Source organism: Glycine max, chromosome 20, assembly GCF_000004515.6.
Source record: "Glycine max cultivar Williams 82 chromosome 20, Glycine_max_v4.0, whole genome shotgun sequence".
In the NCBI taxonomy this organism is placed as follows: Eukaryota; Viridiplantae; Streptophyta; class Magnoliopsida; order Fabales; family Fabaceae; genus Glycine; species Glycine max.
Window position 1 is genome coordinate 41,441,751 of NC_038256.2, and position 60,948 is coordinate 41,502,698.

General features: G+C 31.1%; 4 protein-coding genes across 5 annotated transcripts in view; 3 read left to right on the plus strand and 1 right to left on the minus strand.

Moving 5' to 3' along the window:
* Positions 1-6,308, plus strand: part of LOC100805783 (protein GET4) — a 13,620-nt gene extending 7,312 nt beyond the window's left edge. The window contains exons 7-12 of one of the 2 annotated variants that reach the window (XM_003556166.5): positions 708-791; positions 1,014-1,060; positions 1,679-1,807; positions 5,457-5,541; positions 5,759-5,836; positions 5,977-6,308. In XM_003556166.5, coding sequence (XP_003556214.1) covers positions 708-791; positions 1,014-1,060; positions 1,679-1,807; positions 5,457-5,541; positions 5,759-5,836; positions 5,977-5,994 — 441 coding nt within the window. In that variant the 3' untranslated portion in view covers positions 5,995-6,308. The remainder of the gene's footprint in view (positions 1-707; positions 792-1,013; positions 1,061-1,678; positions 1,808-5,456; positions 5,542-5,758; positions 5,837-5,976) is intronic. The other variant, XR_420387.4, reaches the window with a different exon arrangement.
* A 22,132-nt stretch (positions 6,309-28,440) lies between these two features.
* On the plus strand, positions 28,441-30,128 carry LOC100806667 (LOB domain-containing protein 1). The gene is made up of 2 exons (XM_003556167.4): positions 28,441-28,878; positions 29,670-30,128. Exons 1-2 carry the CDS (start codon positions 28,534-28,536, stop codon positions 29,991-29,993), a joined length of 669 nt encoding a protein of 222 aa, XP_003556215.1. The 5' UTR covers positions 28,441-28,533; the 3' UTR covers positions 29,994-30,128.
* Positions 30,129-40,879: 10,751 nt separating this feature from the next.
* On the plus strand, positions 40,880-44,582 carry LOC100306184 (uncharacterized). The gene is given in 5 exon segments (NM_001248143.2): positions 40,880-41,100; positions 41,457-41,538; positions 43,875-43,939; positions 44,063-44,149; positions 44,232-44,582. Coding segments are annotated over 5 exon segments (507 nt in total). The 5' UTR covers positions 40,880-40,929; the 3' UTR covers positions 44,334-44,582.
* A 2,232-nt stretch (positions 44,583-46,814) lies between these two features.
* Positions 46,815-54,374, minus strand: LOC100807197 (mitochondrial substrate carrier family protein C). The gene is made up of 7 exons (XM_003556168.5): positions 52,753-54,374; positions 49,999-50,416; positions 49,369-49,513; positions 49,094-49,209; positions 48,840-48,918; positions 47,948-48,181; positions 46,815-47,342 (listed from the first exon to the last, which is right to left on the minus strand). Exons 1-7 carry the CDS (start codon positions 53,870-53,872, stop codon positions 47,019-47,021), a joined length of 2,436 nt encoding a protein of 811 aa, XP_003556216.1. The 5' UTR covers positions 53,873-54,374; the 3' UTR covers positions 46,815-47,018.
* Positions 54,375-60,948: the final 6,574 nt, after the last annotated feature.

The following is a 60,948-nucleotide window of genomic DNA, read 5'->3' on the forward strand; positions in this document are numbered from 1 at the left end:
ATGAGAAAAAGAAATTGCCAAGGTTCTCTGGGTTCAGAATTGGTTTATTTGCAAATTGTAGCAGACTAGCAGGTCATCTCTCTCAGAACATTAGGTTTATTTTCAAATTGAGTTTGAAAAAGGTTACGAGTGAGTGAGCTATGGCTTCCGAAACCATGTTATTGATAGAAATGTTTTTGGTACTAGATATAGATGATGAAATTATTGGATGTTTCCCGACTGCTACTTTCTCTGTGATTGTGAGTGACATTTTTGTAAGGTAATCTGGGAGTCAGGCTTGGAGACTCTTCTCCTTTCTTGTTTATTTTAGTGGTTGATATTTTAAGCTGATACTTTCAAGGGTGGTGTATAGGGACCTCATATAGGGTAGAGTTGGTTTAGGGCAGGATACAATTTTTTTTGGAAGAGGACAGCAATTGTTTTTTTATTCTTATTTCTACTCTTAATTTCCTTGAGTCTAGCAGTTAATACGAGACTGAGGCAATGCAAACATAAAATTTAGTATACTCTTAAGTCTTAAGTTAAATAGAACATGAAGAAATATAGTATACTGTTACATTGATTGTTGGAGCAAGTCATGTCTCTGAATTTTGGGCTGATATGGAAATGGCTTTATGCTGTAAAAAGCTTCGCTTTCCATTAAAAAATTAAAATTATTATGACCTTTATTTTTGGTGAATGACTATCAATATGTGTTTTATATGCAGGATATGGCTAAAGTGACGTATCATTTTGTGAGAGGAAATAATCCAAAGAAGTTTGCTTCTACTCTTGTGAGTTTTTTGGGCAAGGTCAGCCTCCTAACTTTTTTATTCCTTGTTATTTGGCTCAACTTTCCAAAATTATGTGGGCATATACCAAACAATTTTGATCTTACTTTTCTTAGGATGATTTTATTTATGTCATATTATTGGGTGATTCTCTAATTTAATTGGAGGAGGTAACCGATGCCTTTATTTTATAGTTTTGGCATAGTTTTGGGAAGGTTCAACTGATATTTTTTTCAAATGTAGTGTTATCCTGGTGAAGACGATTTGGCCATTGCTCGGGCAGTTTTAAGGTAAATGTAATTTTCTCTTGAGATTCTCTAGCAATATTATCAAATTTTCTGAATATTGAATACCCAGGATGCTTATGATGCCTAAATAAACATTTATACTAGGATGAAATTTATGTTTTTGCTTATTGCATTACAACTGTAGTGCATAGATATTTCTCAGTATAAATTTTTGTTGTTTTTAAGTGCATTTAACAATTTTAACTTGGCACAAATATCTTCTGTATATTGCAGTACGTATTAGAACTAACTGTTCATTCACTTCATTGTCAAAAGTCAAAACAAACACTTCCTGTTAAGATCTCAGAATGCAAGATCAGGATATTGTTCTTGTAAATAAAACAAACTTAAAATAAATAAGATAAGATAATACAATCAGTCTTAAATTGTCCTCCACTCCCTGTTTTGCTATCTCTTAAGTGATAATTAAGGATTTTTTTACTTTAGTTGTCTTGTACTAATCATCATTGATGAGTAGAGGCATGCATCCACTGTTTTCAATGATGTTGACATACTTGTTATAAAATCCTTGTTTTGTTTGGTTAATGTCTTTCACCTGTAATTCCATGCAAATTTCAACAAGGTTTGAAACTGAGGAATTGCCCATTTCTTGCATGATAGGTACTTGTCTTCAGGCAATTTGAAAGATGCGAACATACTAATGGAAGAGATAAAGAAGCAAACTGAATCAGCTGAGGTTGCGTTTCCTAAGACAGAGTTGATGCAATTCATCACTTATCTTTTGCAAACGTAAGTTTTCTATGTTGCTCAACCAATAAATTGATTAATTTCTGTTCTAAATACAGACATACAATACTTCAATTTAAAGGGGACTGGAAGCACTATAATTTGATGAATAATTATTTTTTATTTGTTTCTGAATTTAATTTATATGAAAACTTCACTTATACAAAGAGCGTTAATTGTGTTATTAAATTATGGCTCGATTCCTTTGAAAGGAAGAAAATAAAGCAAACTAAAATTAAGCACCTTATTCTGCAGTAAGGAAAGGAAGAGAGACATAAGCAATTAGTTACCACTCAATAAAAGTGAAGCAAAGTGCTCGTGGTAGTATGCAATAAATTATAACAACAACAACAACAACAACAACGCCTTATCCCACTAGGTGGGGTCGGCTACATGGATCAACTTCCGCCATAATGTTCTATCAAGTATCATTCTTCTATCCAAACCATTAATTTCGAGATCCTTTTTGATAACCTCTCTTATAGTCTTTTTGGGTCTTCCTCTGCCTCGAATTGTTTGTCTTCTCTCCATCTGGTCTACTCTCCTCACTACAGAGTCTACCGGTCTTCTCTCTACATGCCCAAACCACCTAAGTCTATTTTCCACCATCTTCTCTACAATAGGCGCTACTCCAACCCTCTCTCTAATAGCTTCGTTTCTAATTTTATCCTGTCGAGTCTTACCACACATCCACCGCAACATCCTCATCTCCGCTACACCTACTTTATTCTCATGTTGGCTCTTGACCGCCCAACATTCTGTTCCGTACAAAATCGCCGGTCTTACCGCAGTCCGATAAAACTTTCCCTTTAGCTTGATCGGTACCTTTGCATCACATAACACCCCCGATGCTTTTCTCCATTTCATCCATCCTGCTTGAATGCGATGATTCACATCCCCTTCAATTTCCCCATCATCCTGTATTACAGACCCAAGATATTTAAACCGTGTGACTTGAGGGATAATATGGTCTCCTATTTTCACCTCTGAGTTAGAAACCCTCCTTCTTTTGTTGAACTTACATTCCATATACTCCGATTTGCTTCTGCTTAGGCGAAAGCCATGTGTTTCTAGAGCTCGTCTCCAAGTTTCCAACCTCTCATTCAACTCCTCCCTCGACTCTCCAAGGAGGACTATGTCATCTGCAAAAAGCATGCATCTCGGCGCTATCTCTTGGATTTGTTCCGTGAGGACATCCAGAATTAAGGTAAAAAGGTAGGGGCTAAGGGTTGACCCTTGATGTAAACCAATTGTGATGGGAAAATCGTCTGACTCTCCACCCTGTGTCCTAACACTAGTCGATACCCTATCATACATATCTTGGATAGCTCGAATATATGCAACCCTAACCCCTTTCTTCTCTAGAGCTTTCCACAAAATCTCTCTAGGCACTCTATCATACGCTTTCTCCAAGTCAATAAAAATCAAGTGCAAGTCTTGTTGGGCCATGCGATATTGCTCCATCACCCGCCGTAATAAATAAATCGCTTCCATGGTCGACCTTCCCGGCATGAAACCAAATTGATTCTCAGTAACTTGAGTCTCCTTTCTTAATCTCCGTTCGATCACTCTTTCCCATAATTTCATGGTATGACTCATGAGCTTGATTCCCCTATAATTTGCACAATTTTGTATATCCCCCTTGTTCTTATAGATTGGCACTAACGTGCTTCTCCTCCATTCCTCCGGCATGCGTTTTGACCTCATAATTTCGTTAAAGAGTTCGGTGAGCCACTCAAGACCTCTATCTCCAAGAGTTTTCCACACTTCAATAGGTATGTTGTCTGGCCCCACCGCCTTACCATTACTCATTCTTTTCAACGCTTCCTTTACTTCCTGTTTCTGAATCCGACGATAGTACTTATAGTTCCGGTCCTCTTCTCTTGTGTCTAGACTGCTAGAGTCATATCCATATCCATCATTAAATAAGTTGTGGAAATACGCCTTCCACCTTTCCTTGATATCTTTTTCATGCACTAAGACTTTGCCTTCTTCATCCTTAACACACTTTACTTGATCCAAATCTCTAGTCTTCCTCTCTCTACCCTTAGCAAGCCTATATATAGATCTTTCTCCGTCCCTGGTTCCTAGAGCTTGGTATAGTCCGTCAAAAGCTTGGGCTCTTGCCTCACTCACCGCCTTTTTGGTTTCATTTCTAGCTATCTTATACTTATCCCAAGTTTCAGAATTTCTACACCTAGACCATTCCTTGAAACACTCCTTTTTTACTCTAACTTTGCTCTGAACATTTTCATTCCACCACCACGATTCTTTACCCCTAGGTCCAAAACCTCTAGATTCACCCAACGTCTCTTTAGCCACTTTAATAATCTCTTGGGACATCTTGTTCCACATATCATTTGCACTTCCTTGTGATTGTCCACACCAACCCTCCCATATCTTTTGTTGGAAGATTCCTTGTTTCTCACCCTTCAGGTGCCACCATTTGATCCTTGGTGCTACTAGAGGACTTCTTCTCTTTGCCCTATCTCTAATTCTTACATCCATAACCAAAACTCTATGTTGGGTAGTCAAGCTCTCTCCCGGGATAACTTTACAGTTCAAGCAATACTTCCTATCAGACTTCCTGATAAGGAAGAAATCTATCTGAGAACATGTCCCTCCACTTTTGTAAGTGATAAGATGTTCCTCTCTTTTCTTAAACCATGTATTGGCTATAGAAAGATCCAAAGCCTCCGAAAACTCCAAGATGGATTTACCCTCCCCATTCATCTCCCCTAGGCCAAAACCCCCATGCACCCCCTCAAAACCTCTAGCCACGCTACCTACATGTCCATTGAGATCCCCTCCTAGGAAAACTTTCTCTCCTTGGGGTATATCCTGAAGTACCCCTTCTAAATCCTCCCAAAATTTTACCTTAAAGTGTTCTGCTAACCCAACCTGAGGTGCGTACCCACTAATAACATTAAAGGTGTCCTGTCCCACTACCAATTTTAAGACTATGATACGATCTCCTACTCTTCTTACATCCACGACATCCTTCTTCCACTCCTTGTCCACAATAATCCCTACCCCATTTCTTGATCTGATTTTTCCCGTATACCACAGCTTAAATCCCGAGTTGTCTAATTCTTTCGCTTTTTCACCTGTCCACTTAGTTTCTTGTAGGCACATAAAATTGATCTTCCTCCTCACCATAACATCCACTATTTCCATAGATTTTTCAGTAAGTGTGCCTATATTCCATGTACCAAAGCGAATCCTCCTGTCATGAACTAGCTTCTTTACCCACACTCGTTCACGAAAATGTGGGAACCCTTGCTTACTTTTCACTACATCCGGGCGACGATGCAGCGGCCCTTGCTCTTTTGACACTGTACTCGAGCCATACAGCGCGTTGCTTCCGGGCAACGACCTAGCATTCACATTATTACGTAATTGATCCATGTCATAGAGATTCGACAAAGTTTAACGTTGGCTGTCGAAAGCCTAACACAACCCTCTCCTTTTATCCGGGTTTGAGACCGGCTAAGAATAGCAAAGTTACCCTAGGCAGGATTATGCAATAAATTATGCACTTGATTAATTTCAGACGTGTTTAATGGGAAGAAGAGCTTTCTATTGTAAGAGCTGCAAATGTTTGGAGCTCCCATTATGTTGCATGACAATGCCTTAATTTTTGTTATGCCAGGTTGGAGAGAGATGCTTTGCCTCTTTTTAATATGTTGAGAACAAATTTTAAGCCAAGTATTGAGAGGGAGCCTGCGTTCAATGAGGTCAGATAACTTACATACCAAGTCATATGCTCTGTTTTCCTCTCTGTTGTTGGTAGATAACAATTAGCAAATGATCCACAAAGATGTTGGGTGTCCTTATTGTTCTATGAAAGTTCTTACCAGTCTTGTGTTGTTATCTTGTGAATATTTTTCTCTTTGCAAGAAACTAAAAATTCAAGCCATGTGCTGCATTTAATGTGACAAAACTGTGATTCAGATGCTAGATGATATTGCGGAGAGGTTCTTTGGAGTACAGCGAAGGAACCCCATGGGAATGTTTGGAGATATATTCAAGGTGACTACTGATAGGTTTCTGTAGTTGAATATTAAGTTATTAACCACCTTGGCACTTGCAAAATCATATACTTTTGAATTTTGATTTTTTAATATAAAAATCTCTTAATGAATGAAGTTTTGTGTTAATTTCTTATGCAGTTGATGGGAGCTGAGTAATGACAATCATTATGGAGACACTACCAGATAGAACAGCAACTTCTACAGAACGTTCCAATAATTATATATATTTTTTTCTTCTTTTGGTTAATGATAGAGCAAATTCATCTCATTGAAGAAAATATGTGTTATCTCGTGATTTGTAAATGCTAATTATTTAACAATTTTGCTAAGTACCCGTTCCATTTTTTTAATGTAAAAATGACTTGCATTAGTTTTTCTCTTTCCTGGCAGATTCGAGGTTGAAATGACTTGTAAACAATAACAAATTATCTTGTGCTAAATCTCAACACAAATTAGATTAAGCTCGTTAACCTGTGCTGTGGAATTTTCACTTTTTTAATGTGGAAATATATCTTATATATCAGGAAATGGAAGTCCCTACCATAACTTCTTGCCATTGTACATAAAAAGAAATGAAGAGCACCTCTTTCAATTATCATGTAATATATAAATGTCATATGTGGAAGAGTTTTACAACGCCGTCAAATTATTACGTTATTTTTCCTACCAAGTGCCTCCCCTTCCACAGATTTGGCCATAAATGATAAGATCTTTATATTTTGACTTTCTTCTCTCAAACAAAATTTATAAATTGGATTAATTAAAATATTTATTTTTTTCCTCAAAGTTTATCAATTAAATTATTATATTTTATCCAAAATGAAAATTATTAAATTCCTTTTTATTCAAACTAATCTCATGTCATATAAATCTTTTAAATTTTGTCAAATATTGTTAAAGTGGTATTTTAAACTCCTAAAATTATTTCATATCCTAAATTCATAAAAAAAATATTTACTTAAAATAATTTGAAGGTTTTAAATGAAAAATAAATACTAAAACTAAATTTACTTAATTTTTAGCATAAGACTTAATAACTTGGTTGAAAAGTTAAAATTAAACACAATCTAAACTTGCATTCAAATTTAAATCTTTTGTTAGACGTTCACTGTCGCAGATTATCCTAAAGGGGACACTTTTACAAATTTATTACTCAAATGAGTCTTTTTTAAAACTATTTACACGACGATGTAGTTTTTCTAAGTAAATTGCATGCAAACCGTCTGTCCCACTATATACACGTAACATTCTCCTTCGACTTTGAGTTAAGAGTGTAAAATTATCTATGACGTTAGTGGAGATTCTTATTGTCATAGCATATTTTACATCAAGGTCCTCCCTTCGACTTTGTTCTTCTTGTTGATTTAGTTCCTGATTTTATTTGTACTAGTACCAGTAAGACTTCAGTTCTCATGCCAAACTATAATACTCAGTGCAGAAACTTATTGTGTTATTTCAGACACGTGTAAATATCCATCAACTCTATTTTGGCATCAATCTAGTGCTTATAGTGGTGACAGTCCATTTCTTTTTTTTTTTTATGTTGTAGTGATATGGACTTCTTGGTTTTTGTTCTTGATCTGTGAGCAGAATTGTTGCATACAGTTAATAAATTTTTATTATATTTATAAATTGACGCAGGACATATGAGAATGAAATAAAATTTTCTAACATCCCAAATCATAGGCATATTATTATTATTATTTTTCATCAAATCTGTCAACGCAGTTGATTGATCCATGTAGTCAACCCAATGGGATAAGTTTTGGTTGTTGTGGGAGTTATTGAAAACTGAGTTCTAATTATGTTTACATGTGAATAAAATGCCGAACAGGGCATTTCTGTTGTAGTTTGTGCATCTGATTTTGTGCAGTATTTTGGATATGAATTAGGTTTATCAGTTTCACTGTACTACTCATATGTCTCCTGCTTTCCTGTCAAATGTGTGACAAGAAAGAGGCTAATAAGACATAAGGTGTGTTTAGGTAAACAATTTAATTAGTACTTTTTCGATGAGCTTATCACATAAGAGCTTGTATTATAAATTTAACTTTGAAGGTTACTGACATATGCTGAAAAGAGCTTATTAGAAGGTCATAGGCCCTATTTGGATGAAGTTCTTCATTTGTACTTATAAGAGAAGAAAATAACAAGGTGAAATGAATTAAGTTTCTTCCATAAGCTGAAAGCCTAAAGTCAACTTATGCACCTAAGTATTGTGGGAAGTTAAATGGGAGAGCTTCTATACGATGTTATTGAAAAATGTTTACTAATTATGATATTCACATGTAAATAAAATGCTGAACAGGGCATTGCTGCTGTAGTTTCTGCATCTGATTATGGATATGGATTAATTTTAATGGTTTCAATGTACTACTCATATACTCCTGTTTTCCTGTTAAATGCGACAAGTTAATAAGACATAGGTTGCATTTAGGTAAACAACTTAATTAGTACATTTTCAATAAGCATGTTACACGAGACCTTATATAATAGTTTAACTGTGAAGCTTACTTACAAGCTAAAAAAAAACTCATATCTTTTGTGGTTGAGTTAGGCTCAAATCCACATTCTAAGACGGTATTAGAGTCTATCTTAGATCCATTAACGGGTCACCCACCATATTATCCACGTGCTAAGCCTGCATGAGAGGATATATTGAGAAAAATCTAATTCTCACATTAGCTAGAGATAGTGCCAAGATATAGTATACAAGTGGGGGAAATCCTCACTCTTTGAGCTAACTTTTGGGGTTGAGTTAGGCCCAAAACCACATTCTAAGAATAACCAACTTTTATAAGCCCAAAGAAACTCTATATAAGTTCTTCTAGACACTCCCATACTTGGATCCAATGTAATTACATGAAATGATTTCCTGTTAGACTCACTCAGTTTTTTATACTTTCACTTTAGTACTTCATCTCTAACCCACAAGGTGCATGCTCAACACTTTTTTGTGTCTGATTGCAGTTATTTGAAATGGTTCAACATATGGTTTTTTTTTTTAACTGTTGCTTGATATATCAAGCAATTTTTATTTTTTCCTTCTGTGGTCATATACAATTTTGTTGGGTTATAAGTTATGTTATAACTTATATCAAGGTATTTAGTCAATCATTTTACCCATATTAAATTCGCATGCTCTTACCCTTCCACTGATTTATCATTTATGTCACAGACTGCCCGATCCAATGTTTCTAAATTTGATTTCCTCAGTGACTAAAATGGTCTTGTCTTTTGTCTTACTTTCTTTGTAGCCTAAACTTGTTTCTTTGGAATATTTACTTATCTACCCACTTTTAAATCATAATACCAACTGTAACCTACTATCATTAGGTGAAATATTAGTGTTTAATCATTATATGGTTTTTGCCTGATTAAAATGAATTATTTATGGTTTTCTAAGTTTGTACAGAACGGAATGCCTTTTTATCTTCAGTGTGTGTCTGTATATCTCTATATGTCTCTCCCCTTCTAGGATTTTGATTCTTATGTTTTGTTGAATTGTTAAGGTATGTCTGGGTCTTCATCTATGCTCACCTACCTAGATTGCAATTAACAGAATATGGGGTTTTGGAAGCAATATTTAAGAGAATTTTTTAGCTTTTTTCACTGTTTAGCCAACATACTTTATATGTTTATTTACCTGCCTTGTTCATGTCTTTTTGGGAATTTTAGATGGGATGCTGTAGTTCAAGTTTAAATGAACTTATACATGTCTTAGAGATATGATTATGCTTTATAATCTGCGGCAGCAGGGAATTGTTTCAATAGAACAATTCTCTAGCTGCATTGGATCATCAGTGAACTCTTACAAGGTTGGTCTCAATTCACAATATTATTGATATCAAAAGATATAATTGTAAACAACCATTTTGGTAATTCAAAAGATGGTAGTTAGTTATGAAAGTATACATCATAATGTACTTACAATATTCATTGTTTCAGCATTTTATTATGCATACCGGAAGGTCACTGTGTTTGTTTGTTGTGATTCTAAATATGATGATTCTTATTTTATTTCTCACCCTGATTGCTCTGTTAACAATTAAGTGTCCAAGTAAAATCTATAAAAATGGTTAGTAAGTATTTGCAGCAACTAATAGACAAGGCTTGGAGGATTCTTGATTTGATATTTTATGCTGTTGATGTTTTGAACATTTTGGTTAAACATTATTTTTATGTTGAAATATATCCTATTGATAAGTTAGCATGCTCACTTTGACATAAAAATTTCACAGGTCTTTGCTGCAAAATGAGTTTGCTCAGGGGAAAACCTGAGTGATGATTGATAAAAGGGCAGCTCATGCAACCGTCCTTATTGACATAACCAATCACTTGAAGACTACGTCTGTCGCTGATTCATGATCTGACTATCTAGGTGATAATGATGATGTTACAACATGAAATCGGTCTTTACTATAGTGTATGCTACAAGAGGATTCCGAGAGGAGAAAATGGACCCTGGAGTAGTGTAAATTATACTATAATTGTAATAATAGTCTTGGTTGCAAGTTGCAACAAGTGAGCAATGGGGTCAAGAAAACCATACTCAGTATTTTTTTCCCCCTTTTTCAGCTTTTACACATGTTGGTCATCTTCCATTTTATTGAAAAATATTCAAGTCCCATATCATCTAAAAATAAAGTCAAATTAGAATATATAAATGAGAAACAACCCATACCCCTTAAGCTAATTTTTGGGATTGAGTTAGGTTTCTCACATTATTCATTTTAAGACATTTGAATGTAAAAGACATGCAAATTTTTTATTTTTTCATGTGCAGGCGATTCTGTATTGCGTTTTAAATGGTCATAGACTGCATTTTTTATGCAGGTTAATGCGGTTAATCGTAAATTGTTTGTTGACACTTTTTCATTTGTACTTTAAGCTTTCGATGGTGTGATTCATTTGTTTATCAATTTAAGATTTAAGATGGTGTTGGCATATAAATAGAACGGAATGGGACAACCTGTTCAGTTTAGATCTTTGGGTTTTTTCCTTTTTTGTGGAACTAAAATGTACCGAGTTTTTAACTTTTTGTCTAGTTTGTTATGATTTGGATTCACAAGTTCTTGTTGTGATTTGAGCTCTAAAAATTCATTACGTTGACTGATCTTGTACCACAATCAAATTAACTTAGATCTGGAGTTTAATACTGATGCATTAGTAATGTAAAAAAAATTGTACTAACAGTTTTTAAAATAATTATTATTTAAGTTAATATTTTTAAACATACCACATTTTATGATTAAATAACAGTAATTTTTTTCCTACACTCTTTGTTTAATTAAATTCTTATCCTTATATCATAAATTGTGATTGCTCTATTCTACATATAACTCGGGTTGTATTGAGTTCTACAGTTGAAAGAAGATTTGATTGATTTCTATGCAAAGTCTAGATTTGGTTTGCTCACTCAACAATTTTGAAGTAAAGTATATAATTAACCATAACCTAATGGATCATTTCTTTTTTATATTGGGTAATGTCTTGGAAAAGCCCAAGTCATTTTTTTAAATTTTTTTTTGTTGTCTCCTTTCCTTCATAGTTCATAGTACGCAGATGACATATTATGGACTTGCAGCACAAGTGCTTACATATTGACTAAAAGTGGGTTAACATCGAGGGTAAATAGTCTCAAAACCACAAAAATGATTACTAGATTCCCAGGTAAAACCAAGTGAGTCATTTACCCTGCAAATTTAACCTAATGTGAATGTACTAGGATACATTATACATAGAACCTTACAAGGTTTAAAAATTTAAGTGGAGCAATATCTTAAACTCAGTTAAAATTAAATATAAAAATATACTATTATATTATTATTTTTCGTCCAACTTTGCTTTTTAACTGTTTAACTCATTTGTCGGTAGGGTTTGGATCCTAAAACATTGTTTAGGAGGTTGGTATAAATTTGGATTCCTTGGGAATTGTTGAGGTTGAAAGAGAAAAGGTACGGGTTACCAGTTTAGTGCTTTATGGAGCAATGAATTATTGATAATCATTCTTCTCTTCTAGTAAAGTTGAATGTTATTGTGAAATGGAACTGTAGAAGGTAAAACTTGTAACCAGCATGTTAGGTTTTTTGTTTAGTTCTTTCTAGAAGCTAGCACAGAAAAGTTGTTACTTCTCTAAAATAGACCAAATCAAATAAGCAAAATTGACTATTGAATGGACTATACTGTTGTTTACTCAGAATGATCGGTTTCTCGCCTCACTAATAGCCCTAATTTGTGGCTGTATGGCATGATATCATATCAGGCCTGATTAAAATTGGGCCAAGAGTTAGTTGAACCCAAATTTACATAGCCATGTACCAATTACCATTGTTATATGATTAAAAAGGAAAACGAGGGGGAGGGCTAATATATGCAGACGATATATTTTAAATGGATAGAAAAAAAAGGAAAATCTTTTACATGTATTTACCTTTGGGAAAACAGACAATGTGGTAAATTACACATTAAATCAATCTGATTTATATAAATATATATTTCATTTATGCTTACCATAGAATAGACAAGAAAAAACCGATATTGAAACTAGGGATCAAAAGAATCTTTATTCTTTTTCTGTTCTTTACATATAAAGCTTTCCCTCATTTATGGCAAGAAACTCCCTAGCTTTCCCTTTATGTAGTCAAGTGTTTTTATTTGATGTGACAAAATTAGTTATAAGAGCATCATCCGTGAGATACTTTTTTTTGGCCCTTCCTGCATGATAATCCATTGCCATCCGAAAGCTAGACTGTTATATTTTTCTACTTATTTAATTGTTTGTCTTAATGATTTTCATTACAGAGAAAAGTTGGATTAGTTTGGGCCTTTGATGAGGTATGGTAACCTTTAATAGGAAAAAAGTTGCCAAATTTTATGAACGATGCTTTATTTGGGGCTCAAATTACTATTATTAGATTCCCATGGAATATAATTTTTGGACCCAGTAATCAGACACAAATCTGGAATCATTTTAGCATTTGCAAGCAATCACAAACCCAGAATATTGGGCTTTCTGGCTTGCAAAATTATAAAACTTTAACCTCTTTATAAAACCTTCAATGATTTAGGTTCACTTCCTTTGTAAGAAAGGGAAAAAGGTACTTAATGTCGGTAATCATTTATAAACTTGTGGTTGGAATTACTCATTTCTCTCTCTCTCTCTCTCTGTGCTCCCTTTCCCGTTTATGATCAGATAAACCTTAAGACACTTTGATTATTTGTACCACACTGTCTTTTTTTTTTTTTCCTTTCTGAATGAATGTGTACGTATATATAACCACATGGCACTAAAGTTGAAGTGCAAAATTGAAGCAGAAATCCATGCTTCAAAGTTCATATTATCTCAAGAAATTTGCCTATGACTAAATAATATGTTGGTTTGTCAAAAAAAAATGATAAAACAAAACTAACATTGTAGCCAGTGACACGGAAAAGAAAAAATTGAGACATTATCTTAACTTTGTGATTCATCCAAAAAGAACCGAGTCAAGGCGGCAGATTGATAGTGAACGAATTGAATAATCTACTCAGAAAGCCATAATAAATTATCAATCATATAAACATAAACCATGCTCAATGAGCGCAAAACAATTCAAGGTATTTGGTTATTATTGTGATTATGATTCTTAACATGATAGGCACCAGCTAAGAAAGTAAATTGAGGAAGGCTCTAATTGACATAACACAGTAGTTAGGATTTATGTAGCAGACCCTGTAGTAGAAAAAAATTCTTTGGTTGTTGGCATTCTAAACAGAATCACAGTTCCACCACGGTTTTTGAGGCTAAGTATGCAGTAAAGTGAATGATTAACATGGCTTTTTTTCCTGTGTGCCTTCTTTAGAATTGTTTAATTACCTACACAATGAATGACATTATGTTTTAGATTCTGCCTTGTGTCCCACCGAAGCTTTAATGGTAAGATATTTTGATCTTATCATTTTTTTTTTCATGTGGACAGGGAGAGATTGTCAATCAGAACAATATGCACTATCTCAACCAAGAGAATCTAGAGTTTGTCAAACTGGGGACACCTACCTTATTGTTTTAGTTGCCAAATTACTCCCACTAGAAAACCCTTTCTCAGAAAGCTTCTAAATAATTTTAAAGTGAGCATCAGTGTCTCCAATATGCTCTAACATTAAGGCCTACCTCACAGCCCCCATCTAATTTCACCTCCTTTGCTTGGAACTGCACTAATATTCCCTCGGTGTTATTTTTAATTTTAAAAACCATTTTGAGGTACAATGTCTTATTGGTTTGACCTAGTGCTGAAAGCATGAGAAGCCAATCATTTTTTCTACTTTAAGCAAGATAATCTGTATAGATAGTACTACTACTACAAAAAATAAAGTCGTGTGGCATCATGATCATGAAAATACCAAAACAATAATGATTCATGTGAGTAGAAATAATGAACGAGTGTGGTTGATCTCAATGACTGTTATGTTAAAGCTGCAATGTTATATGGTCACATGCTGCAGTTGTTTAAATCCCTTTATACTGCAACCCTTTTGCTTCTAAAGGGTAAAGGTCGAATTTTCTGCTTGGCACTATGGCAGAAACTTCTAGTATCTAGTATGAAAGCAGATAGAGATAATGGCAACAACATGGGATGTCATCCTCAACTTGGCAATTGATTTGTTGAAATGGGCAGGACTCTACTTATAAGTGCTATCCAACCATAATTTGACTGACATATGCAGCATAGTTCCTAGCATTCACATATATCTATCACAACTTTTCTGGCATGGACTAGAAAAATTGTGAAACTGAAAAATTAAATAATTCACTTTAGGATATTCTATGATAATGAGGGAACAGGATATGGAACGGATATTGCTAGTTGCATGTGTGTGTAAGTGTGTAACGATCACTTCTATTAGTGGAAGTTGTGTGATTTGCTTGAGAAACATACAATTGCACACTAAATTTTTAATTTTTTGTAACTGTTCTGTTTAATTTTAGGATTAGTTATAAAGAATTATCTGCTGGAATAAAAAACAATATTAGGAGATTTACAATAACTTACACATTTTACTCAACCTAACTGAATTAGATTTCCTTAACTATCATTAGTTACAATGAGGTTAACTTGGTCTTCTCTACAAACTCCACGATTTAAGTACATCTCCAATTCGAATGGTCTTTTTTGCAAGTTAATTATTTTTTGAGGCATATAAAGCTCTTTTCCAATCAGTGATTTTTCCTCTCATTCGGGCACTGTATCTGGACTAATTTGATTAAACTTTACGCCAAACTTTACAACCATATCCTTTAATTCGAAAATCTTTAATTTGTTCCTACTTAATTTTGGCTTTTCTTGCTTAAAGGTTGTGTACTATATTCTTCACATTCAGAAATAAGCAGAGCTAACACTAAACAAAAAAGTAAAGCTACCTGTAAAAAAAAGATAGAAACCGTGTATGATTGTGAGCAAGTCAAGAAGTAATTCCAACTAAGCAACGACGCGTGGACCTTTGTTTTGCTAAACCCATAAATATTGGAAGCCAGTTTTCTTGCAATATTGCTATCGTGCTATGTTATGTTTATGTTAGTCCAAGGAACATGGTTCTTCTTACAAGGACAAATGGGATCACGTTGTTTCTTCTAAAGGTGACTAATTCAGTTATGGTTCCACCAATGGTTGGACAACACTTAAGTCATGAGCTGCTTATTATGGTTGTTAATTAATTACGCGTTTGAACTTAATTTCAGCTTCAATAATTATTATTTGCTGATTACTATTGAATGCTTCATTGGTATCAAGGCCAGCTTGACATTGAGGAATGTTGGTTTGTCTAACTTAATTAATGTTATACTAAGGTCATCAACGCATGATACACCTTATGCTTAAAAAGTAATCATTTCTAGAACATTTCTGTTACGTTTTCTATTTTTCTTAATCCTATTTAGGTATTAAAGTAGAAAATAGCATGCGGTATTTGACATTGTGGTAGCAGCTTACTAACGTGGTCCGACTAATTAAGAAGTATAAAGTTTTTCTTAGTACTGACAAAATTTGTCCTCCCCTAATAAATTTGAGAATATTGTTCTTACCTATAAAATCATACACTGAGCTGTTATTTCTGCTTATTCTATAATAGCAATGATCGATAATGAGGTCAAATTATCCGAAATGTCTCACTGGTTTAGATTTAGACTTATTGGTGATTTTTTCAAAGCGTCATTAATTAGTGTATTTCAATATAACAAATGTTAAGCAGTACTCGTCATATCAGTTAAGAAATTAAAAGAAGAATTTTTTTTATTAGAATACACGAAATTATACCATTCATGACTTTTTTTTAGCTTTTATGTGATTTTTTCAATAAATATTTTTTCCTTTTAATTTTTAATCAATGCCCGATAACACTAATTAATAAGACTCTTTAAATATATTGGCATAAGGTTGTAAGCGAGTGAGTTTTTTTTTAAAAGAAATTGAGGTTCAAATGCTTATAATAATTATGAAATGACTTGCTATGGGCTCCTATGTTATTAGTCTGTGCACTTATGTCATAGTAATAATAATCTGGGATAAAATTTGCTTATGTGAAGAACATTTTACATAAGTAAGATGGTTATCAGACCTTTGGGTGTTTGGAATTATTCCTTTGACGCTCTTTTCAAATGATCATGTAATAAATATTAAGATATGTAAAAAAATAAAATTAATCTTACTAGAACAGTACCTATGCCATGCACAAGCAACAGAGAGAAAAAGAGAGAGAACACAGCGAACTCATGTTAAATAAAATATTAACCTGTACCTTAAAAAAAAATATAAAAATGGTGACTAACTATTTTTATATATGTATAAATAAGATATCATATATATATATATAATACTGTTCAAATAAGTTTTTAATTATTAAATTATAAATTATATAGTAAAATGTTAAATAAATAAATGTATATATTAAATGGAAAAGATAAAACTAATTGAATGCATCATACTTATTCATACACTTACTAATTTATAGTATATTTTTTCATTATTTTAAACAAATTAATTTATATTTTATATTTTTCAGATATAAAATGATTATTTTGTCAAAAATAAAAGATGATATTTTGTTAAACCTTATTTTGCGCTATTTATTTATCATTTTATATTTTATAGTATGCTGTAGTTTTTGAACTTTTTAAATTTTAAATGAAATTACATATTAAATATGATAATATATAATTTAGTATTTAAAAGTAATGAGTATATTAATAATGAAGTTAAATTTTCATACTTTATTATAACTAATTGGAATTAAAGTTCGCATTTTTTTAAAGTATCTTATTACCTGATAAATGAGGGATTAATCTCCGGAAATATGTTAGGTGCTAAACATTCATTTATAATTTTCCTTCCTTATTATTATTTAAGTCTCGTTATAATTGTCGTATCCAAAATAATTATTATTTTAATTTTTTTAATGTAAAGTTAATTATTTTTTTTTTACTTATATCTCTTATAATATTAATAGCGAATAACAAAATCTATAAATGAATTAATGATAATATAAGATTAATTTTATAAAATTATTATTATCTTTTATTTATTTATTTATTATTTGTGTAAAATAATATTGGAGGATTATTATTTTGAAATGGAGGGAGTATTTTTTTTTAAAAAAAAGTTACTAAAGTAACCTTTGTGTCAAAATAAAATGTAGATATTGGCAAGTAGCTCTGTCTCTTTAACTCTCACCCAAGAAAATATCAGAGTAAAATCCGATGTGGGCTCTAGTAATAGAAAATGGGCCTTAGTTATTTAATTGACTTCATATTCGATTTTATCTAGTAACTAGTAATGAAAAAAAGGTGTGTATGTTATTAAATATGGATATGTTTTGTTAGTAAGTATCTTAACACTTAAAATGCTCAATATTAACGAGTGTTTCATACATTTTATTCAATATTTGTAATCATTTAAAAATATTAAATTTTTTTTGTGTTTAAATATAATGAGTATTTTTTATTTTAATTTTATGGCCTAATTAAGTTTTCATATTTTGAATATAATCCATTTTTAAAAAATTACCTAATATTCATTTTTTTTCCTTAGATATCTAAAAAAATATTGCGTTTTATTTTAGTACCTGTCATCAAGTTGCGTCCGTTAAATGATGACATGACAGACGAAGTGCTATGTCATCACGCCTAGTCACTAACCACATAAGCCTCTAAATCAATGTCACATCATCACCTTCTTCTTCTTCTCTAATGGAAGCCACCACCACCGATCGCCCCTTCTCCTCTTCTTCCCCTTCCCTTTCTTCCCCTTATCCCCTTTTTCCTCTTATCCACTTCTTTGGTCATGATGTAGCATAGGGGCTTGAGGAAATATAAAACAAAATATTAGAAATATTAAGGATGCAACAAGAATAAATCCAAGAAGGGGGAATATGATGTCATCAATTATTGGCGACATCTCCAACTTCACTGTCGATTAGAGCAATGGGAATACGAAGTCGTTGACGAAATATCTAGTCGGATACGACCCACAAGGCCTGTTTTTTACACGTTTCATGAAACGCAGCGTCGAACCTTACGAAAAATGCCCTTGTCTGTTCCGCTGTCAACTTCGTCGCAGGATTTTTCGGCAACGACAAGAAGACAACGCTTCACCCGACGCACTCATACTTGGACGTGTATTCTCTAACCTTCAATTCATGCTTCACCAACCACTCTTCACTGAGAAGAAACCCTAGGTTTGATTTGCGCACCTTTACGATGACATATTGCATGTTATTCGTGAGAAACAGGCTTCTTCGATGACTCTTTCAGAATCGTGGTTTCAAAGTCCGTTAGCATCGTTCTAACAGCGTCACAGAGTTTCACTATCGACGTAACGATCTATATTTTGAAAAAAAAATTCGGAGAATTCTTGCACTTCACTGTTTTTGGTGATTTTTTTCCCGAAAATCCAAAAAGAGATATGGTGTTGTCTTTGGTGATTTCTGCAAAACATGATTTCGCGATTCTTTTCCCCGAATCTGTTGGCGGTGGTGGCGTGGTGGTAGTGGTTTACGTTGGAGAAGAGAAAGAAGGTGATGACGTGGTGCTGACGTGGAGACATGTGCTTACATGGTTAGTGACTAGGCGTGATGACGTGACACTCTGTCTGTCACATCATCACTTAATAAATGCAACTTAAAGGCAGGTACTAAAATGAAACGCAAAAATTTTCCAGGTATCTGAGAGAAAAAATGAATGTTAGGTAGTTTTTAAAAACAGACTATATTTCATATATGAAAAACTTAATTAAGCCTAATTTTATTAATAAGGATTTTGATAATACTCATTTCCTTTTTTATTTTGAGCTAAAAAAATGTACTTGTGTGTGGTTCTTTTTGAAAACATTTTTTTTAATAATAATAGTCAGCATTGGTGACTTTATGCGCCCCCCACCCCTGGTGGTTGTTGTTTATCATTTTGGTAATCTTTTAGTTGACTCTTTTTTTTATCATGCATCCAAAATAATTTGTTTCTTCAATAAATAAGCTAAATTAATTATAAAAAATAATAATAATGACACTTAAAACCCTTTCACTTGCTTTTTTCTTCAATTTCATTTTTTATGAACCTTAAGTAGTGTCTGAGTAACAGGAAACATTTCTTGTTCCAGAGTTAGAAATTGATTAGCCTTAATCAATATACTAATGAAGTTAGTTAGATTGGTGAATAGGCCCCAGCTTCAATGTGCACAACTTTCTTCCTCTTCATTTCAAATTATTTGAACTTTAGAAGGGCTTTAGGTCCACACGGGAGGGACCTCCTCGTTCACTTATTTTGTTCATTCTTTTATCCTTAACAATGCCTTAGCTCTTTCCCTAAAAAAAAGGCCTTAGCTCTGCATTTGGAAGTAAATTGGGACCCTGGCCACCAAGGACAAACAGCTTCAGCATTTACTAGTTCATTAATATAGACCCCAACAAAAATTTATAATTACAGAAAAGAGATGGCACATGCATTAACATCATTCTTGAGCATTTTCCTAATCATTTCAACTTGAGTGAACCTTATTTCTTATTTTAGAATTAAAAACATGTTTGATTAAGAAGACAACAGTTTGATCGATTTGATTTTTATTTTCAGGGCATGAAGTAATTCTAGGCAGCACTTTATATAAGGCAATTCAACCACATTTTAAAAACCATCATATAAAAACTAAAAGGTAAAAGGTCAATGGCCATAGAAGAATTATAGAAACAACCAACAGTTAAACATTGAAGCATATCAAACATCCAAATTGCCACTTTAGAAGGGAAAAAATCAACATCAATATAAATGTAAACAGATCCCTATTTCAACTCAAAATTAAGGACATAAAAACAAACAATTTCAAGGTCAAATGGGCCAGTTGAAGTGCTATATGAAGAGTACAGACTACGTTGGGGATGGACTGAATTAAAGCCTTGAAGTATGGAAAGATTTATGATGAAGCCTAAAGACAAAAATGAGAGTGGAAGAACGAGATAAATACCCGCTAATCCCCAACTACCTCGGCACAAACCCATGTTACAAACTATGTATTTTTCCAACTAGAGGGGAAAAAAGTAACAAATGGGCGTGGGAACCATAGAAAACGATAATTTGCTTTTTTCTGATTTCTCAATCTTTAATTTGGACTTTTTTCTGTTTAAATCTTTAATTTGGACTTATCAATACAATTCGAGTCATGAATTTTATTTTTTTCTTGCATGTTATTTCCACGAGCTTCTTTTTTTGATGAATTTATTTCCACGAGCTAATGCTCAAAGGTTCTTCCCAGAAAATTGAGTGTCTGTGCCCCCACACCTCAAATGACCCTACCTTTTACACTCCATTATTTAATAAGCCACTAGGGTCTTAGGCGTAAGTCATTTTCAATGCATTGCCACATAGGCCAGTAGTTAAGCGTGGTGGTTGCTAAAGAATATTAATGTCTCTTGTGTGGTAGCATGTGTAACTGTAGGCATATTACGTGGTAAATAGGCATCCTATGTGTTAGGTATTTTTTTCAAGGTAATTCAGCTAGATGGCATTATCTAATAAGAGTAATGACTTTAGATATAATACTATAAGCAGCTAGTACTAGTAGAAGTTTGAACGAATAATGCTATGGAGAACATTAGAGTTTAAGTGGATTTAGTGTGGCTCCACTTCTATCATGCGTATGCAAATAAAAAAAATAGTTCAAATAAAATATAATACTAATAAAATACATATTATTAAAGTAATTTGTACTTTGGTTAATTTTAAGCATTTTTTATGGATAAATTATATATAGATTTAATTGCATATTTTATTACCCAACTTTTATTATTTCATAAATTTTATCATCTAAATTTTTAATTTTTCACATTTTATCATATGAGTTATTAAAAAAACTTTGAAAATAAAATACGTGAAATGATGATAATTGAATGATAAATTATACAATTAAATCTTAGGTTGTATAGCGAGTATAATATCATTTATTTTGTATGAATCAAAATATTTTTCGGTTGAAAGCCAATAACTAATCTCATGAGATACTCAAATTGATTTAAGGGATTAACTTCTCTTAATAGATATTTTTCAATACACATGAATTAGAGATCAAACTCATAATTACATGCTTAAGGGATAAATTTATGTATCATCCATATTACATGAGATTGATGCATGCGAGTATAATTTCATTGTCACATGCATTTATTGATTTCGAGAAAAGTGAATAATAGAATGGAAGGGAGCTTTTTTTTAAAACAATAAAAATATCTTGATTAGTTTAGAAATTTAGAGGGGGGAGAGGAAAAAATGGGGGAACTAAAATCTTTTTACTTCCATTTTTGTTTTCCGTTCAATATTGAAGAGTTAGAGAAGGAGAAAAGTAATTTATAATTTTTGGAGTGTATATCAATATAAGTATCCTTTAGATTTTATTTATTTTCCTTCCGTTGTAACAAGAGTATAACAACTTATGTATAATTAAGTGATTTGACACAAATAATTAATGTATTAAAGTTAAGATTAAATCGTTTAAATAATATTAAATTTAATTTTTGATAAAAATAATTTTTAATTAAAATTTATTTAGTTCCAGATCAAAATCTGACTTAATCAGAGTTGAATTATTAAGACCAAAAGTTAAATAAGTTTACTTTTCCTAGTTTTTCACCGAAAAAAAGCTTCTCCATTTTCCTTATAGCCGAACAAAAGGACTCTTCTCCGCCCCCGGGTCCATCAAAACTACAAACTTTATTTAAAAAATATAATTAACAAAAAAGTTAATAAGTATTTGAAAGTAACTATTACTGTAAAAATAAAAATTATTTACAGTTATATATATATATATATATATATATATTTATTTATTTTTATTTTTTTAAAAAAAATGTTTGTAGTCCTTGTATTTTTTATAAAAAATATTATTAATCTGTATATTTTAATCCTTGACCAAATATTTGATCTGAATTGAAATTTGAATGTGTGTATATATACATATAGTAGAGTTTTAAGTCAAAAGATAAGATATATCTATATTAGGAATTAAATTTTTATCATTAAGGTTTATGTGACTTCAATATAAAGTAAAATACTAAATTTTATTAGATAAATCTTAGTTGAATAGATGTATTGAAAGTTATTTTTGTTTCAACTTTAAAGAGAGTTTATTTATTATAATTAGTGACAATCTTTACTATAAATAAAGAAGAGAATTAGTGGAGAAACACAACACATAAAATGTGCTTGTGTGATATTATTTCTTGTGTGACAGCTAAATAATTTGAGTTGATTTCATGGATTTAGATAAGAAGTGTCAAACCATATTAGATTATTGTGTTTGTTATTATTTTTTTTACGATGTAATTTTTGTTGTATGCTCACGATCCTTCATAGGGGTGGATAATTTTATTTGTGTATGTGATCATTGATTACCGAATATATATATATATATATATATATATATATATATATATATATATATATATATTTGTATAAAAAAATAGATATACTTTGTAAATGAGCTTTATCAATATTTTATTCATCTTCATTACAATTTTTTACCGACAAACTTATAAACTCTTGGACCTCTTCATCTTCGTTACAATTTTTGTATGAAAAAATTTTCTTCTAAATATGGAGCTGACCTCGTAATTTCTAGAGAAAACTTCTTTGTACTCAGTCTACAAAAGGAAAGGAAAAGAAAAAGGAAAAAGAAAAAAAGTATATTAATCACATAATGAGGACTTGTTAGACACCGTACATGGGTCTCAAGACATGGCACTATCAGCAGCACGATTACACGTCCCCACTTCTTTTGCTACATTTCAAAGTAAGAACAAGAAATATTTTTTAGAGAAATGTTTCCAACACAGTGTAAACCACACTTTTTAAAACATATTATTTTATCAGTTAAAATTTATTAAAAGTCACCCAATTTTATAAATCTCACACTATATTTAAAGATCTATTTTCGTGGTGTTTTTTTAAACTACAAATATCTCTTTGATGGAAGACAATTCTATTGAAATTGAGTAAAATTATTATTGCATGTGATTTTATAATTAGATGAAATGTTCAAACGTGGTAGTTCCTTTCCGAAGACAGTACTCCCACACGTTGTTTAATTTCCCTCTCTCCCAATATCCACAGAATTGGGTACCTTGTTTTGTAAGCATCGTCCCCAAAATAGTGGGTGTAGCTACTATATCTGTATCACAACAGTGGCATGCAAGAACGGATTCTATGCACATGAAAATTGGATACCATATGAAGGGGACCAAAACAACTGTTATTCCATCAGGATTTTGAACTGCGAAAGTCCCATACTGATACTGTTGTGGTAAGTGAAGACCAAACCGATCATTTTGAACTATGGGTATTTGAACCAACGATTGAAAGCTACCCAGTGATTATCCATTAACTAGTTTAGGGGTTGGGGGAGATGAACTCAAATACATGAAAGTTTGAATCATATATGTATATATACACGTTTTAAATTGACTTTGAAAGAATGAGCAGTGGCTATTCTAGGCTTCTAGCTGTGTCATAGCTAGCAATTCCATAGTTTTTAATTTCAATGAATAAATCATGCTGGAAAGATACATGTGAGTCATATGTATGTAACGTTAAAACGGTTGGATATACAAGCATATATGTTTACTAGACTTTGAATTTTATCTTCTATAATCTATATATAATTTAGACAAAAAAGGAAGTTGAATTTTAATTTTAATTTTAAAAACAAAGGCAACAAGCAAATACGCTAAGAAACATGTTCCTAATATCACTTTGAATTAAATCACTCTCCTATATTACTCAACTTATCGAAATAAAAATATTTATTTTATATGCATTTGTAATTTCTAATGAAGATTAATTACTGTTTTTGATAGAAATTACTTTATATCAATATTATTATTGGATACTTTCAGGATGACGAGGGAGCTATGTACCTGCAAAAATATTGATATAAAATACAAGTAGTAAGAACTAATTAAATTAGGGAATTATAAGGTTCACCGGCCAAAAAGAGATTGAATGATTATGTATTTGTTTATATAATGGTCTACATATCATGATGAAATTAGAAAACCAGTGCTTTAATTTTCTCATGAGCAAATGCCCTGGTCTTTATTTACGGGCAGGGATAGATATGTAGCTAAAAAATTTAGTATTATTTTTCGTATTTGCCCAAATTAGCATTGATTAACAACTTTCCTTTTTAAGGTGATTCATTGCATGCGTAAAGAACTATTCTTTTGTCCTTGTATATATTAATTTATGATGGTGTAGGAATATTTATCACGCCACTGCACGTGCTGTTACATTAATTCATGAGGTCATTGCACAGATGACACACGTACATTAACACATGGTATGCATTTGAATTAAGACACCGCAAAATATGCATGGCATCTATGAGCTAGCAAGGTTGAATTGAATATATTGGCTGATCGTGAAATATTAATCTTTTGGAATGTCTCCAACGCAACTAACAGCTATTTTGCAGTTCCCTTTCGACAGTTCATTCGATTGTGATTCATGCTACTCCGGTCGCGGGACGCCTGTTATTTTCACACTACACAACTGAAGGATTTTGGTTTGTTATGCCAAATATAGATAAAGCCAAAAACATAAGCGCCAATTATATAATCTGAATATTGTTACATAATCAAAATATACCAACTAAAGAAAGGGACATCACATACCACTCGTTAAAACTTCAGGTTTTTCGGACTCATTGATCCCATATATCATTGTTCGGACTATCACACACACATATTTCATTTCAGAACGTGTTTATTCTTACGTGAGAAAAGAGAATGAAAATAAAAGATCTACGCTAAAATAATTATTTAAAAAGTTCATTAAAAGACTTAAATATATTTTTATATGTTATCTTTTTAATAAAATTATTTTTGAATCTTTATCATTTAAAATATTTATTTTGGTCTTTAATCTTTTAAATTTGGATTAACATTGTCTTTTTGAAATCATAATATTTTTCGGTTTTGGATAAATGTTTTGAATCAACTTTTAACTGATTTAAGAAATAAAACTTGTTTAATTAAATTTATCTACATAAAATTGTGGATCTTAACTAATATTTAAATCAAATTAAAATAGTTTGATAAAAAAAACTCAAAATGCTTTAAATTAGAATTAGAATTTTCATTTTGTACTATAAAAAAAACATATATATGAATATTTGTATTAGCTAACAATGTAAATTTAATTTCAAATAATATTCTGTTATAGGCAGCCAATTAAATGTGAAAGCATTTGTAGAATCAAAAGTTATTGACACAAGTAGTATGACACTTAGATCTCTTAAACAAAATCTAGAATTCAACCTCTATTTCAATATTAGATTACAATTAGATATATCACATTTGTAGAATAAAAAAGGGTTAACTCGTTAGGAGGAAAATTAGTTGAGTATCAAATAAGAAGTCTCAAACACCTCTTAGTTACACTCAAAAAAAGGCATTTGTAGAAAACAACAAACATTCAATTTTTATCGGCCAACAAAATTATGAAGAAAGCATTTTTTACATGATTATTATATTATTTCATATCATTGTGTAATTTTATATTTATTTAAATTATGAATTTTATTCGTTTAAATCGTTTCTCTTTTTGATATAATGTGTTATAAGTCTTTGTTATAACCAGTGTCACATTGAATAGAATGAGAAGTTTAACGTGGTATTTAACACGGAGCTCTTCCACCTACCTAACTACCTAAGGTACAATGTGTGAGTGAAACTATCATTGTAAGGGAAATTGGTTATCAGTCAATGCTAGAAAAAATGGCTATCTTTGGGACATTGGATGAGCTACAAGTTTCATATTGAATAGATCATAGAATAAAAACCTTAATGCTATATTTAAACCATACTATCTCACCTCATGAACAAATTTGTTAATTTGGACTCCTCACACTTAGACTTGAGTCAACAATTTTGCTCTTCCATCTAGATGTCTTTCATTTTCTTTACAAGTCGAGTAGAAAAAAGTTTTAAAAGTGTTCATTTCCCGAATCATAAGGGGAACAAAACAAAATATTGGTCTGCAAAACTTTATATTATTGTCCATGTGAAATCAGATTACGAGTAAAACTATACGGACATGCGCAAGTAGCTTAGAAAAGCTGTTTGAACTCGACAGATTAAAAAGAAGAAAAAGTCTAGAAATATATTTCTATGGAAAATCCATCATATTTAATACCAACTTTTAAAGTTTTCTTTAATTTGCTAGAAATATGAGATTATTAATTTCCAAAAGCTTAAGTTTAAGCTGTGATCATGATATGGTATTAGACTTTCGATTGCCGACTGAATTAATTAATATCCAATCCTTAATACTGTAATTCTTCTAAATAAACTATAGTTTCAAAGAAAAAACAATCTCCTTCCATCAATTTTTCCGCTCCCTTAATCAAACCAATTGCTACCATGCATGTTCCATTTTCGGTTATTTATAATTTATAATTTATATACAACCTGCATCAATGATCACCTCATTCTTTTTTGACTTTAGACAATATTAAAATTGAATGCCAACGTTTTACAATGGTTATTGAAGATTTTCCTGGATATTAAATATGCTTAGCAAGTCATCTCCATCACATCGAAAAAGTTTTAATTTTCACCCTTCTTTGGCAGTTAAGTTGTCACTATAACAGTTACTATTGCTTTGCTATTATAATAGTCACCATGCAATAATTATTACCGTCATTGTTTTACGTCGGTATAGTGATTATTGTTGAAATAAACATAATGATAACATCTAACTATAAATGATTACTTATACATATTTCTTCTTAATCTATCAAAACCTTGTGAGAATTGCAAAGCTCAAGATCTAAAGGACCACGTTGAGTACCCAGTTTACGTTATGCTGCTACTGCTATGATCTAAACTTACCATATAATTCCCAGGTTTACATTATAATTTCAATTGCTTAAGAGCTATGATCTAAATTTACCATACAATTCCCAGGTTTAATTATAATTTCAATCGCTGAAGATATATAAGAAAGTGTACATACGTGCTTAATTAATTTGCGGTTGAGAGATTTTCTAACGTTAAATAATTTTTTTAATTTCTTACTTCTCACAGCATGTGCATGAAAATGTGTATCTGTCCAATCAAATGTTAAACCAAACACACCCTGTATTTCATGCATATTATCAAATTAAATTTCGGACTAGATATTAATAATTTTTCTTTGTGGAAATCCATTGTTTTGGTGAATTGGAGCAAAGCATATTTGGAAAAGATTATAGTTCAAAGAGAAATAATCATTTTGAAAAACAAAATTATATCTCCAAAGTTAAATCAAGAGACAAACACTCGCGTTCTGACACAAATCAGAAGTTTCTTGAATATTTTTCTTGTATTCTTAGGATAAGGATAATGACGACTTATTACTTCTTATAAATTATCTGATCTCTTTATTTGATCTATTATCACATCCTTAATTTATACCCAGAAAAAAATACTATTCTTAATGACTTTTTTCTTCTTCTTAATTTCTCCCCAACTATTCCTAATTTCACGTTATAAACATTATTAATTTATTCGCACATTTCGGCGTCAAAAGAAAGCAATGGATAATTTATCCGCTAGTATCATTTCATAATTCATACACTATATTCTAATTGCATGCTGTACTGTACTGCATTATTCCTTTTGTTAAATATTTTAAATTAAATAATCACGTTTGATAGCAAAACAATTTTGTAGAAAAATCACATAAAAAATATGTTTTCTGTTTCTCCCAATTACCCACTCACCCCTCTCCGCACCCAAAAACTAACACACACGGTAAATTCGTTGACCATTGCTTGACCGTGCAATGATTAACGGCAAAAAAAAAAACCCTTTTTACACACTATTATATATTCTTTCACACCAAATCAATAATCATATTTTGAAAAAATGACATCAAATTAACAACATTATTTAATTTAACTTATTAAAAGCAAAATCTAACTTTACTTAACACATGTTTTCATAATGAAACCCCTTTTTCAAGCAGGTCATTCTATACGGCTTTATCAAAATACGTAGGCTGAAGTCACACTTCTCTCTGTGTTGGCTCTCTATATATAGCTAAACTCACCCTCTAGTTTTATCCAATGTAAGAAACCAAAAAAAAAATCCTGTTGAATTTAATCTTATTTGCTCTGTTTTTTCCTCTGTTTCTCACAAGACATAATGGAGTACAAAGTGAAAACCACAACCTCAACACCTTCTCCACCAATCCCAATCCATCTTCCCACTATGCTCTCAAACTCTCCCCCATCTTCATCTTCTTCACCTCCTTCACAATCTCCCACTCCTTTCCCTTCACCCTCTCAGGGCTCTCCCTCTGCTGCTCCACCGTCTCCTCCGCCGCCGCCGCCACCCGTGGTGGTTAGCCCTTGTGCTGCCTGCAAGATCCTCCGCCGCAGGTGTGTGGAGAAGTGTGTGTTGGCTCCATATTTTCCTCCCACTGATCCACTCAAGTTCACCATTGCTCATAGAGTCTTTGGAGCCAGCAACATCATCAAGTTCTTGCAGGTAGCATAGCATGCATTCTAACCGATTATTATTATTATTATTATTATTGCTTTGTGTGTGACCAGTTCACACTTCATGGCATGCCATTTTTCTTTAAAGGCAACAAAAAGAATGGGTTGAATTGTCTCTGATCATTTTAGAGAAACAAAATCACGGGTTTTGGTCAAAAGTGGGAGGAAAAGCTAGCAAGGGGCATACCTAATTGATGATGGCCATGATGGGTTGTTGTTTTCTAACTTACTAACACATCAAAGCTATGCATAATTCTCTCTTCTTTCAACTCTAGCAACCACTACTTTCTTTTTCATCTTTTAGGGAAAAGAATGGCCAAGTCAAAAAAAAAAAAAAAACATTTTGCGTACCACTTATGTATCTCTTCTTTTCTATCTTCCTTTGGTGCTTCCCATTGTGACCACCAAGGTTTTACAAAACTTTGCAACTATAATTTCGGTCACAACATCAAGGTTCTTTTTTTTTTTTCTCTATAATCGTAATTGCAATTACATCTGTTCATAATTTCTCGCAATCTCAAAAGTTGTGAATTTGACCAAACTATAATCGCAACTGCAACAGTAATTTAAAACCTGGGTTTTACCACTATATAGGATATGGTCAAAAGTTAGGTGCCCACATTTGGAAACTATCTACTATGTTTACTAATTTTGGCCAAATTGGTGCTATGCTACCCCTTGTGACCAGCATAGTATAGCAGCAATTTTCTTAATTTCTCCAATTCTAATAACCAAGAGCTTAATTTATGTTAACAGCAATGAAATTGCATTGATTTTCAGGAACTGCCAGAATCCCAGAGAGCAGATGCTGTGAGCAGCATGGTTTATGAGGCAAATGCTAGGATCAGAGACCCAGTTTATGGGTGTGCAGGTGCAATATGCCAACTTCAAAAGCAAGTTAGTGAGCTACAAGCACAGCTGGCCAAAGCACAAGCTGAGGTAGTGAACATGCAGTGCCAACAAGCCAATTTAGTGGCCCTAATTTGCATGGAAATGAGTCAGTCACAGGAGCAGCACGTGCTTCAGCCTCAACCTCACGTTGATATGAGCTGCTTCATAGAGGACAACAGTTTTGGTACTGCTTGGGAGCCTCTTTGGACATAATGGAAATTAATGAAATGTTATTTATGTATCTTAGATATTTGCATCAGAGAGATTAATTTTGTTCTATAGTAACTGGTAAAACTTTCAACCTCCCAATAAGTGGAGGAAGAGATAATGAAAATTATACTTGGGGAATCCAATTTCAATAAAGTCATTTAATTAGTTATATGGTAGATATGAGTCATGGTGCTTGCTACCTCATTAGTCATTTCATAAGCCAAACCTTTGACAAAAAGAAAAAAAAAAAAAAAAAATATATATATATATATATATATATATATATATATATATAAAGAAAGAAAGAAAAAAAGAAGGGAGGAAGAAGAAGTAAAACATAATTGATGGCGGTCTTCTCCAATATAATGACTCAAGAGAGAAAAGTGGAATAGAAGAGAAGAAAATGAATACAAGAGGATAGCTGCTTTAGATTGAGTCAGCATAGTCTTGAAACAGCTTTGCAACTGTTTGTTTGGACCTCCTAATTTTTTCTTTTTCCTTTTTTATTTTAAATTGAAAAAAGAAATTGTGAGCTTTTCGTGTCACACCAACCCTGGACAATATCAGAGTGCCTTTCCTAGCTATCTATCTAATAGTAACATCCAAACAACAATTTTTGCTTTCTGCTTGCAATACCATAGCACCTTTAAGATGCTTCTTCAAAGGTAATCATTTTAAGACACCTATATACTTCTCATAATGGTTTTTAAAATTATATTCATTTTTCTTGTTTTAAAATTTTACTTTCATTATCATCTTAAATTCTCATTATTTTTTAAAATTTGCATCAAATACAAAAATAAAACTCTTTAAAAATTAACATGAGAAGACTTATTCCCATTCTTTATACAATGACATTCAATAATAGTGTATCCTCTCACCCATTCAGTGTGGTATGTTCTGGTTAGAACCATATAAATATAAGCTAAGACTAGAAATACAGGAAATAAAATTAATGATGTGATGTCCCACCTTTGAATTTTTTTTAAAAAAGTGATGTTTCTAGACGATTTTCCTCATCGCATAGTCGGAATAGCATTTTGAATTAAAAAATAAATATTATTAAAAATGCAAAAAATGGGGTACATATTATTTTTCAAACAATTAAAACGATTAGTGTACAGATAAAAAAAGTTTTTTTTAATCTCACAAAATCTCATAATGTCAAGTAATTTCTCCTAATACTTAATATTAATATCACAAATGTACTATTTAATATTTTGTCTCTTATAAGACATTGGTAAACTAATGTTATCTCATCCTTTAGATTTTCAGGTGTCATATTTTGATAAAATAGTGTTTCATTATCACACTAATTTAATAAACTTTAATCAACTTGATGACATGTGATAAATTATGAAAGATGTCATGTAATTGATATTGTTAATGTCAAAAACTGATGGAACAGTCAATTTGATTTAATAAAGACACTAAAAAAAATCAAAGTGAAACTTTTTTAAATTTAAGAGACTGAACTAAAATCTTAAATGTATATAAGTTAGTTGATAAATATAAAATAACGATATAATTAATTGTTGGATTAAAAAAGTAAAAAAAATCTCAAATGAAAGTAAAAAAGCAAAAAAAAAAAAAACAATAACTTATAAGCTAATTTATTTTTATAAGATAGTGAAATAACTTATGAAAATAAGCTATAAATTATCATGATAAACTTGTGTGTCAAATAAAACTTTGATTAAATTAACTCATAAACTAGTTAAAGGAGTTTTTACCTATCATCCTAATGCTTTCACATGATTCAATGTTAATTTAGGTTCAAAATTATTATTGGTTTTTAATAATGTAACTATACAAGTTTTTATACAAGAGTGAGTGAATCCCGCGCAACACATTTACCTTAGGCAATGACTCAATTACATGAGCGAGAACAGTACTTTTGATTTGGAGAGCTTAAAAATGATTTGGTAGATAGAACATTTCAATCATTCGGTTAAGTAAAACGCGCTTTGTTTTTAATCTTTTCATTTTCATCCTCAACCTTGCATGATTTTTCTCGTTGCCCAAAAAAACGCGTTGCAAACTCTATTTGCGTCGTTGTATATCACCTTCTGTCATCTCACGTGCAATCCTCAATGATCCAAGACTTACGAAAAAAAAGAGAGAAAAAAAGCGTTTAATGCTTTATCTCATATTCTCATCTCATCTCATTGTTTACATTTTACGCCAAAAAGGAATATAATGTTTTGATAACCATGTGCACATTGAGGGTACTCCCATCTCATCACATATCCACCAAACAAAGTAACATTGAAGTTGAAAGCTCGTATAGTCAAACCCCAAAACTATACATATTTCACCAACTAGGTACATTCATTGTATCCACGGGCTGCAAAAATTATTTAAATGCAAAACAAAAAAAAAAACAACGTCATGTTATGGGTGATTTTTAGGTTTAAGTTTTGAAATTTCTAAAAATTTCAATCAGTTTTTAGTTTTAATTTTAAAAAATTAAAATAAAAATTTAAAATATGATTAGTTTGAAAGTAAATTTATTTTGAAAGTTTCATACTCTAATAAAATTAGTTTAAGAGTGCTTTTGTGTGAAAGTTACGACAATGATGATGGTAGTAGTGGTAGTGACAATGGTAGAGATATTAGTGATGATAGTGATAATAGAAGTGACAATGGTGGTGATAACGATATCGATGGTGTCGGTGACAATGGTAGTGGTGGCGACAATGATAATAATAATAATGTTGCAGCGATAATGATGAGATAGCGATGGTGGTAGCAGTATAGGTGTCAACAGGGTAGTGGTGATTGGTGATTGTGGTGGTTATTACAAAGGTGGTATTGGTAGTGATGTGATGGTAATGGTAACGGTGATGGAGGTGGTATAGGTGGTGGCGGGGATAGTGGCATTGGTACTCTGATGATGGTAGTGGTAATAACGGTGATGAGAGCAAAAAGTGTCACTGTCAAGTGTAATGTGAGAAATGTGAGAGTTTTCTAAAACTAAATTAAATTCACAATTTTTTTCTTGATTTTGAAAATAGTATAAAAGTATTTCTAAAATAATTTAAAAATTATTTTAGCTCCATTTTTACCTAACGCGTTTTGTTTTGAAAATTACATTTGAAAATAAAAAATAAAAACTCATATCCACCCCCAAATAGGCCCTAATTTTTTTAAAGAAAAATATTAAAAATAAAATTGAAACTGATATAAGAAATGAAGAAAGTATGTTGAATAAACAATGACAAGAATTAAAAAAAATGACAAAAAGAAAGAAAAGGAAAGCATATTAAAATTATCCACTTTATTATTGAATTAAAAGAATAATGAAATAAAATGTATAAAATTAATTATTGATTATAAAATAAAGAGTCTTACTAATTGATATCCTTTTTAAGGAACTCAAAAAAATACTTATTATAAAAATTATAAGAGAAAAAAATATAATTAACATATCTCAATAAAAAAAATTAATTATTGATTCACATGAATGTAATTTCTTTTATTTTTATCATATTTTTCCACACTTTTACTCCAAAGAGGAGGACATGAATGAGATATTCTTATGAGAATAAGGAAAATTATTTCCTAAAATATCATTAATTTATTTTTTATGCATTTTTTATTTAAATTATTTTGAATTTTATAAAGATATTTTGAAGAATATTAAAAATTTAACTAAACGTATTTTTTTGGCTTAAATAGATGTTTTCATATTTGTAATTTTTTTTTCAATTTATTACCTAAAAATATGTTATTTTATTTTACTATCTAACATTTTCAAACTTTTACTTTCAGTTCATCTAAATCATTTAAGTGATGATATAACATTATGCTAGTTTATCACATCATCATTTAATATATTATCACATTAATTAATAATGTAATTTGTCACATCATCATTTAATGGATTAAGACTAATGATATATATTAAAATAAAAGTTTAAAAAATCAGAAAAAAAATTTATTATTGTTTATATAATAAACTGAAAAATATATATTATAAGTATTAAAAACATATTTAAATCTTTTTAAAAATACACATAAATAATATTCACATGTTATATTTCTAGAAATAACATCCTTGAAAATGAAAAAATAATTATGTGAAACAAACAACTTCCTAAGAGTGTGTTTAGATAGAAAATTTTAACTCAGGAAAGTAATTTATTAGAGAATTTAAATTTCTTTAATATGAAATTTATTGTTTGAATGTTTTTATGAAAAATTTAAATTTTTTGAATTTTAAAATAAAATTTTAAATAACTAAAAATGTGAAATTTTAATTTCTTTCTAAAATGTGAGAATTTGAAATTTTCTTCTTGATAAAAGAATCTTTTAAGGACGTAGGTGGAGGACACGTAGAATTGCATCAATCAGGAACATCCATCATGCTCATCACACGGGGGAGGTATTTCGTCGATACAAAGGGTCTGGGTCATGCATTATGCAGTTGACGGAAATGCTATGGTTAGATGTGGTGGTGTATAACATCGTGTCCCAGTTTTCTTGTGACTCTCCATGTCACATTAATATTCTTCTTTTTGAAAATACACCAATCATATATTTATTTTCTTTCACCCTCACAATTTTAATTTTTTTATTCAAATATAAAATTTTAAAAATAAAAGAATTTCAGTTGAAGTATTTAAAATTTTTAAAATTTTAAATTTCCTCGTCCAAACACACTCCAAGTTAAATATAAATTCTCCATTAAAATAAAAGTTGTATTTCTGTCTAGAAAAACTAAAATTAGAATATCCAATGAACATTTAAATTAAAATCTATGGAGTTTCTTATTAGCTATCTTGGAAGTAGTCAAGCATAGTCTCGATGAGATGAGTTTCTTTAATTCCGGTTCCCGTAAGATACTCATTTCTATATGATTTTCGCGAGTAAATTAATATTAAAATAAGATACAGATTTCTATATTATTAATTGTGTTAAATTTTTTATTTTACATTTAAATTTATTTTTCCTTAAAATGTAAACCTTTTTCATATCAATCACATTAAAAAATTGATTAACTTTTTTATAACTCAAAACTCAATTATTTATACCATCAATTGTTTTATTTTTTTAAAATATAATTATCTCTAAATTTTGTTTTTTTATTTTTTCTATTTATTTATTTATTTGAATTAGTTATATATATTTTTAATTGTAAATATTCTTTAATTTATATTTTTAAATTTTACTTAAATAAAAACTATTCATCAAATATATGAGACATTTTAATATTATACACAAAATTAAAAGAATGTCCGAAATAGTATACTAATACATGTCAATGATATTTCATAATCTTCAACCCAAACAAATAATTATTGCTTAAATGGTGTAAGTTTTTCAGTATATTTTCTTATTATGAATTCTTTGAGTGTCTACAAAACAAATACTATGACATTCATTTTTTAACCTATGTTTGTTTTAGTTTTTTAAAAGAAAATTTAAAGTTACAAAATTTAAAATAAGAGTTTTAAAACTAAATTAAATAGAATGTTTTAACCCAAGAGAGAGAGAGTGAGAATGAGGAGAAGCATAAGAGAAAAAGAAAGCAGGGAACAGGAAAAGAGAGAGATAAGACAGTTTGACTTTTATTTTAGAAAAAAGTTCATTCACTTATTTTTTTTAAATACTTTTTTCTTTTATAACATTTAAAATTTAAATTGTTTAATTTTAAAGAGTTTTCAGAAAATACATTTAATTCAACTTATTTTAAATAGAAAAAATAGGTAAAATATCACCATATTCTGATTTATTAAATGAACTTATAGGCTTAGAGCTAGCCAGCCCGATCATCTTTAGGAATTTCATGCTTTTATTATCCCTACACTAAAATTTATATACTAGTAGGAAAGGAATGTCAATAACTAATTTTATTTCTACAATTAGTATAGATCAATTTTATTTAATAATAATTAAATTATTGATTGATACTATTAAAGGTTTATATTAACACTATAATATATCATATTAATAATATGTTATATCGAATTAACCATACAGACTAGACGCTAGACTTATCAAACCAGACTGACCGGTATCACTTCTGGAAAATGTTACGTAACTTGTTTCTCCGAGAACATTGTGATGCTTCAAATTTGAGATGAAATGATTCAAAGTCAAGATATAGACTTGAATTCATATACCATGTATAAGATATTGGTATTGGCATGATACTTTTTATCAATACTTTTCAAAAGATATAAAGCAATGAACCCATGCCACTCAGAACTTTCTCAGTGCCTTCCATATAGATTCAACAAATTCTTTTAAGGTTTCCAATTTAGAACTAAACTAATTAACAATTCGGCCTATGTGAAGTATATCATATTATCATTTGCTCACACACAAAGTCTCTCTCATCTGCAATTGACATAAGAAACACTTTACTTTTATCAAACCTGATAAATTAAATTAAGAAATTAAGTCTGAAGATTTGGTTGGTTTGTTCTAGCTCTTTTGGTGAGAATATATATGGATTCTCTATGTTGAATATAACTTGAATTTTTACATCATATGTTTGTCAAGTAAAAATTGTTTTTTTATTTCTATTTTCACTAATATTGACAAGGTCACATGGAGAAATAATTAAATATAACATTTTCACATTACCTTTATAAACAACACTAAGCCATCTGAACTGTGATAATTATAGTAAAATTAGTATTATCAAATAAGTAACGATCGAGGGTGGAGTTAGAGTTACTGTTATATCACGCAACCCAACCTCACGAAATGAGAGAATTGAATTAAATAATAAATAAGGTTATATTACTCATTTCCCTATTAATATTGTTACTTCGAAGTTCGATCCCCTTAAAAAATAACTTTGAAATTCAATTGGATGCAAGCTTTTCAAAAGTAACAATCAATTAACCAAGAAGATAAACAATCCATCTTAAACTTGAACCTTAGCTTAGCATGTGCTATGAAGATTCTTCCAGTTAATGACTATTAGGTTTCCACCTAAACCGACTAAACATATATTCATGATATTAACAAAAGCAATATGGTGAATAACAAGTGAATAAAATCAGAAATTTCTTCGCACTAGCTAGGCAATCCACATGAATGGAATCAATGTATATTCACACTTCCAGTGGATCGAATCATCAGAAAATATACATATAATATATAAACCCTTGGCTCATATATATTGCTTGTAAGACGTGACAAGTGTTCTTAATTAAACCTACATATGGTTAGTTTCGTATTATTAACCATTTACGCTATCGATTTTTGCATTATTCTTAATCCTTGATTGTCTTGTTAATTATATGATTATTTGCCATGCTTCCTTTGTCCAAGTCCATCTACTGATTTGAGTCTGCCTTGGTCTAGTGGTTCCCCCTAAGTACGGTACGTATAGCTTGAACTATACAATACGTCAAATGGCTGTTAGAAAATGAAAATATTTGTAAGCATACTAGAAGCTGGAAAGATGAAAATGATCGCTCAAGTTAGCAAAACTTGACCTGCAATGCCAATGTCGTTAATTAGCAGCCTTCACGACATTCTAGTCTTGGTTAATATTTCTTTTTCCATCCTTATCCCTAATTAATCTTTGTGAAACTTTTATGTGTGTGAAACCCTTGAATTTGGGAGAAGGGGTTCGTGACTTAGTGCATTGATATTTTATTTATAGCTTTGGATAACTGATGATGATATTCAATCTGTAGAAATCAACATTATGTATAGCTTATTCTCTAAGGTGGCATGCTATGACTAATGATCTCAGAAGCTTAAGTTTTCAGAGATACTTTTGTATACGCTTAGTTAGTTATATCTCCACCACTTGTCACTGTACATTTATTTTTATTTTTGTAAGCACTACTTGTCATTGTCTACCCCGTCAAAAAAGCATGACTAGTACCCGTACTTGTTTGAGTTGGTTACTTACACATGGAGTCAAGAGCATTCTAAGTTACACTCAACCAAGTCTTACAGAATCTTAATTATATTAATATAACTAATAATTAATGTTGAAGCTTCATTTGAAAATTTTGTGTGTATAGCTGGCTAGGGAAAGCAATTAAAGAGAAAAGACCTAGTCCATGCTTTTAGGTACAAGATCTCCACTGTGTCTTAGTCCCCTAAACGACGTGTCGAGGAGATCATAAGTAATTGAGCAGTCTATAGGAAGAAAATGAAGAGCATGATTTTGTTTTTTGAGTCATTTTTATAAATAAAATATTAATATGAGTGTCTTTCAAATAATTTACTACTATAATTCATTTTTAATCATTAATCTATCGAAATTAATTATTTGACTAATATATTTAAAAAAACATGACATGTGACATATTTTTTTGACAGTATTATGTGATCTCTTAACTTATTAATTAAATGTCATTTTTAATGATCAATCATTAAAAGAGACATATAATGATAAATTATTTTAAAAAACATTCATATTGATATTTTTGTTTATAAAAATAATCCAATATGACTAATTATTGGTAGAATACGTTGTATTTTGACATGACTAACATTACATTTTACATGTAATACTTTATAATAAAACTAACAAATTAATTAACATTTGTCATTAAAAAATATTAAATTTTATTTACGTTTTTTTATGAATTCTTATATTTGTGTTAGTGAATGTGATTCCATCTTAATTAATTATTTATACCTGATTAAAAATTTAAAACATCGTATATTCATTTACAAATTTTAATTATCAAATTGCATTGCAATTTACAAGGGTGAATGTAATTAACGTAGCTAAACAAAAATTGAAGCCATGGAAAGCACATGAATCTCTGATGCTATGGAGCACACAAGTTGAACACAATGTCTATCAACAATAAACTTCATTATACAAGGTGGAAGCAGCTAATCAAGGACATGTTAAACGGAATCAAAGGAAATATTTTGTTCACATCTTTTGACTGACTCTGCAAATGGCTGTAGAGTTTGAGTCTGAGTTTTGGCGTTTACCACCTTGACGGGTTTTCCATGTTCATAATAAATGAAGTGGGGGAAATTACTCGCTTATTTTATGTTCATACATTGAAAGAAACGTTTATAATCTATAATGAAAAGGGCTGCGTTTTACTTTCTTTATTAGCTTTAAATTCAATATACTTGTTTTAGATGAATGTTGCAAATTAACAAGGGAAAAACTTTATAAGTGCAATGGTTTCTCATTATTCAATAAAAAAACGTGGGATGATTGAAAGTGAATTAGTATTACTCGTAATAATTCTTCGTCACACATATTTTGGGTTCCCAATCCCATTATGATTTTTTTAAACATACTTACCAGCAAAGTTATGAACTTGGGTTTTATTATTGACTTGTTGAAATAGTGGATCATTGGTTCAACTAGTGAATCAGTAATTAATTCAGTATATATTAAAAAAATTTAAAATTATATATGTATTTATAATATATAAGTATATAACTAACATTATTTGATTAAAAAAAGTTCATTTATACTTTAAAATTCAAAATAACAATTAAAATATTAAAGTTGATAACACAAATAATAATTAATTCAATTACACAACTTCTGGATTTTTTCTAGAACATTTTGGAATGTTTTTTTTTTTTTTCGCGAAACGGATTTTAAAAATCGGTCCAAATCTAACTAGATCATCTCGGACCAGATACATGATCGGTCCAATAATCAAATCAATACGATTATGCCACCATATCTCAATTAGACTGGTCCAATGGCTCTAAGTCGAATTAGATTTTTAAACTATTTTTACTAGATTATATTTATTATGACCAAATTTTATATTAATATAATCAAATGATCGTATAAATAAGGTTTACATTAACAATGAATTTCTTTTATATGACTCGTATATAAGTCATAGTGACTTTTTAAACTTCCGACGGAGTTAAATAATTTATTACAAGTCTATAGCATAATCCGACAAATGTTCATAACTCATAGATAACCTTCTCAACGAGCTCATTTTTTTAATCAGCATTGTGGACCTCTAGCTATTCGCTTTCTACGTGTCTATGAGAAGACAACCAAATAATTTAACTTTCTTATTTTATTTGTTTTGTTATAGGTCCCAAGTAGGGCCTGATACTGATAAAAGCAACAAAGAGGAAAGCCACCAAGCCCACATCTAGGCCCAATGCAGCAATACAACAATGTGCAACTAAAAGACACCACGACGCACATGCTTGCTTTAGAAAGCAAAGCAAATTCTGACACAACTAGAACGTCGGCTAAAAGCACATTCTCTTTTTAATGTCTATGATTACTTTGTCATTGGTTTGGGCCTTTGATGACTCACTAAGTTTCCATAAGTTTATGGGGGCAATACTATTCACATAATCACCACCCAATGACTATGGATACCTCTCAACTTTTTGGTTTTTTTTTTTTTATGAAAACTTGAGTTTTCATCTTTTAGTAGAGGTTTGAATTCAATATATACAACAAAAATTTGTTTTCATTGTGTTTGAAGGTTTGAATTCCGCATACTTAACATAAAATTATTTTTTTTGTGTTAATTTTTTTCCAAAAAAATAAATTTTTTGTCATGTTAATTTTTTTACAAACAAAAATTAACACAAATTAAATAAATTTCCATTGTATAATTAATTATACATATACAAGTTTGATATTTTAAAAACAACGGCACAAGAAAAAACAAGTATACACTGTCTTAAATTTTTTTAGAAAAATTAATACAAATTTTCATTGTGTATACATAATAAACAGAAACGTGTTTTCATCTGGAGCATTTTTTTGGAACTAAATACCAAAAGAGTGTTTTTGTCTTTAGCTGGGGGTTTAAATAATAAACAGGGTGTCAATGGTAGGGGCCTAAGTTTATTTGGATTTTAGAATTGGCCAGCCCTATAGACCCGGCCCAGAAGAGGAAGCAAGGCAGTGAATGATAGGAGGATGGTGTGAAAGGGAGCGCAGCAGAGGAATCAGAATCGCGTTTGGGAGAAGAAGAGCAAAATCGCTGTGAAAATGAGCGGAACGGTGAAGAAAGTTAGCGATGTAGCATTCAAGGTGGGAAGGAACATCGATTGGGATGGAATGGCGAAGCTTCTGGTCTCCGATGAGGCTCGCAGGGAGTTCTCCAATCTCCGTCGCGCTTTCGACGAGGTTAACTCCCAACTCCAAACCAAGTTTAGCCAGGTACCTTTTTTCCTCTCCACCGATCTCTCTCTCTCTATCTTTCTTATAAATTTGATTTACGATGCGAATTTCCCTCTCTGTTGTTCATAGATGTCAGATCGATTCGATTTTAGGGCTGATTTACACCATTTTCCGATTTATTCCGCTGTTGGTTTTGATTATAAGCTGTTTTCAACGCAATAAGCTGATCTAAACACGCGCTTAGTGTCTCTTCTTATGAATAGTCTTAGAACTGATTTTCGGATCACTTTTGGTCAAACGCCTCTGCGTCATGTTGTGAATGAGAGGGATTTGCGATTCGAAGTGATGTTGGAGAAAAAAAGTTATTGTTATTATTCGTTTTTCACATTCTGCAGGAACCTGAGCCCATTGATTGGGATTACTATAGAAAGGGAATTGGCACTCGTTTGGTGGATATGTACAAGGAGCATTATGAGAGTATGTTTCTAAACTCTGTGGTCAATGCTCTTAATATTGTATATATTTTAGATTTCTTGATGATTCCAGTACCGGGTAGTGTGCTTGGCTAATTCTTAGTGGCGATGACATGGTTGAACTAAAGGTTTGTAAATTTTAGTTCTTGTCATGCACTTACTTTTCTGGTTATTAATTATTAGTTCAAACGAACTTAGTTCTGCGTTCAACCCCAATGAAGCATTTTTACTTCTTCATTTCATGCTTTGGAATGTTTGAACATCTGTTTCCATCGTGGGTTGGCAAACATGCTGTTTGTTGTACACTTTGGTTTGATTTGCAAGTCAGTGCATCATCATTTTTAATATTAAAGATGTTTTTTTTTGCTTCAAACTTTTTTCTATTAAATAAAATTGTGGTAGTAGGAAAGGTCCTAGTGGGATAAGGTTTTGTTGTTGTTGAGGTAGTAGGAAAGGTGTATAAAGATATTAAAGAATTCATCTGGGTCTATTTCTTGCTCTCAATGGTACCATATTCTTTTCATAGAAAGGAATGAGTTATATTATTTTTACACACTTTTTTACCTCTCATTTTTCCTCATTCATCTTATTCCATCTCTCTCTCTTTTTTGTTTTCATTCTTAGTTGTAATTAAAGATTGTATAAACTTGATATACGTACAAAATTTCTCAAAGAATATTAGATAGAATAGCATTTAGGAAAAATACAAAAAGGAGGTTGACAAGTCATCCTCCAAAATTGATATTTCCATAGCATTCTTTTGTTGCTTCTCTTGTTGATCGATTTCCTTATGTTGTAATATACTGTCTAATGCATTTTAAAACACTATATTCAAATTATACATGGAATGTAGTGTAGAAAATTTAATATGGAGATTTGTAACTTTTTTTGGTTATTTGTTTATTTCCCAATTTGTATAAGGAAAAGCATAAGAAAAAAAATCGGGTACACAGCTAAGAAAATATTTTGCTGCTGCTTTCATATTTAGAAAATACCTATATACTAGGGACTGAAATTTGGAAAATGGATGTAGTTTGATATTTGATATAAAGCTCGCAGAGATATTTCTAATTATTGTAGCTACAAAATAAAATACTACATCAGCCTCCCACTGTAGTTTCCTTTTACCATTAGCCAAGGTTGTCAAACTTGTGATTCTACGTAAACTCGTAGAGGTTCCGTAAACTCGACTCATAGACTCGTAAGAGTTTACTCAATATAAAAAATATAATATTCCTATATATAAAATCATAACTCAATATTTCAACCCTAAAATAAATCAAAATAACGAACTTTAACAATAATTCAATAAACTAACATAGTTCACACCCAATCAAACATAAATTCATACAATGCAAAACATAAGTTCTTAAAATAAAAGCATTTAAAAAACATAGAAATAGTTCAAATGTCCATCAATCCTCTAATTAAATCATCTCCAATATCACCACCACCACCACCACCACCACCATCATCATCATCACCGTCATCTTCAAGCTCTTCCTCGGTTGAGAAGTGATCTTCAACATTGTCTTTCAAAATCAAATTGTCAATATCAAATGCATCCAAAGTTGGATCACTTAAACTTCCTCCAACCAAGTCAATATTGCTTCCACTACCACTTTCACCTAGAGGTTGCTCAACTTAGACATTGTCTTCATCAAAAATATCATTTCCCTCTTCTGTTATCCACTCATCATCAGATTCCATATCTTCAAATGAAAGAGCAACATTTTTTCTTATTTGTCTACTTTTCAGCTTCAAGTTGTACATCACATAAACTAAGTCATTCATCTTCTTTTGATGCCAGTGGTTTCTCCTCTTTGTATGAACCTATAAATAACATAAAAAAATTGAAGTTCATAACTTAACCAAAGTCTAGAGGTCAAACTAAACAAAAACAAATATTAAAAAACACAAAATCGTAAAATCGTACCATTCTATAGAGTTTGGTCCGATTCTACCGAGTTTACTTCGAGTCTGCCAGAAAATGATTCTGTGTGCAATTCAACTTGTTGGGGGTGTGCAGACTCGTAAAATCGATTTTACGATTTAAAACTAGAGTTTGATAACCATGCCATTAGCTAATGTGGAATGTTTCCTGCATCTGAATTTCTATTGGGTAGAAGAATTTTTTTATTGAAAATGTTACTGAATTCTCCATGTGCATATGGTGTGTGTGTGTGTGTCTGTACATTTGTAGGGATTAGGGAGTCAAAGATTAACTTGATATGCCCCCATATGTGTGTCAGTGTGTGTTGTACAACCAATATGTACTGTTTTTACTGTTTTGCCTACTATTAGTTCAACATTTAATGTGTGTGTGATGCATTTTTGCAGGCATTGAGATCCCCAAGTTTGTTGATACAGTAACTCCTCAATATAAGCCTAAATTTGATGCCCTTGTAAGAACTTGGCCAAATCTTTAGTTCTTATTTTGTTTAAATTCTCCTACGCTATAAGAAAAAATCTTATATTCAAATACATTATATTTAATTTTGCTATATATTTGTGTTGTCTGACCGCAGTTGATTGAGCTTAAAGAAGCAGAGGAGAAATCTCTGAAGGAGTCTGAGCGCTTGGAAAAGGAAATTGCTGAAGTACAAGAGTTGAAGGTATTAAAAATCATCTCATAGATTTTTCAGTTTTATACAATTTAAAAAAACTCACATACTGTCATTTTTTTTTTTTGCACAGAAAAAGCTTAGTACCATGACGGCAGATGAGTACTTTGAAAAGCATCCTGAGCTGAGGAAGAAGTTTGATGATGAGATCAGGAATGATAACTGGGGTTATTGATTTTTCAATTAGCAAAATGTCAGGTTGATGTTGTTCTGGCTGGTTTAATAATAACTACATTGATTTCTTTGTAACTCGGTTCTCTTTTTCAGTTCAAAGGATCTTATATATTACAGTGTCGAAATTTTTTGTGGTACTGTAGTTAATCACTTAAGACTTAACCACAAAAGTGCGGTTGTGGTCGACTGATCGTCAGAGAAACTGCTGTTTTGCGTTTGTCTTAATAAATTATATGTCTGCCCCGTAATGAAAAAATTTGATTTCTGTTTGTTTAATCGTATCTTTAAGAACATGTGACAGGTTCACGTTTCACCGAATATAACCCCCCCAAGGTGATTTCTAAAGATCAAGTCCTTGCTCTTAGCGGTACCTCTCCTCACCGAAGAGGCATCAAAATTGGCCTTTATAACCCCCATTGGAGGTGGACTCCATGTGATGGGACTGTAAGGAGTTTGCATTATACAAAAGTTGGTTCAGATGTGTGTCGTTGTTATAAAAAATCAGAAGATTACGCGCTTGTCATATAGGATACAACAGTTCATATACCTTTGTAGCAACCTCATCTCCAATATGCAACACATTCCCGAACCATTCCACGAAGTCTGAATCATCCCTTATATCAATCTTGAACTCCAGTAGTCAATCAAACCACCATCTTTTAACTTCTTTACAGGCTAGAAGGGCGTGGGTGACTGATTCTTGAAAAGTGCCACACCTAGGACATTTAGAATCTACAAGCATTCACTAATAATGCCTAACAAAAATAAGTGTGTAGTTTTGCATGTACAACCTACAATTTTTTTTCAACCACTAGAGTTGACTCAGTGGGAGATTTGAGAAATATGAATGAAGTCATAGGTTCAAATATGAATGCGACTATTTTGTAAAAAGAAAAAAACAATTGTTTTTACCTTCTTAAAAATTATGGGATATGGAGTTGTTAAAGAAGTCTAATGTCCATTAAGAGAGTAACATTCATTATCTGGCAGGAAGTGTCTCTTGGTTAAACAAATAAAGGAGGTGAATGTTTGTTTAAAAAGGTGAGTCTCATTTAAAAAAACCTTAGAAGTTAGGGTATTTTCTCCGATAAGAGAAAAGTAGCATTTAAAAATAAGTCTAACAGAAAAATAAGGTCCATATGCATACCTTAGCCTTCCTTTCCCTCTCATCTAAAAATCATCTATGTGAAAATAAAGAAAGGAATTATTTAGTTTAAAAGGAGTTAACACTGCCAAATAGTTTCTAATATATGTTTTAAATTCTTATTTAGTTTTAACTTTAAAGTGACTTTTAATGGGTGGGAGTGGGGGGAAACCTAATACTAATTTAAAGTTGACTAATTTATGCTTATTAAGAAAATTGATTAATTTAGTTATTAATATTAAATTTGTCTATAATTATAATATTTTTTCAAATTTATCATTAATTTTATTGAAAATTATCCATCTTCCTCAATCTCCATAGAAGAGAGAAAGAGACAATTTAGGATATTTTCATAAAAAAATAATTAATATATAAGACAATTGAAATGAAATATTTTAAAAATAGATAATTTTTTTTAAAATTATATCTTATAAATAGGAACGGAAGAAATACATGTTTTGAACTAATATGTTTGCTCAATAATAATTCTAGATGATAGATTGCAACATTTGGAGACTGTTTGGCTAAATCTTTCCAAAAGCCTTTATAATAGAAAAAATAAAAAAATAATTTTTTTCATAAGTTAAAATTAACGCATAAGTTAATTTAAAAAAGCTCTTTAACATCAACTTCTCTAAAAGCTAATTTTAACTTATGCATAAATTAATTATACTTTTTATATACATAATTTTTTTCTTAATATATATACCTTAGTTATTAATTAAAATAAAATGTTATGAATTATTTTAAATTAACTACATATTTATAAAATTAGTACTATCAATTATTATTTTTTATAAAATATATTTTATATAACCAATTTGAAAATTTTAATAAAGTTAAGAATAAGTATTAATATAATATACAATTGTATTATAATATATATTTATATATCTATCAAATATTTAGGATTTTAATAAAAAAACATAAAACATATTTTCATTTGAAAACTAATTATTGGTAAGAAAAAACATATTTTACAGTAACCAATTTTAAAAATTTAATAAAGTTGAGAATAAGTATTAATATAATATTCAAGAAAGTAAACGTACTACCTTTAACCTAAAATAAAATAACAAAAATCTCATGCAGCCATCTGAACTTAGGGTATGCAAAAATTATATTCCAATTTTAAGTCTCGACCGCAAGAATTATATTCCAATAAATGATTGTAACATACACTGAGTGCTATAATCAAATAAACTTAAAATTGCTAAATTAACTAAAAAAAGGGATGACAAAATGAACCAAGAAACCAAAAAAATGATAGCGGAAAGATACAAAGGATTAAAAATTTAAAATCTGTACAATAGATAAAGAAATAAATTGAACCTTTAGTTTGCAAATATATGATGAATATATTTTTTAATTCTGCTGCTACAAAGGGCAATCTCATAGAAGTATTAAATGAAGAAAGGAAACAAAATGTGTATTTTCAGAGCAGTATCAATGGCCTTATTCCAATGATTACTGCAACAAACTCAAAAATTCTACCAAACATTTGGTTGCTGTGTGACACAAAATCCCAGGTAACTAGAGATATTACTCTGAACGGCCTGCCTTGCCCTCCTCATTTTTATTCATGGCCTTCTTTGCCAACTCATAGCCTGCAAAGTTCATAGCACCTAGAGGAGCAATCCAAAAGAACCTGGGTACTGCTCCTTTGAACAAGCCAAGGGGTCCCTCATGTTTTAGTATAGAGAAGGCTATCAAAGTCATCGACACAGATCGGCCCTGTGCAGTCATCATTCTAGTTTTCATGACATCGAACGGCGTTGTAACAACAGCCGCCAAGCCACCAGATAAAGCTCCAACAGCAATTGTTTCCAAGGGACCGAGTTCCCGCTCTAGTAGTCGTTCGGCAACCTAAAATCAAATGCCATGACAATTAACCATTTCAGTGTGGCATTAAAGGAGACTCACTGGTAGCCAAGCAAACATACTATGCCAAGGTGTACATACAATTTACGAGTGAGTTATTCCCTGTTAGTTGTTGTGTATATCACATACATCAGAGTATCAATTCAGATTTCAGAAAGCATTTGTCACATAATTTTAAAGAGCAATATCCCATGGCCTAAAGTTAGCTAGATTTATTACAACTCATTTCATATTAAAACAATCTTAAAATTTACTGCTGCTAATTTGTTGCATTAAAACTGCAGCCATGATACTGTCAAAACTCAAAATTCCTATATGATCCTGCTAACTCAAAGTTAATTTTTATTTTGGTGAATGTGAACATTCCTTTTACCACACAAAGTTTCAAATAATTTTATAATACAACAACAACAAAGCCTTATACCACTAGGTGTGATCGGTTACATGGGTCACACACTTAGATGTTATTCAATTCGGCTAAAAACCAACCACCAAAGTCTCAGATATTATAGTTACAATGCATAAATAAAAAATGTAAATTCCATTGACAAACACAAGATCAAGCACACTGGATCATGGAAATTACACACCTTTTTAGATTCAGCATAAAGCCCCATGCCAGCAACATAAAATGGAACCTCGCGGCACAAGGTAGCTCCGGTTCCACGAAAGAAACCCCTAAGACCATCCTGCTCCCAAGTCGCAACAAAAGCCTCGCCCACGTTGTCAAAAAGACCCGCCTGTAACCTCTGCTTCAACACTTCGCAGGGGATCCGTACAGCTGTTCCCAAAAATGTGCTACAGAATGATGCCACAGATTGTACCTACATTTACTCATACGTGAAACTTCTGGATTTTAAAAAGTAACAACAAACTGAACAAAGTAGACACTATCAAACAACATAAAGAACTTATTACCAATCCTCTAATGTAAAAATCCACTTTTAAAGGTCAATCAAATTGAACAAACCTTTAAGTATTAAAAACTATAAAATAGAATTTGAAAAATATTGATCTATTAGGTATGAATAATCTCAATTTAAAGTATTTGCTTCATTCTAATAAGGGTGTCATTAACCTGTGCCCTCAGGTTAAGAATCATTTATTACCTTTCATTTTAAATCATCTTAAGTACTTAACATGTCCCTGTGAGGGAAGACATTATAGAACAACCCTTTCTTAATAAAGACAAGGAGCTAAAAAATTTAGCTTAAGTAAAATATTCACTTACCACAGAGTTTAGCTATGTTCTCAACCACTTTTCTAACAGCTTTAACTAATACTAAATTATATAATGCACAAAATCTGAAAACCTGATCTTATAGGACAAAATAAGGACTTAGGTATAATTAACTAAATGCTAGGGAAATGTGGCAATTCACAATATGCATTCCCAGCAACAAACAAGGAAAACATAATCAGGACTCAGGAGTAGTCCAGACTCCAGACTATAAATAACAGCAAATAGGCTTTACAAATTACCTGGAGTTCTGGCAGTGTAGGAGCAATATTTATCAACACCAATTTACTTGCTTCAAATATCCCAGTTCGCAAGCCATGGCTGCATTATCAAAGGTAGCATGAGCTTGAAAGGAAAATAACTATTATATGATTGCTAAGGGAAGGTACTAGAGAAGCTTAAAACACCAAATACTTTTCTGCTTATTTGTTTCAAGATAAAGGAATATGAGAGGGAAGAAATGAAAAAAAAAATAATAAAAGATCAAATGAACAACCTTGAAAACTGTCCAAGAATTGCAGGGATAGAGCCCCTGTATAAACCCCGCCTTCCAATCTCTGGCAGCTTAGAAATTATTTCAGGGAAGGACATTGTTGATGCTTGTACTCGAGTCTAATATACCAAATAAGAGTATAAGACAATGATGAGGCCTCTAAAAGAAACCAAAAAAATCAAACGGCTAAGAGAGGAATATGGAATTATATGCATTACACAAACAAAGACATGAATCACCAGAGAAATCAATAAGTTCATGAAAGTTCAAGAACATACCTTAATTGTATCAACTGGATGCAGTAATGCACATGACAGGGCACAAGAAAGGCCACCTGCCAATGCAGATCTCAGCACACTTCCAGCAGGAATTTCAACAGCTGGTGGAACAGCAACTACTGTCGCAGCTTCAAACCAGATACTCCTGAAAGTATAACCATAATAAAAATAGTCAATAATATAGAAGATGAATCTTAATCATTAACTGCTTGTGGAAGTAGAATCATTGAGGAAATTAAAATACCAACTGCAACCCTTCTACATAATTTAATCTTGTTTACAGGTCTTGATATAAAGGTTATGCTAAAGCAAGGAGACCAAAACTTTGTGGCAATTTACAGTTTTGGTTGGAATAGAATGCGCACATCTCAAAGACTCTTTGTGAGATAGGAATTAGTTTATGGCTTCCCCATGGTTTATTTTGCCCGTGGCAGCCTAATGTTCCCCTTTTTTTTAAATTTCCATTTTGAAGGATATTTCATCCTCCCACTTGTGTACTTTCCCTCTTTTCTCTATATTTTTATTTTAAAACAAAATATATATTTAAAAAGGATTAGTGATGGACATTATATCCAATGCATACAAGGGGAAATAAATACACAAAAAATCAATTGCTCATATTTATCTTACCTGGGATCTTCTTGAAGACGATCAGAGGGAAGCAGAAGCATGAAATTGCGGAAATGTCCATATGAAATAGATTCTTCTGTGTCTGCTTTCAGAAATCGCATCATAGCAACAGCATTGTCTTCATTTGCAGGGAGTCCTGCATTCTTTAGTGATTCCAATATTTCACTCTTCTTCAGTGTCCCAGACTTGCTTAGACATAGAGAAGTATATGCACGAAGAATTGTTGGCTCCTTCTGTTCCATTAATGATAAGAACTGCTTCCAACCAAAAGACCTGGAAAATAAGTGACTTCTAGCACGGCTCATAAATTCTTTAGCATATCTTCGTGGCAGCTTTCTTTTTCTCATTGCAACTTCTAGATCTTCCAGAGTTACTTGGCCATCCCCATCTCTATCCAACTCCTCAAAGAACCTCCTCCCTGTATGATAATGAAAGTGACAGTGAAATTTGTCATTCCAGCAAATACCACAAAGATGACTTAAAATGTAAGTACAGTAGTCAGTCCCTATATAGTTTAGTAACTGATGTTGGAGCTAGCCTATCTTGTCTACTGTTAACCAACTGTTGATAGTGCCAAGTCAGCCCCTAGTACTATCTGTTTCTAACTGTTTGTGATTACCATTACCTTCTTCTAGGCTCTATATATAGAGGATCTCACTGTAACAATATAGATTAATTGAATAGTAATAACAAAGTAGATTTCAAGTTCTCTGTTCGAGTTCTATTTTTCAATGCCTAGGTTCTTTTCTAACAATACGTAACAAATAAACAGGAAATCTTAACTAAAAACTTAAGCAAAGATGTAAAAAACAGATTAGCTTAAACATATCTTACATGTAGGTAGGTACCAGATCAAGGCACAGAAAGGCTAAAAGATCACTACTGCATAGGATCTAGAGCCTGTATTCATTTGTAATAGAAGTTATTTATCACATGAAATATATTGTTTGATTGTATAGTCATACATGATTACTAATTACAATTTTGATCATGCAGGGATTTATTGCCATGACAGCCAAACATAATCCAGAAAAAAAATTATGTGGTCTTAGAATTTTGTTTTATAAAACTTTTTTTGTAAAAAAATAATTTTAAAAACTGTTTTTAAGAGTGGAAAAGAGGGAAAAAATTGTTTATGATAAAATTTGGAAAACAGTTTTTAAAACATGGCCACCTTCTCCATTGGCATTCACAATATTGCTTGTCTTGTCAACGGATTCAAAGCCAGTGTTTTTTTTTTTTTTGTTGTTTTGCTTTTCACACTGAAAACTGTGACAAATTCGAAGCCAACCTTTCCTCAGTAATTGGAGTGGTTGAGAGCCCCTTGATGACAGATTTGGAAGCTGGGAGAATCCCATACCAGTTGGGATATCAGGCCCGAAGAAGTAATCACAAAGATTGAGATTTGTGGGGAGATGAAATGTTCCACTAGTACGAAATGCTTGCTGCCAAATGATGGGGAATGGTTCCTCAAGATGAAGAGGGTAAGAGGGTTTAGAACTGGATTTTTTTCAGAACAAGGGGATGGAACTTGGAAGAAGCCCGTTTTGGATCAGGCCTCATTGCATTGGGTCTGGAAGGATCTCATCCAATGAGAATTTTGGCCGGCAATTGGTACAGCTGTGTCTGCGGGGAAGGTAGTGTATGGGTTGGCAGTGACTAGCCTAAGTGAAGAGGTGAAGGTCTCAAGGTTGGTTAAAGCATAAACATGAAAACAAAAAAACATCTTTGAAAACATACTTGACTTGTTTTTGTTTAAAAGTTTAACTCTTGGAACCAAAGCAAACCTTATCAAATAGATTTAAAAAAAAAAAAACTGTTTTCAAAAACAGCAATCTACAGACCCTAATTTTGTTTGTTTCCTTTGTTCTAATTTTTTTTTGGACTTTAAATGTTTGCTATGCTCTGCTAAGACAGGGAAAAAACTCATTGAAAACATCAAGAACTAGGGTAAAAGGTTACATTGGTTTGGAACCATCAAGACCAACAAATACATTTAAACTATGGAGTAGTTTACTGATGTAACATAAGCCAGGGAACTTAGCTCCATACACCTGAAGATTAATAGAAAATGTTATGATTTTGTGCATCTCAACATAGAAGAAATACTAGTGATATTTAGCCGCAAAGAGATCCAGAAGAAGCTATTTCATCTCCTACCTTCCTTAACCCTGATAAAACTGGGAAACTACTAACATTCACATTTTACATTCCTATCAGTCCTCAAGCAGCCTAATTATTCTTCACTCCTTCACATTTCCAAAATTGAACTTTAAAACAAATTGTTCTCAGGGAATCAAAGCCCTGCTTTTGAGAACCATAAGCAGATTAATTAAACAAACCTACATTACTGTTTACTCAAATTCTATTATACCCCTCAATAATATTACATCCCCTATCATACCTCCTGGAACGGAAACTATAAGCTAATTGCCAATATCATTTACCACTTAAAAATGTGCCTAACCTATACTCATATATTTGCTAAGGCAGATTCCTCCCTTAAAGGCAAATTGAATTGATATATTCATAGATACTTCCATGTCATGCATATCTACATTTATTTCCTATTCCTATGTACAGGTATATGCTAAAAAATGAATTCACATTTTTATATAATAAAAGTACACCATAATCCAGAGGACTCCGTGTTTTAACAATCAATAATTTAAGTTATTAAGAAGATCGAGTTTGCTTGTATTTCATGCAAGCAAATTTAAAATTGTTTTTCCTATCCTATATAAGATGTCATACCTTCAGTCTCTGTATATCTAAAGAAATCTTGTACTGAGATTAGTTTCTTCTTATCAGGATGGTCTTTGGATGTTCTCCCCAGCTGCGGTAGCAGTTCAATCAATTCTGTCAATGAAACTGTGGAAAGTGTAGACTTTAGACGCTCCACGTTAGAGAGAGGAATACTGAATATGTTGTTGGCAACCTTCTGCGGCGAATTTCCTCCGTTTTCATCCTTGTTTTCATTATTACCATTACCATTATTACCATTGTTACTACTAATATCTCCCTCTCCGTTTGTTGAAGGGCTTTCTTCTCCAGGCACACTTGATGGCACACCACCCACCTTTGCAAACCTCAAATTCCCCAAGAAGCTATTCACATATACTTTGTGCTCCTCCAAGAAACCTGCGAGTGCATTCACATGACCAAAATGAGAAAAAGAAGGTTGGGGCAGACTAGTTTTCCCATTGTCAAGGTCATCATTGTTTTCATGCACCCCATAATCCAGACTCTGAAGAGTCTGAGATAGCTGATCAAAGATAAAACCTATAAGGCACTCAAGTGAAACATTTTTCCCATCCTTCCTCCTCACACCCTTCTCCCTAACTGCTCTACCAAACTGACCCCCCTTGGATTCATTTTGCTTCACTTCACATGATGAAACAGTAGGCTTCGTGCAAGAACACAGCTTGTCTTCATCACACACTTTCTGACACTTCTTCTTCCCAGATTTGAAAGGAAGTGGCAGAGACTGAAGGAACCCATTAACCAACAAAGACCAAGTCACAGCAAACTGCAAGCAATTGGTGCAAGAGGGTCCATCTTCCTTACCCACTTGAGCTCTATTACTACTACCACCATTACCAGTACCATTCTGTGAAAACATGCCCCATAAAGCCTTCAAAGGAACCTTCATTGACAACCCTTTCTTCTTCTTCACATTACAGATCTGAAATTCACCACTTTCCCTCACTGGGGCAATCAAACAAACACCATTGACCTTGTTCTTTGACCCTGCCAAACAATGCTCAAGATCCTTCGCCGCCTTGCGAATACCCACTTCAAGTGGCGACAGCGAATCCTTCACAACCTGAACGGAATTGAAAAAAGACTCAACCGGGTCGCTCCCTGACACCATTTCTAATCAACCCTTTGAAAAAGTCGCAGCCTTTTTTCTACCCCCTTATCAGAAAGAAAACGTGAAAGTGCCCAAAAGAAGAAAAAAAATCAACAGAGAATATATCAAACTGTTACGAAAACAGGATTGGAACGGATAGCCCAATTGAACTCATGGATGGAAAATAATCCAATTTTACGGACACGTAACCGATGAAGATTGCACATTATGGTTCAGATTAGACCCCTTTCGGCGCAGAAAAAGAGTGAAGAGAATTGAAGGGAAGAATTTGGATAAGATTGAGAAGAGACAAAGTGCATCAAGCGGTGGTTTTGGACAGAGTTTGCGTTATGAACCGATATGGATGGCAGTGCAAGAAGAAGAAGAACATCAAGTACAAGCAGAATGAGAATCATAGAACAGAAACTGTGAAGGCTTATTTACTTTTTTATGCTTTTATCAGAAAAATTAAAACCATTAAACGGAAGAAAATTAAAAAAAAAATGCATTATTTAGGTGCACATCTTCGTTTAATGACAAGAAACATTTAGATATATTTGATATTAACATTTTTAAGACACTCTTTTAAATTTATTTATTTTTAATAAATTTCAATCATTTAATATTATGTATTATTTTAAATGTATGATTGATATTTTTTGTTATTTATGTGCAATAACAAGTGATGTTGGAAAATATTAAATTATGTAGTTAAAATAATAATAAAAATATTATTATATGGCTAATAACAACAAGAATAAGAATAGAAATGGAATGTCTATCTACCTAATTAAATATTAAATATTTCTCTCTCTTTTTTTACCAAAAATAAAAAAGAATGTATTACTCTACTCTACTAACACCTGGGATGAAAATTTCAAAGAAGGTTTTTATTGTTTTGGATAACGAATGCTGAATGGATAATAGCTGACGTAAGAACATGTAGGAGTGAGGATTGGGAACACATCAGGGTAGGGTTTGTTAACAGCTGTGGATCTACAAATTTTTTTTAATGTATTAATCCAGCGGTAAGGGAGAGATTTAAAGCAAATTTAAAGAATTTTTTGTTTTTAAATGAGAGAGTTATATATTAGATATTTTTATTAATATATGGTGTCTTTTTTGTTTTATAAAAATTAATAGATCTTTTTTAGTGATGAACTTAAAAGTCTAAGTTTTAATTGATTTATCTTTAGATCGATCCTGATAATATTTTAAAAAATATATATATCACAAATTTTTACAAAATATATAATTTTACATGACAAAAAAAGAAAATTTAAAATATTTAATTTTTACAAATTATAATTATCTTGCACGCATTTTCTTACTTTAAAAATATTTTATGAATCTTTTGTTATCAATACTATAAAAAAAATTAAGAGAATAATATAATAAAAATAATATAAAGTTATTTTTTTATTTATTTCTTATATTTTTAAAATTCAGGGAGGCAATGCCTATTATTTTATGGGAACAAAAATATTTTTTATTATATGTATACAAATAAAAAAAAATCTTGTGGGAGAATTGCCCCCACAACCTAGTAATATGTGCATCCTTCGCAGTTTGTTACCCTTCTTGTTATTGACGATGTTAATATTAGACAAAGTTTAATCAAATGACACTTGAACTGAAATGCATAAGTGATGGTTCAACTCAAGCTCTTTTTTTTTTCATGGCAAAGTGAACTGTAATGGCAGGGACTGAACAAGTGCAAAACAACAAATTAAGCAAAAGACACACACATACACAAAATGTTGATTTAAAAGCTCAACTTGTTGCATGGACGATCGACTTGTCAAATATATATATTATACATTAGACTTTTTTAGTTGAGAATGTTTTTTAATGGCCAAGTTCATGCCAAGTGGTTATGTATTTGCCAATAGTCATCACACACTTCAGTTTTGATTGGACTATTACATTTTTTTTTTGGAGGCTTTTTCTCTTCTGCACTTAACCACACATTAAAACCCACGGGAGTTTCGATGGTTGCATATACGGGTGGAATTTTTTTCTAATTGTCTGATTATAAAATACAAATACTGAATTCTCTTAAAATAATACAAATACTGAATTTTAGCAAACCAAACCTGTTTTTTTTTTCCCCTAAAAAGTTGTTTTTTTTTGTGTGGCTGAAGATGATTGGCAATCATTTTTTTTCATGACTTATGTGTTGAGGATGAGTAATATTCATTTAGCCGAATATTGTTAATATAATCGAATGATAAAAGATTGAACCATTTGGAGCAAAGCAAATAATCAACAATCATATAAAGTTCGTAACTAAAGTGGGCCTTTCCTCATACCACGTGACTCATTTTAGGAGTAAATATGGATCGAATTAAGTCTTTTTTAAAAAAAAAAAAGAGCCTAAATCAATAAAAAAAAAATGAATTGAGTTGAGTCAAATTTATTTATCATGAATAAGTCAATCTAATTCAACTTGCCCTAATTGTACTCTTAAAAAAATCATCCCTTTCTTTTAAAAGTATTTTAAAATAAATGACATTTTTGTTATTTTATTTATAGACATTCTCTTTCCAATTAATTTAATTATTCCAAATCTTCCAAAATTACACTTTTTTTTATTGGAGTCTCTCTTTTTAATCACTTTTTTTTATCTATAAGTTTTAAACATAAAATCTTGCTCAACTCTAGGCAACGTTTCTTAACTTTTTTTTTTCACTTGAACAAATGACACACTATTACTTATATAAGCATTATTGCTTATATAAATTAACAATGTTGCTTAACCAAAATTATTGAATAAAAGTATATTTTTTAAGTATCAGAAGATCTATAAAATTAAGTATTGTTGCTTATATAAATATACATTATTGCTTTAGTAATTTAATATTGGAGTAAATTTTTATATAAAATACTTAAATTTATGTCACATTGTAGGATTCTCAAAATTAAAATAAATAACTCGTATAAATAATCATGCTTTTTAGATATTGTAAGTAATCAAAACCTAATTTCACTTAAATCAATAATATTATTTGTAGAGGGAATTCAGTTGTACTTTCTAGCTTTGGAAGCTAGAAACGACTTCAATCCAAGTTATTCATGCTCCAACATGACAGTTGCAAGAGCAAGATGAATATACAAGGAGTCATATGGAGAATCGGGAATGGTATATTAAGTGCCAATATGGTATGACAAATGGGTATAACGCCTGCCATGAAGACTTTAGGATCTTTAAAAAAATAGTCATTGATTCCCACTACCAGCTGGATGGAACAGATTGCCAGTATCCATATTCCAAAGCCAAGCTAAAGATATATCTAATTTCATTCCTAAAACAATTTACCAAAGATAGAAAAACAAAAAAATATTAATCAATATTTCATCTATTATTATTGTCACTTTCATATTCTGAAAAACACTATCGTTTACATATCCCAACAATGATTACTATAAGCACGTCATAATAAGGACCTCTAACCACTCTGATATATCAAAGTTCTAAAACCGCCATCTCCAATCGAATGGATCGTCTGGGTACGTATTACCATCCAGTGACAGATTTAGGACCTACGTTAGAGGGAATAATTAATTTAATTAAAAATAAAAATTAATGATTATTATAATAAAAGAAGGAAAAAAATAGGTGAAAAAAATATACATATTCAAAATATTTATATGTTTTTTTTTTTTTTAAGTGAAGGGATGCATATCACACCACCGTTGGTATCCTTTGACTACCACTCTCTCTCGCTGACATTTTCTAATCATAGTTCACATCATCCTATCATTGTCACCCACGATATTTCTTGATCATCATTCCCATTCATTCCTCCGATCAAAATTTAATTCAATCCAAGTTTCATTTTTTTTATTTTTCGAATTTAATAAGCATATATTATCAGTTTAAAGAATTGTAGTGTTAACCAATTCCAAATTATATATCTTTATTTTCACGTTTAAGTACTAGTTAATTGTTAGGTGGGATGGTCTTGGAAGAAAAAAAGTAACAATAGAAGGAGATGGATGAGAGAAGTCTCAGAAGAAAATTTATTTATTTATTTATTTTTAAATAAATCCATAATGTGTTTAAAAACTACATATAAATGCATATGTATATATTTAATCTATGTTTATATATCAGTATATAAATAACATATAAATACATATATTTATTTATATTTGTTGGGCCCTTTTCATGGTTATATAAATTATTTACTTTATAAATTATATTAATATTAATTAAGTGATAACAACAATATATTAGCTTTGAAACAGAAAAAAAAAACATTAATTTTTATGGCTGTAATATTTAATTTATATGAAGTTCTTGTTCTCGGGAATAAATTTGTATGCCTACAATTCAAGTTATCATGAAATTAATTCTAATTTAATAATAAAGTATTATTTTTATTTTTATTTTTATTATCATATTTTACTATTTGATTAAATAGTCTATTTGATAATGTTTTTGATTAAAATTAAAGACTTGTTATTATAATAGAGATTATGATAATGAGAAACAAGTTTGTTCCAATTTTAATCTAAACCGTTATTGATTATAGGATTATTATAAATAGGATATCAATAATCCAGATAGATTAATATATATGTGATAGTATTTATTGGATAAATATTAATAGATTTTATTTATTAATTTGCATATATATAGATGAGTCACATGTTGATGTGATCATTGAACTAACTAAATTGAAATTTTCTAATGGTTAAAATTTATCATAAATTGTCAATAAAAATTTTTCAAAAAGAGGTATAATAGCTTTATTTGACTGTCATAGTAACTAACAGGTTATTTGTTGTATTTTGATTCCGGACATCTAATACTTTAGAACACTTGTTGAATGGATATTGGATATGTTTAAATACCTGTAGAATTAATAATTAATCAAGAAGGAATCCATCAACTCTTGGTAATGAGTTTAAGTCCTATGAATAAAATTATATCGTGGCCAAGAAAATTAAATGAAAGAAAAAATGAGTTTCTTAAGTCATTGAGTTAACTCAAAAGGGTTTGACATTAATACCATACTCTGGAGTTAACCTAAAGCTGTAAAGATGAAAGAAATTATTACACTACTCTTCTAATGGTTCTTGAAAATAAAATGTTACTTCATGCTATCCGGACGTTAAGGAGTGTTACTAGACGCCTACCTTGATTAGTATAATAATTTGATTAATATATTATCGGCTCAATATTAAACTTATGGGGTTACACACAAACGAGTGTTCTAATCTCTGTTAAAGAAATTATTTTAATATTTGATGATTAATTAAATTAGAGAATTAATATGATCAAATAATTAATTGATTTAAAAAAAGGTGAAATATTATTATATTTTTGCTAGCACTGAAAATATAAATAATATGAAAGATTTGGTGAAAGAAGAGAAACAAACACATATGATTTTATATTTGGAATTTGGGTTGAAAATGCAGCTAGATACAAGTTTGACTTGGTCAATTATTATTTCAATTTTAATTGTTAAATGGTTAGCAATAAAATGTAACAAGAAATAATATAATTTATAAAAGGATACTATAAATAATGATTTTGATTTGATCAAAAATTTGATAGCTTCAAAGAACTTATTAATAGGTATATTTTTTTTAATATATCATCTATTTATAATATAATTTAAATACAAAATATATTATTTTATTTTACAATGTGTGTTTTTAATCCCTTGATCCAACACTTGTAACTTAATATGCTTATAAAGTTCAAGTAGGATTGCCCAAAATAATAATAAATATTTTTTTTAAATGATTAACGATGTGACAAAAGGCTTAGATATGACGTGACAATAATGTGAGGGTATGCCCAATGCAAAATTTTCTTTCTTTTGCTAATTTATTTTCCTTTAAAGGGATATTATATTCGATGAGTGTATAATGTTTTTTAAAATGCCGGTGGATTCTGATGGTGCACTTGTTACCATGTTTGATACATACATGAGTTCAAAAATTGGAGGCCTCCTTATTGGTGTTTGTGTGTATGTGTGGGATGGATGTGACTTAAAAACCTTGTAATCATGGCCAGCCCGGGGTATAATTTAAGGGTGCCACCGTCCAAGATTCATGATTAAAAGGACCCAATTTTTTTATTTTTTTTTATAGTTGTATGGTAAAAAAAATTAAAATGAACTTGTGATGATTTTTTTACCTGTTGAGATTTGTTAAATTATGCTTAATGTAATTAAATGTATATTTTTATGAATTAAATATCTATTTTTCATGAAAAATATGTTAATATTTTTAAATACTTTTATATAATTTGAATTAGGTATGATCTCTTTAGATAAAATCTTAAATACAAGTTTTATATATGGAGAAAATATAACTGAAAAAATAATCTTATTAAAAGAGGTCAACTAAATGTTTTAGTAAATTTTTTTAGTAAAATCAATGAATATTTCATACAAATAATATAATTATAAAAAAATATAAGAACCCTTATTGTATTATTTTGCCTAGAACCCCTAAAATGTCATAACCAACCCTCCTTGTGATCCATCTTTGTCTTGAGTATTCTTGTTCAAACTTCGAACAGTCTCCATATTATGTGGAATAAGGTATTCTCATTGTTATGGTCACCGAAGTTTATATTGACCTTATTAAAATTGAGAACAGACTAAGTTTAATTCATCTCAAAATCTGATTCAGGGAGTGGGGGTCAAATTGCCAAGTCATTATTATAGGGAGTAGTTTGACCATATACTTAGCTGGTGTGAGATCTTAGCATAATGGTAATCTTTCTTTTTTTTTTTTAATTATCTATTTTTATATAACTTTGTTATCAAACAAGCAACTCCTTTTCTAAGATTAAAAATGTTCTCCATCCAAAAGGAAATTGAAAATGCTTGATTTTAAGAATTTTTCCGTTGGAAAGATGAACAGGATCTCTTAAACTAACATTTCTTATTTCTCTTACATTGCTGGACACTTTTACTGACACAATACCTAGTCAGGTACTAAATGGTTGAAAATATTCATAAACTTCTATATCAATGGATTACCTTGTATGCTTGCACATGTCTGCAAACCTATAAAAACACGCATTTAAATCTCCATGTTGAATTACTGATGTCTTCTGTTCTTCTTTC

What these genes read in the sequence shown, in the direction of transcription:
- LOC100806667 (XM_003556167.4), top strand. Translation starts at nt 28,534, where the DNA reads ATGGAGTACAAAGTGAAAACCACAACCTCAACACCTTCTCCACCAATC. An exon ending in ACATCATCAAGTTCTTGCAG is followed by an intron (nt 28,879 to 29,669) that starts GTAGCATAGCAT and finishes ATTGATTTTCAG; the next exon opens with GAACTGCCAGAATCCCAGAG.
- LOC100807197 (XM_003556168.5), bottom strand. Translation starts at nt 53,872, where the DNA reads ATGGTGTCAGGGAGCGACCCGGTTGAGTCTTTTTTCAATTCCGTTCAG. An exon ending in CTACACTGCCAGAACTCCAG is followed by an intron (nt 48,182 to 48,839) that starts GTAATTTGTAAA and finishes GAGTAAATGTAG; the next exon opens with GTACAATCTGTGGCATCATT. An exon ending in TTTATGCTGAATCTAAAAAG is followed by an intron (nt 47,343 to 47,947) that starts GTGTGTAATTTC and finishes ATTTGATTTTAG; the next exon opens with GTTGCCGAACGACTACTAGA.